This window comes from Ornithorhynchus anatinus, chromosome X5 (genome assembly GCF_004115215.2).
Source record: "Ornithorhynchus anatinus isolate Pmale09 chromosome X5, mOrnAna1.pri.v4, whole genome shotgun sequence".
In the NCBI taxonomy this organism is placed as follows: domain Eukaryota; kingdom Metazoa; phylum Chordata; class Mammalia; order Monotremata; family Ornithorhynchidae; genus Ornithorhynchus; species Ornithorhynchus anatinus.
Genome location: NC_041753.1, coordinates 42,684,920 through 42,757,008, shown reverse-complemented (window position 1 = coordinate 42,757,008; position 72,089 = coordinate 42,684,920). Strand labels below are relative to the sequence as shown.

The 72,089-nt window shown below is 41.6% G+C and overlaps 1 non-coding gene across 1 annotated transcript; it reads right to left on the bottom strand.

The window, feature by feature from the left end:
• Positions 1 to 32,574: 32,574 nt before the first annotated feature.
• Positions 32,575 to 32,712, bottom strand: LOC114808454. The gene has a single exon (XR_003756302.1). It is a non-coding gene; the product is annotated as a small nucleolar RNA SNORA7 (small nucleolar RNA).
• Between the last annotated feature and the right edge of the window lie 39,377 nt (positions 32,713 to 72,089).

The window sequence follows — 72,089 nt, the reverse complement described above, 5'->3', positions numbered from 1 at the left end:
ATCTTACAAGTATGACAAAATCCCCAAAGCAGAACCATGATTTTCATTCCCTTCTCAAGATCCCACCATGATATTACAGGAAAAGTGACTGGAGCAAACTGAGCCAACATTAAATTGGTGAAGTTACCAGCTCAACTTTTTTGAAACACCTGGATTTTTGTTGGAGGGCTAGCATTCAAGTAATGATCAGGCCCAGCCCTGTTGAGCTAAAGAGATCTGACAAGATTACTGCCTAAGGTGGCATATAAATACTGATTTTACTGCTTAAAAACAATTAAAAAGTAATGAAAGGATTTTTACATCAGTTATAATTACATACAATATTATGCTTCTGGCAAAACAGTTTACTAATTTAATTTTAGGCAAAAGGCTCAAAAGAAAAATGGAAAGATGTTAATTAGTTGAGATATAATTAAGAATTGCTTGGATTCTCACTTCCAAATCAAAGTGACCCTGAAACATTATGGCTTTTCTCTCTCTGTCTCTCTGTCTTTCCTTTCCATTGTAAAATATATGCAATGAAGTGAAAAAACTGGTCCCTTCAGAGCATCCATTTGAACTGAAAAAGGAAGCATGGGGAGCTCTAAGAGGCAGCATGGCGGAGTGGATAGAACATGGGCCTGGGAGTCAAAAGGTCATGGGTTCTAATCCTGCCTCTGCCACTTGTCTGCTGTGTGACCTTGGGCAAGTCACTTAACTTCTTTGTTCCTCAGTTACCTCATCTGTAAAATGGGGATTGAGATTGTGAGCCCCACATGGGACAGGGACTGTGTCCAACCTGATTTGCTTGTATCCACCCAGTGCTTAGTAATAATAATAATGATGGCATTTGTTAAGCATTTACTATGTTCCAAGCACCGTTCTAAGCACTGGGGAGGATAGAAGGTGATCAGGTTGTCCCACGTGGGGCTCACAGTCTTCATCCCCATTTTACAAATGAGGGAACTGAAGCCCAGAGAAGTGAAGTGACTTGCCCAAAGTCACACAGCTGACAAGTGGCAGAGCCGGGATTTGAACCCATGACCTCTGACTTCCCAGCCCGTGCTCTTTCCACTGAGCCACACTGCCTGGCACATAGTAAGCACTCAACAAATACCATAATTATTTTTATTATTGTTAATTATATTTATTGAGCACTTACTCTGTTCAGAGCACTGTACTAAGGGCTTTGGAGAGTGCAATATAATAGACACATTCCATGCCCACAACAAGCTTACAGTCTAGTGGAGTCCTAGGGTCCTGAGAGTTGTGACCCAGAAAAGTTTTTATAAATTTAGTTAAGCTCCACTTGAACACCCACACTACCCAGTGATCACTACCTTGGTAGGTTTTGAGTCATTGGTAATCACCACTGTTTACCACAAGGCCTTATTTAGGCTGGATTTCCCCAGCTCACCCAACCCAGCCTCTGTTCTGGACCAAGTCACTCTGCAAGACCTCGGCATTTGATTCTAACATGGTAAGGACAAGAAGGGAGTCTGGGTGTTACTTCAGTATCTGTGGGACATTTCTACATTTATAGTGGTTTCCATGGATTCCTGGTATCACACTTGCTGGATAAGGAACAGTCAAGAAACGGCAGTATCAAGTTTTGAAAAGTGCCTTTAGCTCTTGGGAGAGGCATTTATATAAATGGAAAATGCTGTAATATAATAAACTTCAAATATGTATTACATTTACACACACAATATACACATGCCAGGTTCCTTTGTTCTCTTTCCAATTTATTATTTTTGTTTTCTGTTTCATTTGCAGTTTATAAAACAGTCAAAATTACTTGAGATAAAGTGCACTTCAAATGAATGCCAGACACATGTGATTTTGACAATTGAACAAACCACATAAGCTTTATTGTTTGTGTTATTAGGCAACTTCAGCATTGTTCCTCTGAATATGTTGTATTTCAGCAGTGATTGTCAGATCTGTAATTTCTTGAATATCTTTTGTTACATAAGCATTATTTAATATTGTGGAATTACCTCTTGATTACTTTCTCAAGACCAATTTTAAAATTTCTTATAGTCCAAGCATGACTGCCTCCACAGACTGGGCAGTGACTCTAAATATCATAGAGAAATAGGAAAACTATTAGAAATTGAACTGATGAATCTAAGGAGAAGGTAAAAGTCCATTTCAAAAACAGCTTTCATCTTATTAGTATAATTTAATAACTTCCATTAAAATAGGCAAATGTATAAAAAGCCTATTTTAATTTTTCTCAGTTTTGTGTTTTCACCTTCCATTTTCCCTGAATGGTTGCAAGTACCCCAAAACTTTCTTCCCTTGAGAGCTGTGACTTTTACTCCCTCTACCCCTTCTGCTCTTCCATTTGTCTTTCCATCTTTGTCTCCCTATTGTATGTTTACAGTTGGTGACCACTTGTTTCTCCCATTAGATTGGAAGTTTCTTATGGTCAGCGTCACCATCTTTCAAATATAGGTTTGCCAGGGCCTAGGACCGTGCACTGCTTTGTGAACAGTAGATGCTCAGTAAGTGTTATTGTTTATGAAAATGATAAAGATGATGTGCTATCCTTTGCTGCAATAGAGAATTGGGCTCTGTAATCACAATGCTGTTGACCGTGAGATTCCATACCTGTGTTCATACCTGTGTGTTTGTGTGTGTGTGTGTGTTGGGGGGGGTGGGGGGGGATAGAGAGGGGTGCTGAAAACAGTCTCTTTCATACTGCACACATTTGGCTATTTGCCCAAACTTAGTAAGGAGTGCATTTCTAAGTAGGACTACTCTGACACCGAGGGTGCTACCTAAAGGCACTTCTTTTTCTTCTATAACAGAGAAGCAGTATGGCTTAATGAACAGAGCACAGCTCTGGGAGTCAGAAGAACCTGGGTTCTAGTCCCAGCTCTGCCACTTGTCTGCTGTATGACCTTGGGCAAGTCACTTAACTTCTCTGTGCCTCAGTTATCTCATCTGTAAAATGGGGATTTTGACTGTGAGCCCCATTTGGGACATGGACTGTGTCCAACCTCATTACCTTGTATCTACCCCAGTGCTTAGAACAGTGCCTTGCCCATAGTAACTACTTAAATGCTGTAAAAAAAAAAGGCTAATAATAATAATAATGTTGGTATTTGTTAAGCGCTTACTATGTGCAAAGCACTGTTCTAAGCACTGGGGTAGACACAGGGGAATCAGGTTGTCCCTTGTGGGGCTCACAGTCTTAATCCCCATTTTACAGATGAGGTAACTGAGGCACAGAGAAGTTAAGTGACTTGCCCACAGTCACCCAGCTGACAAGTGGCAGAGCCGGGAGTCAAACCCATGACCTCTGACTCCAAAGCCCAGGCTCTTTCCACTGAGCCACGCTACTGTCTCCTTAGGCAAGACTTTTGTTCAAGTTTGGAAGTCTAGGAGATGACTCTGCTAAGTATTTGGGAAAGAACAAGAGAGATGAGTGATGTGTTCCCTTCCCATAAAAAGCTGATCCTCTGGAGATAGACATAAAAAGACTGTAAATTCTTCATGAACAGGGATCATGTTTACCATCTTCATAGTATTGTACCTCATCCACCTCAAAATTTGTTCTTGCCTGCTTTAACTCTGTCCAGCAACATTATTTCTCCATCCTTATTGACTCCCATGCCCATTGCCCTCACCAGTTGTTTCAGACATTTCACTCCCTTCTCAAACCCTCTGTCTCCTTGCTGCCTCCACCTCTTGCCCCTGATGACCTGGCTGTGTACCTTATTGAGAAAATTGAAACCATCAGGAATGATCTCCCTAAAATCTGCCCTGCTTCTCTACAGTCCTCCCTCCTCCTGCCCCTCCTTCAACTATCCTATCTTTCCCAGCAATATCTCAAGAGAAGACCTCCCACCTCCTCTCAAAATCCATTCCCTCCTCCTATGCCTCTAACCCCATCCCTTTGTACCTTATCAAAACACTTGCCCCCTCTTTTCTTCCCTCCCTGACCACCATCTTCAACTGTTCACTCTCCAGACACTAGAGTGCTTCTTCCCCACTGCTTTCAAACATGTCTCATATCTCCCCTATCCTTACTACTCAATCTCCCTCCTACCATTCCTCTCCAAATTCCTTGAGTGAGTTATCTACACCCAATGCCTCCCCTTCCTCTCTTCCATTTCTCTCCTTGACCCTCTCCAATCTGGCTTCCACCCCCTTCAGGCCACGGAAACTGCCCTCTCAGAGGTCACCAGTGGTCTCCTTGCCAAATCCAATGGCATCAACTCTATTCTAATTCTCCTCAACCTTTTACTTGGGTTCCACACTGAGGACCACCCCTTCTCATGGAAACATTATCCAACCTTGGCTTCAGTGACACCATCCTCTCCTGCTTCTTCTCATATCTCTCTGGCCTTTCAGTCTCTTTCATGAACTACTCCTCTGCCTCCCACCCTATAATTGTGGGAGTCCTTCAGGCTCAGTTATGGGTTCTCTGCTATTCTGCATCTACACCTACTCTCTTGGAAAACTCATTCATTCCCATGACTTCAACTACCATCTATATGTGGATGTAGAATGTAAGCTTGTTGTGGACAGGGAGTATGTCTCCCAACTCTTTTATATCATACTTTCCCAAATACTTAATACAGTGTGCTGCACACAGTAAGTTCTCAGTAACTATAATTGACATGCATTTAGAAGGGCTTTGAAGATGAGTGAAATGGTGGTCTCTTGGACTTTTAGGGGGAGGAAGTTCCAAACCAGAGAGAAAACATGAGCAAGAGGTCAACAGAGAGATGAGATCAAGGTACAACAAATAGGTTGGTGTTAAAGGAGCAAAGTATGTGGGCTGGGTTGTAGTGGGAGATGAACGAGGTTAGGTAGGAGATGGAGACTTGATTGAGCTCCTTAAAATCATTGGTACAGAGTTTTGGTGTGATGCACGGATGGATGGTCAACCATGGGAGGTTTTTGAGTTATGGGAAAGGTCTCACTTCTGTTCAGAATTACAAGGGAGATAAATTTGTAATTTGTCTGTCCTTAGTTTCTTGTCTCCCAAATTTGCCCAAAGGCATATATGATCACCTGATAACCCTAAGACTGCCTCTAATACAGGTGTTTCACTACCATTGTTAGTGCATATTCCTCAACGAGGACAAATACAGGCATCTCTCCTACAATGCAGTAGTTGTGCTTCTGCAAACTCGTAAGATATCCAAAAGTTACAACACTAATTTCAATGGGAAATAAGGGTTAGAGTGAAGATGTTTCAAAAACATTTTAAGTAATACATGATTTCTAAGTGAAATGGAAATTGGAAAAAAAAAGCTTTAAGTAGCTTGTTTGTAAGTCTAGAGCTTCCAGTGAATACTATACTTATTTGTCTGACATTCTATGATATCTGACACTATAAATGGTCATTAGGGAACCGATTTGCATTGCTTAAAACCAGTTTCTAGTAAACAATGAATTTTAAATGCTGGTCATTGGGGCCCCTTTGCAATGCTAATAATGGTCTGATATCCATACAGGCTATCCATACAGGATCCTGTTACCTTCCTCAAATGACATTCCGGGCAAAGCCCCATTGAATTTTAACCAATTCACAACTGTGCTACTCTACTAATCTGCTATCTATCCTACTGCTTGACACATGCTTAGCAATTACTATAATTATTATTTATTATTATTATTTACTAGGCACCCACTTGAAGTGTATTGTACTGAGCTTTTGGGAAGCACAAAATAAAGTCACATATTCCCTGTCTACAAGCCATTTACATGTGAACAAGGGAAACAAACATAAAAATATTTACAACATGAGTGCTCAAAATAAAGAATTGAGCATACATATATGCCCAGGTGCTAAGGAGAGTGCAATTAAATCATCCATTTATTTAAATCACATAATAAAACATCCTTTACATCAGAAAAGCCAACAAAGTGCAAGAAAAGATCTGTAAAGATTTAAATAGGCTAATTGTACTGACTCCAAAGTGCAAGAAGCTGATCTTCCTGGGAGATTTCAATGTGTAGTAGTAGATGCTGATCCTGGAAAAAAAAAAATCGGAGCCCATAGATTGGAAAGCCAAATAGCAAGGGTCTACCTCTGCTCAGCAAATGTACTACACACTAGCTCATCATTATCAATACTCTCTTGCACCTTCCAAACAAGAGATGCCCTCAAGGGGTAAACAGTGGCATCTCACAGATTATAACATTGTCCGTGGGGGGACCTGAAAGATGTATAGGTCACTGCAGCCATTCAAGGGGCCAAGGTCCAGCCTGACCATCAACTCAAATTTGTAGAGGCAGTGTGGTTCAGTAGATGGAGCACAGGCCTGAGAGTCAGAAGGAGCTGGGTTCTAATCCTGGCTCTGCTGCTTGTCTGCTGTAACACCTTGGGCTTGTCACTTAACTTCTCTGTGCCTCAATTACTTCACCTGTAAAATGAGGATAAAGATTGTGAGCCCCATGTGGGACAGTGACTGTGTCCAACCTGATTTGCTTGTATCTACTCCAGCGCTTAGTACAGTGCCTGGCTCATAGTAAGCACTTAGCAAATACCATTACTGTTGTTGGTGTTGTTGCTGCTGTTTGTAATAACAATGATAATAAATCTAAGCTATCAATCCAATCAGAAATCGAAATGTTGCATCAGAACCACTAAGGCAGACAGACATCAGATTCATGAAAATTAATGAAAATGATAAATAGCACCTGATACTGGACCAACCCGAGTTAACATTAGTCCACTGAGTCTACACCCTTTCAGTAAGTTTGTCCTACCCGAGAGTTGTGTTCTCTAGACTACATTTTCTCCCCTCAGCTAAGCCCCCTTTCCCCCCCTTTCCCTCTGCTCCTCTCCCTCTCCCTTCCCCTCTGCACTGTGCTCATCTGCTCATTTGTATATATTTTTATTACCCTATTTATTTTGTTAATGAGATGTACATCCCCTTGATTCTATTTATTGCTATTGTTTTTGTCTGTCTCCCCCGATTAGACTGTAAGCCCGTCAATGGGTAGGGACTGTCTCTATCTGTTGCCAATTTGTACATTCCAAGAGCTTAGTACAGTGCTCTGCACATAGTAAGCGCTCAATAAATACTATTGAATGAATGAATGAACCCCCTAGGACCATGGGTGAGTTCTCTGGTCATTTTTGTCTGTCTCCCCCAATTAGACTGTAAGCCCATCAATGAGCAGGGATTGTTTCTATCTGTTGCCGAATTGTACATTTCAAGCGCTCAGTACAGTGCTCTGCCCATAGTAAGCACTCAATAAATATTATTGAATGAATGAAGTTTTCTCCATTTCTTGATGAGAAACAATGTAATACTATAAAAACAACCAATTCCACCATGCTGCTACAAAGTATTGTTAGGCCTGTTCTCTACAAATCCCTAATGGTTGTTATTCAGTATTCTGTTCCTTTTTAAGAACTTGCAATTTGATTTTTAATGATATGTTGCCTTTTTGAAAAATTATACATTTGCAAAAAGACCAAAAGGCCATCAGAGATCTAATAAAGTACGTAATCATTTCAGTTTAAGAAGACACTTTTGACCCCATAGGAAAAACAAACATTGCCTCTGTAATGGATTTCACTCCCAAGTTTTGTGAGAAGCTATGTCATTAGTCAATGATGGGATTGGGTCAAGCATGCTTCAACTAAGCTAATGAAAACATGTTTTCATTCCATATTACAACTAAAGAATCAGAGAAATTCAGACATCTGCAAGCTATAATTCCATTTTCCTGCTGTTAATTTTTATACCATTTCAGCCCATTGGCCCTCAAAACATAATTACTTACCCTTCAAATTTGGTGAAATAGTGAAATCTTGATCTCTTCTACTGAACACTTCCTGAAACATCAACTAAATGTGGCTTCTATAATAATATAAGCTTAATCATTTAAAAAGGTTTCCAGATGTAACAGAATATCAGATGTATTGGCAGAGGAAGTACACTAGGGAAAAATCAGTAATATGTGTCACTAGAGGCGGAATTCCCCAGCAAAGAAGCTTGAAACTACAAGCTGTGTATGTTTGTTTTTTCTCAGATTCTGGATCAGGCTCGATCCAAGTTAAGAGGAAACGACATTTGTACAAGTAAAATGTTTTTATATATGGAGGAAAATGTTCAGGGAATAAAACAGATTGATCTCCACACGTCTATGGATATGCCACATGGTGCTGTCCCAGCATAACCTGGTGCTTTTAGATCAAACTGCTATCCCCCTCTAGTGTTCAGTTATTTTGGTCAAGGAAACACCAGAAGTTTCTGGAAGGAGAGAGAAGGGCATGGACCTGAGAAGTGTTATGTTAACCTGGGGATCAGAATCCTCAGGGAAGTCAGGGAATTCTTAGTTACTGTTTGATGCAGTGGAAGATGGTCAACCACTGAATGTTTTCGAGGACTGGGGATATATAGACTGAAGGGTCGTTTTAGAAAAAAAGATCCAGACAGCAGAATAAAGTATGGACTGGAGTGGGGAGACACTGGGAGCAGGGAGGTCAGAGAGAAGGCTGATGCAGTATAAGTGCTTGGACCAGAATGTTAGTAGTTTGGAAGGAGGGGAAGGGGTGGATTTTAGAGACGTTACGAAGAAAGTATGGGCAGGATTTGATAGACTGAAAGTGGGGGTTGAATGAGAGATGAGTCAAGAGTAATACCAAGGTTACAAGCTTGTGAATCAGGAAAAATGGTGGTGGTGTCTACAGGGATGGGACAGTTAGTGGGATGGTGGAATTTGGGAGGGAAGACAAAGAATTCTCATTTGGAATTGTTAGGTTTGAAGCATCAGTAGGACATTCAAGATTAGATTTCTTTAATAGATCAACTGTATTTATTGAGTACTTACAGTGTGCAGAGCACTGTACTAAGCCCTTGAGAAAATAAAATGCAATGGACTTGGTAAATGCTATCCCTGGCCACAAGGAATTTATAATCTACAGGGAATACTGATGATAATGTAGATTAGGGATAGGGGAAAGAGCAGAGCATAAGAAAACTTATGTAAGTATTGTGGGTCTGGGGTGAGTTTCAAAGTACTTAAGGGGGACACCGCTGAGTTCACAGTCAATGCAGACAGGAGGGGAAATAAAGGGCATAGTTTGGGAAGGTCTCTTGGAGATGTGATTTTAGGATTTTGAAGATGAGAACGATGGACTGTTGGATAGGAAGGGTGAGGGGGTTCCGGGTCCAAGGGAGAAGGTGGGCAAGGGATCAGTGGTGAGATAGATGAGATCGAGATGCAGAAAGTAAAATAGTATTAGGAAAGCAGAGTGTGCGGGTTGGGTTGTAGTAGGAGATCAGCAAGGTTACATAGGAGGGAGAGAACTGATTGAGTGCTTTAAGGTCAGTGGTAAAGAGTTTGTTTGCAGAGCTGGATGAGCAACTAGAACAGGCAGTGGACATGGGAATTGATAAGGGTAGAGATGTATTCTTGCCAGGTAGAAGAAAAGGCACTTATAGCAGGTGGGGATGAGTTTGAGATCAATCAATCCATGATATTTATTGAGCTCTGACTATGTACAGAACACTGAACTGTTTGGGAAAGTACAATACAACAGAGTTGGTAGACATATTTCCTGCCCACAATGAGCTTACAGTCTAGAGGGGGAGACAGACATTAACATAAAAAAGTTACAGATACCTACATAAGTGGTGTGGGGCTGAGGGTGGAGTGACTATCAAGATGGACAACATTGGCCTATTGTCTAGAATTCTGCCAGCAGAGCTCTACAGCTTGAACACAGAAGCAGAGGAAACATACTGAGGCGGTGATCCAGGGCTGGGGGTTGGTGGTATGGGATCAATGGAGGGACAGGGGAGCAAGGGAGTTAATAGAAGAATCCCAATAGAGGATTAGCCCGATGTCCTATCCAGACCAGTATTCTGCTTCTAAGAGTAGCAATAGGTTGCTTCTCCAAGAAAAGAGCAGGATGATGGTTTACCTCACAAATGCATATTCCAGCATCCCTACCTTTCAATTCCACATCCCTAACTGCCTAACTTATCTAAAAATTTATACAACACCTCTTGAACTCACAGGTATTTTGGGCCAGAATAATTTTCTGTGATATCAATTCCATGTGCTCATCACTCACTTTTTGGAACACTTCCCATTGATCTTGAAAATTGCTGCCTTCAAACTTCAGTGGTGCGACTTCCTCCTGGTGGTGTAGGATGTGGTTTCCAACAGTTCGTCTTGTCCCCTGCTGAGACAGCATTTAAAAATTCGATCACGTCCCCCTCTTAGCCTTCATTTTCCATTCCTATGTGATTCATTGAACAAATACACTGATTGAGGTTCTTATGGGGAGAAGCAGCGTGGCTCAGTGGAAAGAGCACGGGCTTTGGAGTCAGGGCTCATGAGTTCGAATCCCAGCTCTGCCACTTGCCACTTGTCGGCTGTGTGACTGTGGGCAAGTCACTTAACTTCTCGGTGCCTCAGTTCCCTCATCTGTAAAATGGGGATGAAGACTGTGAGCCCCACGTGGGACAACCTGATTCCCCTGTGTCTACCCCAGCGCTTAGAACAGTGCTCGGCACATAGTAAGCGCTTAATAAATACCAACATTAAGAACACCATAAATACACTGTTAAGAATTTTAAAATGTTATAGAGTAGTGGTCATAGGTAATTGCAATCCAATTGAAGAAATACTATTTTAGAGATTAACCTCTTGTTACAAACCCTGAACTAATTTCCTGGGGTGAGCAAGAGGTAAAGAATCCATCACTGAATTTTGATGTTATTGACACTGATAATTCAATGTGTGCCATTTTTCCCCCAGTCACTAGAGTTTTGGAAATAAATCTGCTTTTCCTTTATTTTGGGGGGAGGAGGGTACAAATTTAGAATTGCTGAATATGCATATACATGCATTCCTACCCGAATGCTAATTTTCAGAATGTGACATGAATAAAACTCAATAGAAGAATAGGGATAGAGGGATACCATGATGTGACTATGAATGTGTTGTGGCTCTGCCAGGAATGCTGAATCTAGCACAATAATAAGGTGACCAAGGGATCATTAGCATTATGAAGGAAATCAATTGCAACTATTTAAAATGCATTGCTGACTAGAAGCTGATTTTAAAGCAGTTATAAATTGGTTCCAGGTGAAGTTCTCATGCCCACTAGTCTCAGAGAGAGGGTTAGACTGCTTGAAACAAACTTTTGTCTTCTGCAACTTGAATATAATGATATTGAATCGTTTCTTGTTCAAATTGTATTAGTTTTTAATTCTTTTGATAATACCACGATGGATTGGTTAATATGGGACTTATTGGAAATGGCCCTGGGCCTGAGAGTCAAGAGGCCTGGATTCTAATGCCAAATCTGCCATTCTCCTGTGTAACCTTGTACAAGTCACTTCACTGCTCTGTACCTGTTTCCTTATCTGTAAAAATGGGAGTAAGATTCCTGCTCTCCTACCCTTTAGACCGTGAGCTTCATGTGGGACAGGAATTATGTCTGATCTGCTTATATGTTATTTACTTCAGAATGTAGCGCAGTGCTTGGCACATAGTAAGTCCTTCAGTGTGTGTGAAGATTCTCATCACCCCATCCCCAGTCCCCCATTCTGACAAAAGCTTATCTTTCTTCCCCCAAAATCTGCAGTAGCGAAGACCTCCCAACCCCCTTTCCGCCTGTGTCAGCATAGACTAATCTGACCTCCTCTTACTCCATGACATTCCCATACTTTCCTGCCTATGTTGCCTTCAGTGAATTTTCTGTATATCTTTTTAAATGTCTGAAGATCAATAAGTCAGTCTGTAGTGTTTGAATGTCTTGTGGACAGGGATCATGACTTTCAACTCTCTTGTATTCCTCCAAGTACTTAGTAAAGTGCTCTGCACACTAAGTGCTCAATATCACTGATGGATTAATTGCAACATATTGTACTTAGTGCTTGGAAGAGTACACAGATAGATGTGATCCCTGCCCTTGAGGAGCTTACAATCTAGTGAGAGAGACAGGCACTAAAATGATTTCCAAAGTGAAGGAGGAGGAAAATGGATATTTAGGTAAGAACTTAAGATGGTATGTACAAAAGTGCAACTGATGGTTGCGAGCACATAAAGGTGCAGTTGGCATAGAATGATGGGGTGGTAGTTGAGATAAAACCAGGGGACTGGAGAGATTGTCTGGATGGTGTTTGTAACTCAGGGGAAGGGGATTTATTTTCTAGAGATTTATAAGTAATAATATCTAAAGGCATCTCATCCTTTTGAGAATGAGGGTCTGTTTTTTTCATTTGCTAAAAGTTTCAGGTGTTTAACGTCAAATCTTTCCCCAAAACACAGTTTCCCATTGCTGTGCTGTTGGCAGTTTGCAAATATCTTCTCTAACTACTGTGATGTTAGGCAGATGTATACTGACTTGAGAGGTCATTTCTCTGCAGGGCCTGCCTCAGAAATGTAGTCACCCCAAGTGGTACTTGAATTTTGGTCACTCTCACGTGACTAATCACAATATCACATGGCAGGAACAGAGCTACCTGTACTATTATTAGGTTGTACTGCAAGCCTTCTCCGCTCCCATCCTTGCCCAACCGCTTGCTGCTCTGCAGCTGTACCCTCTCTATTTGGCATGCCCTCATGTGGTAGTCATTCTGGTTTGGGGCAATACCTGAATTGTAGTGAAAACATATTTTATGCTGGAATATTTGGGTTCCGTGACAGGGAGACTCTTCTGAGATCTGTTAGTGAAGTGTGCTGTCTCACTGTCAGGAGTCTGTAAGGCTTGAAGGAGAAATAGCCAAATTACAGCTGTTGGTCTGCTGGCTTTCATCAAGCCTAATTCTTTTACACTTATATTGGATGCCTCTCAAAGCAAGGCATATAAAAGAGTATTAAAAGTAACACAGGCTTGTCTGAAGGAAACAGCAGTCAATCTTTGGAATTTAGCTACATCTACGTATTTCTGACAGATGAGCCCCTAAAGCTACTGTACAGAAATCTCTAATTCCTGGCAATGCAGACTAGTGGTTATATAATTAATTCAGGCAAGCAGCAGCAACAACATGCTGATTTACACCTTAAAATAATAATGTTAAATGACATCAGTTTCTTCTTTAGAAAAAGGCAGGCATTTTCCTTCTCACTCCTGTTTTCCTATGCCCCTCCCTTCCCTTTCGCCCTATTTCACACGTGATAAATTTACAGCACGTTGCAAGGCATTTCTGTTACCTTTGTCAGTTCTATCTTTTTATCGTAATCCAGTGTGACAGTGTGATTTAAGATAACAGACCCATTTTGACAAGAGGGAATACATGCATATGAAAAATGTCTGGGTTACATTCCCACCTTCAGAATAATTATATTGATTGGTCCCTGCTTTTAGCCAAGATGTATGCATTCAGAGATTAGACATTTGGGTTATACAGCAACAACATAAAGTTATATGGCTGGCAGTTAATATGCTCAAGTATTTGATCACTCTCACTGTCATTAAATTCTCCTTCATAGCTAATCCGAATTTCTCATGCTGCAATTTATTTAATCTGTTTCCTCTCATTCTGCCATCAATGAATATGGAGAACCATATGGTCACCATTCTTATGGTGCTACAGTGGGGAGTAATTTATTTTGAGTCATTATCCAATTTATTATTGGATTTCACCCCAGATACAGACTGCTCCCTGGACTCAATTTAAGGCTCCTAAGTAATCCTTTGTCATTAGACCTTGAGTCTTAAAGTGCTGTATAATCAATTCTACCGGCATTCTATTTTTTAGTAAATGAATGAAAATGAACCTGTTGAGGTTTCAGTGATGTCTATCTGGAAGGTGACAATTCTGCTATTGATTGGCAGGGGGCTTTGACACTGCTGGCCAGGAGACAATAAAGAGCTGTAAAGACAGAGAAAACAAGGACCTGACAACCTCTAGGGAATTTTGGCAATGCCTAGTAGAAGACATCATTCATGTCACAGAAGCAACAGTGAGATCAAGGTTAAAATGTTAAAAGTAAATAAAAGATTAACTTATATTAGAGATGCTGACACTGACATTAAACCACTGGAAAAAAGACCTCATAATCTTTGCCACAGCACACCTACAAACATCTGCCTTTGATTTAAGGAAGCAAAAGGAAACGTCTCACTGAAACTCAGCTTCCTTATGTTTTTAAGAGGAAGACAGACAAATAGTGAGAGAGAGAAATTATATCTATAGTCGATAATTTCAGTCTACTTCTCTCCCCAGTTAGATAGTAAACTTCTCAAAGGCACAGGACCATGTATTTTATTTCACTTTTATCTACCCCAGACATACAGCACAACCCTGTATATGCACCCCCAAAATGTTGTTGCTGATGATGGGAGATTTCAGATAGCCTCCTGACTAGACTCTACTTCCATTTCTTCCTTTTTTAGAGTATACTACTACCCTACTCCATTTCTCTCCATCGCTTCAAAAAACTTGCACCCGCACATCTTCCCTCCCTTCTCAATCAGTCAATCAGTGATATATATTGAACACTTACTGAATGCAGAACACTGTGCTAAATGCTTGGGAGAGTATCATATAATAAAGTTAGTAGACATGTTCCCACAATGTCCACAGTGAACTTACAGTCTAGAGTTAATAATAATAATAATAATGTTGGTATTTGTTAAGCGCTTACTATGTGCCGAGCACTGTTCTAAGCACTGGGGTAGACATAGGGGAATCAGGTTGTCCCACGTGGGGCTCACAGTCTTAATCCCCATTTTACAGATGAGGGAACTGAGGCACAGAGAAGTTAAGTGACTTGCCCACACTCACACAGCCGACAAGTGGCAGAGCTGGGATTCGAACTCATGAGCACTGACTCCAAAGCCCATGCTCTTTCCACTGAGCCACGCTGCTTCTCCAGTTACATGTTAATATGAATGAATCATGGCTATGTACATATGTGCTGTGGGGCTGAGGGTAGGGTGAATAAAGGGTGCAAATCCAAGTGCAAGGGTGATGCAGAAGGAAGTGCGAGAAGAAGAAATGAGGGCTTCACTGGGGAGGGCCTTTTGGAAGCTATATACATTTAGTAAGGCTTTGAAGGTGGAGAGAATGATGGTTTGTCAGATATGAAGGGGAGAGAGTTCCAGGCTAGAGGCTGGATGTGGAAGAGTGGTCACAAGATAAAGATACAGTGATTCAGTAGGTAAGTTGGCATTAGAGGACTGAAGTGTGCGGGCTGGGTTGAAATAGTACGAGAGAGATAAAGGAGGAGGAATACAGATGATTGAGTGATTTGAAGTCCATGGTAAGGCATTTCTCTCTGATGCAGAGGTGGATGGGCAAGCACTGGCGATTTTTCAGGAGTAGAGAAATGTGGACTGAATGGCACTGTAGAAAAATGATCTGGGCAGCAGTGTTAAGTATGTGAGGAGGAGAGACAGGAGGCAGGGAGGTCAGCATGGAGGCTGATGCAGTAATCAAGAATGAGCGCTTCGATTAATGTGGTAGCAGTTTGGATAGAGAGGAAAGGGTGCATTTTAATGATGTTGAACCAACAGGATTTGGTGACAGATTGAACATATGGGTTGAATGAGAGAGATGAGTTGAGAATAATGCCAAGGCTTGCCCAAAGTCATACAGTTGACAGGTGGCAGAGCTGGGATTAGAACCCATGACCTCTGACTCCTAAGCCCGTGCTCTTTCCACTGAGCCACGCTGCTTCTCTAGAAGCAGAATAGAATAGAAGGGGACCCAGAATTGAATTTTGAGGGTCTCCCACAGTCATGAGTAGGAGGAGCCTGCAAAAGAGACTAAAGAGCCAGCCAGAGAGGCAGGAGAAGAACCAGGAGAGGACAGTACCAGTGAAGCCAAGGTCAGATAATGTTTCTAGGAGAAAGGCTTGGTCCACAGTATTGAAGATAGCTGAGAGGTCAAGTAGAATTAGGATGGAGTAGAGGCCATTGGATTTGGCAAGCAGGAGACCACTGGTAACCTCTGAGGGTGGAGTGAAGGGAGAAGATGCCAGATTAGAGGGGATCAAGGGCAGAATTGGAGATGAAGTGGAGCCATCAGCTTTCTAACACATCCATGCTTGACCTCCCTTAAGAAAACCTTCTCTGTATTCCACTGCACCATTCCATTTTACCCCCCTTTAATAATAATCATCATCATATTTGTTCAGTGCTATGTGCTAATCCCTGTACTAGTTGCTGGAGTTAAATTCAAGGTATTCAGGTCAGACACAGTCCTTGCCCTAACGAGGGAACACATTTTAAGTATGAGTGAGAACAGGCATTTAAGCCCCATTTTACAGATGAGGAAACTGGGGCAAAGAGAAGGTAGGTGACTTGCCCAAACTTCACACAGCAGGCAGGTGGCAGAGCTGGGGTTAGAGCCCAGGTCCTCTGACTCTCAGGCCACACTGCTTCTCTCCCCCTGCCATTCCTGTTCAAACTCACTGAACATATTGTATACGCTAACTGCCTCTAGTTCTTTTCCAATTCCCTTTTTGACCCTCTAGTCTAGTTTCCACCACCTTCACTCCACTGAAGCCACAATTTCCAAAACCCTAATGACTTCCTTCGTGTTGAATAGAGCAGACTCCACTCACTCTTAATCCTTCTCAATCTCTTGCATATCCTTGACACTATGGGCCACTCTTTTCTTCTGGAAATATTATCTAACATCATCTATTTTTTCTGAAACTTCTCTTCTGGTTTTTCACTTGTCTCTTTGGCCAATCCTCAGTCTCTTTCAGCAGCTCATCTGCCTCACACGGTTTTTATGTGGGTATCCCTCAAGGCTCTGCTCTGGCTCTTCTCCCCCCAATTTACACTCATTCTCCTGGAGAGCACAACCACTCCCATGGCTTCGTGTACCACCTCTATGCAGGCGATCCCCAAATCTACCTTACTATCCCTGACCTGCCTTCTTCTCTGTAACTTCACATGTCCGTCTATCTCCAGGATATCTCTAAGTGGCTGTCCTGCTGACACCTCATGCTTAATTGAAGCAGAAGCTCCTGACTACTGGCTTTGAAGGGCACAATTAGCTCTCTTCCCCCCACCTATCCATTCCTCTCTCTCACCACATCCTAGTTAACATTCTTCCTTTCAAGTTGACCTACTCACTGTGCCTCATTCTTGTCTCTCTCACCACTGACCTTTTGCTCACACCCCTCCCAGTTGCCTGGAACATCCTCCTCCTTCATATCCAAAGAAGACCATAGCTCTCCCCATCCTCTCATCCCTTCTGAGATCTCATCTCATCCAGGAAGCCTTCTAAGTAATCTCTAATCTTCCCACATGTGTATTCCTCCGTGGCCCTGCCTAAGCAATTAAGTTACTACTGCTCCCATGGCACTTATGTGCAGATTTCATATACCCTGTGGTCCCCCTATCTTGAATTTATTTCAGTGTCTGTCTCCCCAGCTATACTGTAAGCTCTTTGAGATTAGGCATCATTCCTTCTATTTTGTATTTGCCTTAGTAGAGTGCTCTACACACAGTAGGTGCTCAGTAAATGCTAATGATGATGACTAGGATCATTTTCCTCAAATATAATTTGGCACATGTCTCTCCACTGGGTATTGATTTTCCTCAGAATTAAGCAGAGACCTCCTACTCTCCTCACCAGCTATTCCCCAGCTCACACTCTCCATTCCTCCTAATTTTTTTCCAGGGCCATATCCAGTCACTTGCTCCTTGAGTTTCCTTGTCTGAAACTCCCTTCCCCTTTAAATTCAGGAGATCACAGGACTCTTCATCTTCCAGACCCTTCTGAAATTTCACCTTCTCCATCAAATATTTTTCAGTTAGTATCCCTCACCCCAGGTTGTCATCCCCTCAGCCACCCTTAGAATAATAATAATAATAATGATAATTATAGTACTTGTTAAGCATTTACTATGTGTCACATGCTGTTCTAAGCACTGGGCTAGTACAAGTTAATCAGGTTGGACACAGTCCCTGTCCCACATTGGGCTTACACTCTTAAGCCCCATTTTTTACAGATGAGGTAACTGCGGCACAGAGAAGTTAAACGACTTTCCCAAGGACATACAGCAGACATGTGGCAGACCTGGGTTTAGAACCCATGAACTTTTGTCTCCCAGGCCTGTGCTCTATCCACTACACCAAGGAATGCATCCATCTTTAGCACTTTGAATATATCATCCTATGTACATTCCTCATTAATCTTTCCAGACTCTTGCACATAGTAAGAGCTTAACAAATACCGACATTATTATCATTATTATTAGAGTTCTGCTAACAATTAGTCAATTTGCACCCATTTACACCACAACATTTAGTCCACCTAAGTTGCCTGAAAACATTCAGTTCTCAGGTAACCTGGGGATTGCATTCTAGAAGAAGTCCACACTTAGTAAAACTCACAATAATAATAACAATGATAATCATAATAAAAATTGTGGTAGTCAAGTGCTTACTATGTGCCAAGCACTGTTCTAACCGCTGAAGTAGATACAAGGTAATCAGGTCAGACAAAGTCCTTATCCTACCTGGGGCTCACAGTCTTAATCTCCGTTTTACAGATGAGGGAACTAAGACTCAGAGAAATTCAGTGACTTGCCCGAGGTCATACAGCAGGCATGTGGTGGAGCCCAGGATTAGAACCCACGCCCTCTGACTCCCAGGCCCATGCTCTTTCCACTAGGCCATGCTGCTTCCCCTAAGTAAGAGCGCCTTGATCATTTCTTCCAACTCTGCATTGCATTCTGTCCATATAGACCCAAACTGTTGGAAGAGTGTTCCCCAGGTACCTGAAAGTATTTGTACAAAATGAGTAGTGAAAACCCATGTTATAGAAGGAGTGTATTTTGAATGAAGTCACCTTTACTTTGTCTCCTTTGTATCGTGGATAGATACCCACATGGGTCAGTATTATTCTGAAGAGTGCAATATCCACAGAATCTGAGGTTGTTATTTAGCATTACAAGAAAGAGTCCATTGTGATTTGTTATATAAAACCTTTGAGGTTTTCCTTCCCATGCCCCTAGTACATGTGTTGTGAATCATGAGGAGATTTTGTCTTAATGTACCATAGTCACTGATAAGTAGAATGTTAGATTCCCGCGGCAACCAACAAGTTAAGCCACATTCAGGGAAGTTACCCAAGTAAGACAATGAATAGATGTCTTTGTGGTTGGAGTTGCAGCATTAGAAAAGGCAAGCACACTCTGTTGACCCTATGCTGATGTTCTCAAAATACGAGCATAATGGAAGTGGAATAACAAAACTTGTTTTCTTCTCCAGAAATTCAGGTGGTCTAAAACAGTACTGTGGATAGAGGGTCCTGATATCAAAGATTATATTTTTGGCTTATATCCTTTGATATTTATTTCCCTCTAGAAGCCACACCTAGACTTGCAAGCTACCAGAAACTGTAGATGATGTAGTCTTTACTCGCTTGTTGAAAACCAATGGGGTCCTTTGCATTTAGTTTATTGATGCCATTGTTCCGTTTAGCAGCAATGCAGAATATTCTGTACAGTGAGTGTACAGCTTAGTGGAACCTGAACCCACATTTCATAATAGCACTGGGCATAATTATTATCATGAGAGAAAAATAGAACTTGGCCTCTGGCAATTTAGATTAAATGTGATTGCTTAAGCAATAATTATTCCTTTGATTTGTTCGTTTTTTTCTTGGACGTTTTCTTGGGGCCTTAGGTCCTTATTTAATTTTTCTCCCTTCATTGAAGTATACCATACTAACAGAGATCTCCATATGAGTGAATTTTCATAGCTGATCAATTCTGCATTTGCTTATTGTGTGAGCAGGCTGGCCAATGCTTTCTCCACTGCTGCTTTTGGAACACGAGCGGGTTTTCTCGTGGCGTTTCGACATTCAGACATATATATTTTAACGTAGTAGGGTAGAAATTTTCAGTATTCTTAATCTCCAACTCAGGCCGGATTTGACCACAATGTTTATTTAAAGACCATAGTTGTGGTGGTTTTCCCTGGGATGTTTTGAATGCGTGTTTTTAAACATAACTTTGGAGGTTGTGCTTCAACAATATATAATTATAACATTTTCTTGTGAATCATCTTCAAAATCAAAAGACAATATATGTGTAATCTTGCATAATTATTTTAAGGAGGTTGGCAGGCAAGAAGGGTTAATATAATAGAGGGAGAAAGGAGTTTTTTTCTTTTATTAAAGACACCCTAATTAAAGACACCCTAAATTAATTATCTTTCCTACACTGGAAATATATTTTTACACATATTCCCATCTTCCAAATGATCTCATAATTTTCCCATATAGTCTGGCAATTAATCCACATCTTTTATTGCTGTTGTGCACTTGAAGTGGTCTAGCAAATAAATCTCAAGGAACGTTAGGCCAACCGTTAGGAATGCTATCACTTCTCTTCCTAGCTAAGCACTTGTCTTGCTCATGCAGTTAAGAGAACAGAAGCATACTGTAAATTATTTAACCGGTTTTCACACAAGCACAGGTTCTCTTGAAAACTGAGCAAAATGCACTATAGCTGAGAAGTTAAGTAGCCTAGTGGAAAGAGCACTGATCTGAGGGTTGGGAGACCTGGGAAATCCCATCTCGGCCACTTGCCTGCTCTGTGACCTTAGACAAGTCACTTCTCTGTGCATCAGTTTCCTCATCCCTGAAATGGGGATATGTTACCTGTCCTCCTCTGCCTTCTGCTCCCTAACTGTGGGTGTCCTTCAAGGTACAGTTATGCATTCCCCTTCTATTCTCCATCTATTCCCACTCCCTTGGAGAACTTATTTACTTATATGGCTTCAACTACCACACAGCAGTGGGATGATTCCCAAATCTATATTTCCAGCCCTGATCTCTTTCCCTCTCTGCAGTTTCGCATCTCTTCCTATCTTCAAGACATCTCTACTTAGATGTCAAATTCAGCCGTTCAAAAACAGTACTCCTTATCTTCCCTCCCAAACCCTGCCCTTCCCCTGACTTTCCCATTACTGTAGACAACACTTCCATCTTTCCTGTCTCACAAGCCTGTAACCTTGGTATTATCCTTGACTCCTCTCTCTCATTCAACCCACATATTCAATCTATCCCTAAATCCTGTCGATTCAACCTTCACAACATCGCTAAAATCTGCCATTTCCTCTCCTTCCAAACTGTTACCACATTAATACAAGTACTTATCTTGCCCCACCTCGATTATTGTATAGCCTCCTGGCTGACCTCCCAGCCTCCTGTCTCTCCCCACTCCAGCCCATACTTCACTCTGCTGCCCGGATCATTTTTCTACAAAAACGTTTAGTCCAGGTTTCCCCACTCCCCAAGAACCTCCAGGGGTTCCCCATCCACCTCCACATTAAACTGAAACTCCTTAACATTGGCTTTAAAGCACTAAATATCCTTGCCCCCTCCTACCTCACCTTGCTGCTCTCCTATTAAAACCCAGCCCACACACTTCACTCCTCTAATGCCAACCTACTCACTGTATCTCAATCTTGTCTATCTCACTGCTGACCTCTTGCCCATGTCCTGCCTCTGGCCTGGAAAGCCCTCCCTCTTCATATCTGACAGACAGTTGCTCTCCCACAGTTCAAAGTCTTATTGAGGGCACAACTCATCCCCGAGGCCTTCCCTGACTAAACCCTCTTTTTCTTTTCTTCCACTCTCTACTGCATCATCCTGACTTGCTCCCTTTATTCACCCCCCCCTCCCAGCCCCACAATACTTATGTACATATCTGTAATTTATTTATATTAATGACTGTCCCCCCTCTGGACTGTAAGCTCATTGTGGGCAGGAAAGATATCTATTTTATTGTTATAGTGTACTCTCCCAAACCCAGTAAGCGTTCAATAAATATAATTGACTGTTCTCCCTCCTACATAGACTGGGAACCTCACGTGGGACAGAGACTTTGTCTGACCTGATTATCTTGTATCTGTCCCTGTGCTTAAGAAAGGGCTTGCACATAGTAAGCACTTAACAATTACTGTTTGTATTATTCAATTATTATTACAAAGTGTAGGCTAAGTATATGCAATGTGTTGTAGGCTCACTGTCAGATTTTTTTTTCCATTCACCCTGATTCATTTCAGAGCCAAAGCATTTGGGTGACTGCTTACATTTATGGCTAATAGCCAGCGTGTGCTTACTGAAAATTAAGAGGTTTGTCATAAGATATCTTTTCATTTGCATTCTCAAAGTAAAACTCTTAGTGAATGTTTCATCGTTCTTAGAACTGGATATTTGCAAATCAACTCTGGCAGCAATTAGTTTTCGAATAAGTATGTCAAATAGAATGATCAGGGTCACCAAACTTGCCTGTCTTTCTGATTTTAAATGACAGCCAAATCATGATTATCTTAATATTTTCTGACATTCAGAAGTCTTCTACCCTGGTTTGCCAAGTGTACAGTAACAGTTAGGACTTTTTTTGTCAAAAGACTCTCTCTCCCTCTGATTAATACTTGGCATGAAAGAGGTGGTTTACATGTTGCAGTCTAAAAAATATCATTTTTGGACTCAATGGTTGCCACAGTAGCATCTAGATAGCAACTACACTTCTCTACCCCAAATTTGGTTTCCCTTAAATCTTATTACTCCCTCTGTTATTTCCTTCCAGACTCCTTCCCCTCCTTACCCTGCCCTCTACTCACATAAGGCAGCTGGTTAAAGTAAGGCAAACTAAAGTCTATTGTTTCTGATTAATAGGGGATTGTTTAGTGTGTTGCTTACATTATTGTGTCCAATAAATGGCTCCCTAGTGGTCTGAGTTAATGTTCCTACCAAAGTGCCTAATTTGCTACCAGACAGTGCAAGAGAAGTTCAAAACTGCCACTATCATCACTATCTTCAAGAAAGAAAAAATGAGAAACTGAGTGAAAATGACCATGGAACTAAATTGCTGGCACAATCCTAGCCAGGAACCAAATTAACCTGAGGAAGCTTGTGCTCTCTTAGTAGCACTTGGACCTCGTGCCACAGCAGGGCACTGTCCACTCAGCACTTGTAAAGTCCCACAGCTCCAAAGTAGCACCCCTATTTATTTTGTTTTTGATTTTGTGTATTTGTCCCTGTTGTGTTTTACTGTTTCATCATTCCTGGTGTGATTGTCTTCAGTCTCCCCACTTACCTTCTTAGATTGTGAGCCCTTCTAGAGATAGGAACCATGTCTATGTCCCTCCTCCCCCCACCTTCTGTTTTTTTATAATGGTACTTGTTAAGTGCTTACTGTGTGTCAAACACTAAGTGCTGGGGTAAATGCAAGTCAATTAGTTCGGACACAGTCCCTGTCCTGATTGGGGCTCACAGTGGTAAGTGGGAGGGAGAACAGGTATTTAAGCCTCATTTTACAACTGAGGAAACTGAGGCACAGAGAAGTTAAGTGAATTGCCCAAGGTCATACAGCTAGCAGTCGGCAGAGCAATTGGCAGAACCGGGATCAGAACCTAGATCCTCTGACACCCAGGCCCATGATCTTTCCTCTAGGCCACACTGGTTCTGCACACAGAAAGCATTAAATAAGAACTATGGCTACTACTAAATGTTACAAAGTCTTTAGCAAAGTATCACAATATAACTCACAGTGAAAGCAATCACACGAATTCTGTAGTTAATACCTCACCACAGGAACATACTGGAATACTGGAAGATCACAACGAGAATGTGAAAGCTGGCTCGTCCTTGAAGCTCTCTCTTTCTCCCTGGAAACCTTGGGATTTTAGCCAATGAAAGGTCAGTCCTGGCCTATACTTATGTCCTAAAAGATACTTAGCTCTTCCAAGTGGCAATTATCGCTTAACATAAATTGAGGTTTCTGGTGCCTCTTGGTCTGAAGATTATGATAGACATTTTACATAAATTGTTTTCTGTTGTCATTTGGCTTGATGGGGTGGATAAAACCTTTACATAAATTATTGTTAATTGCCAATTACTGCTACATTCCCAGGGAGGGGCCTTGGTCATAAAAGATAGAATTTGTTTTTTCCCCTTATCTCTAGTTTTTCCTCTGTCTGAGAGAATTCTTTATTGGTTCACCATGTATGCCCAAACATTCTTACAGCTTTCAGCTTTTCCAACCTCCTTGGCCCTACAGCCATATATCATGTCCTGGTGATTTCAGTGATCATGCTGTGTGTTTTCAGGTCAGAGAACTGTTGATTTCTCTCCAATCCACAGGGTCTCCATCCTGAAGTTGTTGTTCTTATTCTTATACTCTACTGCTTCCCTGTCTGAAATCTATTTTAGTGTCTGTCTCCCCCTCTAGACTGTAAGCTCCTTGTGGATAGGGAATATGTCTACCAACTCTGTTGTATTGAACTCTCCCAGCCCTTAGGACAGTATTTTGCACACAGCAAGTACTTAATAAATGCCACTGGTTGACAAGTTGCAGTAGATGCTGCTGAAGAGACAGCGTAGGCTGGTGGAAAGACCACTGGACTGGGAGTCTGGGTAACCCAAGTTCTAATTCCCCTTCCACCGCTGGCTCACTGCGTTACCTGGGACAAGTCACAACTTCTCTGGGTCTCAGTTTCCTCATCCATACAATGGAGCTATGATACCTGTTCTCCCTACCACTTAGACTGTGAGCCCTCTGTGGGAGAGAACTGTCTCAGATCTGAATCAGTAGTAATCACTGGAGTGCTTAATGTGTGCAGAGCGTTGTAATAAGCACTCAAGAAGGTATAATACAATAGAGTGGAAGCAGCGTGGCTCAGTGGAAAGAGCCCGGGCTTGGGAGTCAGAGGTCATGGGTTTGAATCCCGGCTCTGCGACTTGTCAGCTGTGTGACTGTGGGAAAGTCACTTAACTTCTCTGTGCCTCACTTCCCTCATCTGTAAAATGGGGATTAAGACTGTGAGCCTCACGTGGGACAACCTGATTACCCTGTATCTACCCCACTGCTTAGAACAGTGCTCTGCACATAGTAAGCACTTAACAAATACCAACATTATTATTATTACTATTATGATCCCTGCCCACAAGGAGCTTACAAACTAGAGAGGGAGACAGACATTAAAATGCATTACAGATGGATAATAAGAATAATTTTGGTACTCGTTAAGCGCTTACTCTTGCCAAACAGTGTTCTAACCTCTGGAGTAGATACAAATTAATCAAGTTGGATGCAGTCTCTCCCCGCCCCCCCCCCCATCATGAATGTAGAGGACAGAAGCCTGGGCTATAGCCATGCATTCTGGAGCCCCTCTTCCACTGAAGCTCTAGGGTCCATAGAAATTGTTGTGGTATTGTTATTGAAGCTCCAGGATCCATGAAGCAGTACCTCTTTCCCTACCCACTCTCTTCATCCTACAGAACTGGGGAGGGGGGAGACACTACCCTCCCAAATGTTAGAATGCTGATCACAGTGCTGGAACTTGGCTCCAGTGTAAGGAGGACCTGAACCACCAGACCACTACGGTTCTGAAAATGGCTAAGCTCCAGTAGCAGTGGTGGCAATAGTAGGTGAGAGAGAGTGGATCCTGGCCTGAAAGGGGGCTGCAGTGCCCAGCTCTATCCCTAGCAGGTGGAGCTGTGAAGCCAGGCTCTGGGAGTGGTTGAGGAAAGGGGAATGGAAGGGGAATGAGGGTTGTCAGTAGACTGGGTATAATAGAAAAGCGTCTAGTAGAAAGAGCACAGAGCTGGTTGCCAGGAGACCTGGGTTCTAATCCCAGCTCTGCCATTTGCCTCCTACATTACCTTGGGCAATTTGCTGAACTTCTCCTTACCTCAGTTATCTTGTCTGTAAATCTGGGATTTAATACCTGTTCTTCTTCTCCCTTAGACTGGGATCCTTGTGTGGGCCAGGGAGCATGTGGATCTGATGGTATTTACCTCAGGGCTTGGCACCTAGTAAGCATTTAAATACCACCATTATTATGTGTATTATTATCATCAATTATTATTAATTAGTCCTCTTGGAAATTTGTGAGGAGTGAACATCAGTCACCATGTCCCCACCAACCTGGGTAACCATCACAGCTCTCTAATCCCCGCCGTGCCCTGAGCCTGGTTTCCATAGCCCAAGAGGTGATGGTGACGGTGACCTGCTCGCTCACTCTCTTCCTTGCTATCCTCCTTCATTCCTACCGTCCCACCTCTGCCATCGTCACCACTGAAGTGTCCCAGGGAGGAGGAGGGAGAGCTTGTGACCTAGCAGGAGGGACTGTTGTAGCCATACAGCCCTATGCGAACCATTCTGGCCGGGGGTGTTCCTATTGAGCTGTTGGAAAAATGGCTTTGGGCTAGGGAGGGGGTCGGTGGAAGAGACAGAAAGAAAATTGCCTCTCTAGGAGTTTCTGTCCCCTGCTCGACAGGTAGAGACCAGGGTATTAAATGAGGCTGGCAAAATATCACAGGCAAGCCAATAAGAAATATTTTCTAGATTCATCACTAGTCGAGCAGGTCATGACTATCGGACTGGAGATGGCCCTGTTGGAGCGGGGGAAGCCTGAAAGTGGTTTCTTTAATAATGGCATTTATTTAGTGCTTATTAAGTGTCATAGACTCTGCTGAGTAGATAAACAACAATCATACTTTGTTCCTCCAACACCAGCCTACTCTCTATATATTGATTTCATCTATCTTGCTGCTGACCCCTTACCCATGTCCTTCCTCTGGCCTGGAACTCCCTCTCTCTTCATATACGACAGTCTAATGCTCTCCCCATCTTCAAAACCTTCCTACAATCAAATCTTCTCTAAGAGGCTTTTCCTGATTAAACCCTCATTTCCCCAGTTAGCCCTCCCTTCTGCACCATCTGTGAACTTGGGTCTTTTTCCCTTAAGCACTTTGATATTCTCCCCTTTCCCAGAGCACTTACTTCTCTAGATTGTGTTATCTACGCTTTTGAAACACCTGTGGACACTCAGCTCCCCAAACAGGTCATTTCCCTGTTGGAGCCATAAAGGTAGAATGGGTGTTGGGGAGAGACCTGTAATGGGGGTCAGAGGTAATGGCATGTCCCATACATGCTTCACCAAATTTTGGGAATCAGTATTTGCCACTGGTCACCATTCAAATTTTGGCTGTGCATCCAGTGCTGTTTTTAAGTCTTGGAAAGTCACAAAGTGAGCATTGATCAGTTGCCAAGCACTTTCCTTACTGTTCATAGGTATCCTTCATATTTGAAAATGATGAATCTCCCTTCCAGAATGACAGATGACCCTCAGTCCTCAGACTTCAGAATCAAGAACCTAGGAGTAATAGTCTTTATTAAGTGCATAGTGTGTGCAGAGCACTGTACTAAGCACTGGGAAAGAATATTCAAGTGGAAATTAGGCATGATCCCTGGCCCTCGAGGGACTTACAATCTAAGAATATAAGTGGGGTAGAGAGGTTTGGAAACTGACAATCAGAAGTGATGAAACACTGCAGTACTACAACAGCATAAAAGACAAGAACGAAGACATAAAATTTTACCAAACATCACTGCTCTGGTTAGAAGAGAAGAGTTTCAGGTTCCTCATGGCTCAGAGTCTAAGGGCACATAACAACTACATCCGCAGCCACCACTCTTCCAGGGGTTTGCTGGAGGTCTCATGCTGTGGCTGTTTTTTGCTTTCCTGCTGGGGTGGTGGAAGACAGGATGGGATGGAGTCCCTTAAGTGCCTAACAAATAGTATTCATATTATTATTGGCAACGGCATGGCGGAGATCCAGTGTCAGCACTGAAAAGGCAGCCTGGTTGGGAGATTCTGAGAGCATTCACTATGGGCATGGAACGTGTCTGTTATAATGTTATTTTGTACTCTCCCGAGCACTCGGTACGGTGCTGTGCACATAGTAAGAGCTCAGTACATATGATCGACTAAAAGCAGCGTGGCGCAGCGGAAAGAGCACGGGCTTTGGAGTAAGGGCTCGTGAGTTCTAATCCCAGCTCTGCCGCTTGTCAGCTGTGTGACTGTGGGCAAGTCACTTAACTTCTCTGTGCCTCAGTTCCCTCATCTGTAAAATGGGGATGAAGACTGTGAGCTCCACGTGGGACAACCTGATTCCCCTGTGTCTACCCCAGCGCTTAGAACAGTGCTCTGCACATAGTAAGCGCTTAACAAATACCAACATTATTATTATTAAATTCCTGCAGGCTAGGACACCTGGGGCATGTCGGGATCAGGGTCCCTGGTTTGAAGTGAATGGAGGTGGTGAGAGGTGCTGGTTGCCTGTGGATTTTGTTGGCTGCAGTGGAGAAGAATTGATTAAAATGACAGTGGTTTGTGCAGTACCACTCCCACTTCCTCATCCCTGCTAAATCCCATTTCCACTGGGGCATGCAATGCAGTGAGTGAGTGGTGGATTGGTGCCCAGCAAAAATTTTGTATTTTTTTTACATGCAGACCCCATTTAAAGCCAAAAGTAACTGCAACATAGTGCTTAGCCTGGCAGCTGGTTCTCTTGGTAGCTGCTGCAATCTTTGCTCACCTTAGCTACTCTTCCGTATTCCTTCTTGGCTTGTTCACCTTGCAGAATGCCCCAAGTTGTTCTCCAGTCACAAACTTTCACTTCCGATGACAGTCCCAGCAGGCAGAACTAAGACTATAAAGAAGCAGCATGGCCTAGCGGATCCAGCATGAGCCTGGGAGTCAGAAAGACCTGGGTCCTAATCCTGGCTCTGCCGCTTGTCTGCTGTGTGACTTTGGGCAAGTCACTTCACTGCTCTTAATCCCTGTTTTACAGATGAGGGAACTGAGAGCAATGAAGAGCAGTGAGGGAACTAAGACTGTGAACCTTATTTGGGACAGGCACTGTGTCCAACCTGATTAGCTTGTATCTACCCAGTGCTTAGAACAGTGCTTGACATATAATAATAGTAATAATGATGGTATTCGTTAAGCGCTTACTATGTGTCAAGCGCTTAACAAACACCACAGTCATTATTATTATTATTATTATTATTATTACATTGAAGGCCTCCCGATTCTTTTTCCTAGACCAACAGCAGGGCTAACCTTCCTATTCAAAAATGACATTGGCAGTGAGGTCCTACCAATGTGGGGAATGTGGATAATAATACTGGTGTAGGATCGACACACTTTCCCACATAGTTTCCTCCTGAGGATCGATCCTTGCTGTGCTAATAGGCTTATTTCACATTGGGACTGTCTCTTCTTTGTACTCTGCCTCCTTACATTTCAGTTTTCTTGAGGCCTTTATTCGAGGAGAGTGTCCCTTCTTTTGATTGTTACCATCAGTACTTATCTGTCTGCTGCATTGGATTCCTGCTGGTCTACTGCTCTGGCACATGGTTGAGATTTTTTTTTCCACCCTCTTTAAAATGCTTTTTCTGATTTGGGGGCTTGCATGTACCTTTTTTATAAATCAATCAGTGGTATTTATGGAGCACTTATTGTGGGTAGAGCACAAGACTAAGGGCTTGGGAAAGTACAATACAACAGAGATACTAATGCTGCTGCTTTTGGCTGAATGGAACAAGGGGAATAAAGTGAGATGAAATTATTATAGTACTATTTTGGGGAGTGCGCTCCATTTTCATTATAAATTAACTCACTGTTCAGTATCCCGAAATGCTTTTTTCATAATGTTTTTCAAGAGATTTGAGAATCATTTTATGCCCTTTTAATGATGTTGGCAGCTGAAAACACTTCAAGACTGCAACATTTTTGCATTGAGTTAGTCTCACATTTAGGGGGAAACTAATGAAGACATAGTTTAAATATGCTGTGAATTTAAATTAACTTTTATGAACCTGTTTTAAATTCTTGTATGATCCTGGTAATATATTTAATGCTCCATTACCACAGCTTTTAAATGTCTGTCAGTGACTCAAAATCAGTGAGCACTATGTGCTTCCAATTTATTTTAATTAGTCTTTTTTTTTCTGGGACATTTAGGCAATTTTTTTTCTTGAAAACTTAAATGGTCAAATTTAGTCAGGGAAGAATTTCTGTGGGGCATATTGCCATATACAGTGTCTTGTTCACTTTCTATCATCTTAAACTCTAAAGAGAAATTTAACTGGACATTTGTCAGGGACTACTAACCTCAAAGATTCACAGAAGGGTTAGTCAGTTGTATTTATTGAGCACTTATTGTGTGCAGAGCACTCAAGCACTTGGGAGAGCACAGTACAACAGTAAACAGACATTCACTGTGGTATTCACTTAGGGAAGACTAACTTTAGCTTAAGGGCCAGGTTTCTACAGCCCAAGAGCTTAAAAAGCCAACTCGACCTTCTACTCCCCAGAACCTTAATCTCACCCTGACAGTCTTGTTCATTTTTAATTTTGTGGTCACTTCTGCATCTTTTCCCTTTTGATTCTCTGCTGTTTTTGCCAGATGTCTTGCAAGTCGCATACAGCCTCACTGAGGGCGACATGCAGGCTGTGGCCTGGGAGTTTAATATGCCAAATCTAATGGCAACAGTGTCTCAAAGGCCCAAGAGAAGCTATTATCTTTGTTCCCAATTGGAATTTCGCTCGATAAATCAAGATGTTAAACCTAAGGTAGTCTAAAATGCTTAGACTTTGCTACTCAAAAATATTGTTTTATCTTGATCTGGACCTGTTAAATTTCAGCCCCCATTTGAACTGCTGTAAATGAAATTGCTCATGTGGCTCTCTTCAAATGCTATTTTTTAACCACTTTGTGAACATTCCGAATTTACACCTCTCCCGCAACCCCCAACCTAACCACCTCCACATAACATAGAAATTCCTTACCACTGGCTTTAAAGCACTCAGTCACCTTGCCCATTCCTACCTCACTGCACTACTTTCCTATTACAACCCAGCCCACACACTTTGCTCCTCTAATAGCAACCTTCTCACTGTACCTCAATCTCATCTATCTCGCCTCTGACCTCTCACTCATATCCTGCCTCTGGCCTGGAATGCCCTCCCTTCTCATATCCAACTGAAACTACTCTTCCCACTTTCGAAGACTTACTGAAGGCACATCTCCTCTAGAGGCCTTCCCTGACATCCCTTCCCTCATTTCCTCTTTTCCCACGCCCTTCTGCATTGCCTAGCCCCACAGCACTTCTGTACATAGCCATATGTCGTTTATTTATATTTTCTGTCTCCCCCTCTAGACTATAAATTCGTTGTAGGCAGGGAATGTGTCTGTTACATTGTTGTATTGTACTCACCCAGGCATTTAGCACAGTGCCCTACACACGGTAAGCACTCAGTAAATATGATTGATAAACCTGGCTCTTTTCTAATACGAACAGGAAAAAATGTGGGTGTGTCAAAGGTTTATGCAGTACCTTCAAAGTTGGGGTGAAATGCCATCAATTTTTTTATGTGTAAGAAAAAGATAGTGCAGGTGTCCCTAGTAATAATAGTAAGAGCATTTATTGACCTCCCAGTTGGCTGTACTAGGCACTTGGAAAGTGGCACGTTCTAATAAATCCAATGCCTCTTGTATCTGTTATAATTTGTTAGCATTACTCTGATTAAGGCTCTGGACTGATTGAAAGATTTCATAAAATGAAAATTCCACTGTAGGTTCTCTAGTGATATGAAAGATTATCAGTAGAACCTGAGAACCTGCTTCAGTTCTGGGCAAAACAGTCTACTTTTTTTGCTTCATTGTGTCTATTTCACAGATATTCAGCTTTCAAGAAAAGCATCAAGGAATGTGGGTCTGGATCTGGGTTCCTTCTGCAGTCCAGAATTGTTCCAGAATTGGAGGCAGTTTTTTTGGTCTGATTACCCTCTCGGACTTGTGTTGGCTCTGACCTCCACTCCGCTCTCCCTCACTCTTTCTGACATTCTGATTCACTCAGATTCCACTTTAGTCCTTGGGAAATAGTGAGAGTAGAGAATAAGCAGCAGTGGGTACAAAATTCATATTAGTACTTAGATTGAATTGGATTGATATGGAAAGCAGTTCATCAATTCTAAAAAAGAAATGCAAATATTTGCTAACTGGTAAGTTTTAGAAGACTATTCTGAGTTCTGTGAATTAACATTTCACTCAAGTAATAATTTACAATACTTTCTTTAGAATGCATTTGCATTTCAACCTCTTTTCTCTCTCTATTGTAGCTATATAATTGGTTAATTAGTGTAAAAAATGTGTTTGATTACGTATGTTGAAATGAGCTTGCCTTTGAATTACAATTGTGAAGGGTAGACCTCAAAAGTTTTGGTTGAACTTGAACTTGTTTGAACATATCCAAAGCTTTTGAAGTCTATCCTTCCCATTCCTTCCTATACAGACCTGACCACATCCTTCATCCTGCTCTGTGCCTGACTTGATTAACTTGTACCTTCGCAGTGCTTTGTACAATGATTGACACATAGTAAGTACTTAACAGATATCACTATTCTTACTATTATCACATAGTAGTAATAGTATAAGTAGTCTGCTTATCTTATTGTAATATATTATCCCAAACGCTTAATTCAGTGCTCTGCACACACAATAACTGCTCAGTAAATATCATTGACTGATTTTTCTAGTTAAGGAAAATGAAGTCAATGTGTCTCCCTAATGATGGGCATCATAGGAATTGAATTGTCTTGTCATGCTGTCGAGTTGTCTCTGACCCATAGCGACACCATAGACACATCTCTCCCCGAATGCCCCATCTCCATCTGCAGTCGTTCTGGTAGTGGATCCATAGAGTCTTCTTGGTAAAAATACTGAAGTGGTTTACCATTGTCTCCTTCCACACAGTCAACTTGCATCTCTGCCCTCGACTCTCTCCCTTACCGCTGCTGCCCAGCACAGGTGAGTTTTGACTTGTAGCAGATTGTCTTCCATTCGCTAGCCACTGGCCACGCTAGGAATGGAATGCATATACCTCTGCTTGACTCTCCCTCCTGAGGTCGAGACTGGTAGAGTACTGGAAACTCTCCAAGTATAACCCTGAGAGGGGATCATAGGGATAGACCTAGGCAAAAACAGAGATCAGCATCCTCAGTAATAACTGTTAGATTGTTCTCAACAAAATTATGTGGCTAATGAAAACAATTAAAATCAAATGTTTAAAATGCAGAAGGGCTAGAAAAATGTTTCTTAATCAGTGAGTCATGAGGTAGAGCAATTAGGGCTGCAGGGGATTCAGACGGCAATTCGGTGCTGACTGCAAATCAGAAAGTGAACAAAAAATCCTCTTTCCTCTCCAGTTTTCTATCCAGCTTATGTGCTCTCTTCTGTTCTTAATTATTGGCATTTATTCAGCATCCACTAATAATGAAGCTCTCCACACTGCCCCCTCACCTTCCTTCTGGACATCTACTGGCCTAAAAGATTTGACTACAATTCTATTTTAAGATTGAAATCTAATTACTACTGTCTTCGTTTTTGGTATAAATGGTATACTTAGTACCCCTTCTCAGTTAAAATCTAACTCAGGTTTCAATACACCTGATTTTCTTACTTCATCTTCCTGTGAAACCTAATCTTATTACCCCAGAATTTCATTTTAGAAATTTCTACTTTTTAAAAAAAGAATTATATATCTTTTAAATCTCAAAACAATTGTTGCCTTCATTTTTATCAAGTGTATCTTACTGATTCTCCCCCATCCCCACCTCACACTCTAGGTGTGTGCACTCCACTAGCCATTGAACACACTGGAGGAACTAAAATAAGTAATATTTGTGCATAATAGTGAGTGTCATTGTAGAGCCATCTGGTGTCTTTTCGGGGTAATGTCTCTCATTCATTTAGAGACTGGATTTTATGCAACCACTATAGAGCTCTCTCTTCTTCAGAATAAAAAAGGAAGCTTCCTTTTTGCTTGCAGTCCAAGGTGGATTTTTTACACTCATCTCATGTAAACTTTTTTTGTCACTGTAGAATAAGATATGCCTGGAACCCTCAAGTGACTTTTATAATGAAAATTCAAAGCATATTACAAGAAGTTGGAAATATTTCTATGAGATCAATTCTGAAGTTTAAATTTTTTCACTTTTGTTCATTTGTGGTTGTGATTGTCTCGCTGTCTTTATATTCATTGTGTTTCAAATAGCTAATTAGTTTTGTTTCTGTGTATTTAGGGTATGCATCTTTCTGGTGAAAGATTGGATTTCAGGGCAGTTTGAGTAAAAATCAATTTAGATGCCAAAAGCTTCTGGTTTAATTTAACTTTTTGCCATCCTATTCACTGTGCCTCACTCTCTCCTCTTTTGTCATTAACCTCTTCCTTACACCCTTCTGGAACATCTTCTCCCTTCACACTCAGGAGAACCCCACATTCTCCATCTTCAAAGCCCTATTTAAATCACATCTCCTCCAGAAAGCCTTCCTTGTTTAATTGCTCATCTCCACACTTTATTTCCCCACATACTGTATCACTTATGTGCTTGAGACCTCACCTTCTGTGTACCCCAAATCCTTCCACCCAGAGAATTTATGTACATATCTTTAAATCCTATTGTTTCCCCCATCTATAATTTATTTTACTGATTCACCCCAGATCTATTGTAAGCTTCCTGAAGGCAGGGATTGTGTATACTTTATTCTATTGTACTCTTCTAGGTCCTTAGTACAGTGCTGTGCACACAGTAAACACTCAATGGTACCATGGATTAAATGACTGTTTTTATGGTTCACATACAACGATACAAGCCAATGTAATATTATTCATTTCTGATGTGTTAGCTATATATCTACCTAAACAAATATTCAACATCAAAGCTGTTGGCATGTTAAAATTTTCATACACACTTTCTTAATTTAGGGTATCAGACTCCTTAATAATCTAACACATCAATATCCAAAGCTTGGTTTTGAGAGCTACATATTAGAGTAAGAAGAATGTATCATACTCGCCCAAGCACTTAGTACAATGCTCTGCACATAGTAAGCACTCAGCAAATAGCATTGATTGATGCACAAGAGAAAAGCAAAACTGACCATAGATTCCAGTTACCCATGAAAAGTCTAGATTCTTATTGAGTGGGGAGGGGAAAAAAGACCATATTAAAATATTATCAAAGCTTCCAGAAATCATATTCTAAAATACATGTCAATGCTACTGATGACAGTGGTGATGTCATCAAATTTTCCCACAAATTTACTGACTTTCAGGCTTGGGCTGAAGTAGGATGGATCTTTTAAGCCTGCTTTATGGTACTAGTTTCCTGGAAAACATGAATAATTGTTTAGATTGGCTATTTTAGCCATTTATGCAAACTCAGATAGTTATTTACTATTAGTGGAGATATTTTGTATTATCAAGGATAACAGTAGAATTTTATAAGGAAGAGGAATCAGTCTGCTTCATTACATTCAAATTGGGAATCCTATGGGGATGGCAAGAAAATTGCAGTTATCTTATGAATATAAGCAGCAGCATGGCCTAATGGAAAGAGTATGGGCTAGGAGTCAGAGGACCTGGGTTCTAATCCCGAGTCTGCCATGGGTCTGCTGGGTGACCTTGGGCAATTCACTTAACTTCTCTGTGGCTCACTTACCCATCTGTAAAATGGGGATGAAGTCCTACTCCCTCCTACTTGAATTGTAAGCTCCATGTGGGACAGTCCCTGTCCAACCTGAATAACTTATATCTACCCCAGTGGTTAGAACAGTGTTTGGCACATAGTATTTAACAAATATTATCATTATTGTTGTTATGTTATTATTATAAGAACTTAAAACTATCATCTATTAACTATCATCCATCAACTAGCATCTCTATGCGGATGACACCCAAATCTGTATCTCCTCCCCTGTCCTCTCTCTCTCCCTCCAGAGTTACATCTCCTCCTGCCTTCAGGACATGTCTACTTGGATGTCCTCCCACTATCTCAAACTCTCAAAGGGTCCAAGACAGAGCTCCTTATCTTCCGTCCCAAACTCTGTCATCTCCAGAATTTTCCCATTACTGTAGACGGCACAACTATTCTTCCCATTTGACAAGCCCATAACCTTGGTGTCACTCCACTCTCTCATTCACCCCACATATCCAATCCATCACCAAATTATGTCGGTCTCACCTTCACAACATCGCCAAGATCTGCCCTTCCCTCTCCATCCAAACTGCTACCACGTTAGTACAATTACTTATCCTATCCCGACTGGATTACTGCATCAGCCTCCTTTCTGCCCTGCCAACCTCCTGCCTCTCCCCACTTCAGTCCATATTTCACTCCACTGCCCAGATTATCTTTTTACAGAAACGTTCAGGGCATGTCACCCCCCCCCTCAAAAATCTCCAGTGGTTGCTTCTCAACCTCTGTATCAAACAAAAACTCCTCACTATTGGCTTTAAAGCTCTATTTCACCTTGACCCTTCCTACCTCACCTCCCTCCTCCTTCTATATCCCAGCCCGCACACTCTGCTTCTCTGGTGCTAACCTTCTCACTGTGCCTCAATCTCACCTGTCTCACCATCGACCCCTGGTCCCCGTCCTACCTCTGGCCTGGGACGTCCTCCATCCTCATATCCACCAATAACTCTTCCCCCCTTCAAAGCCCTGCGGAAGGAGCACCTCCTCCAAGAGGCCTTCCCACACTAATCCCCCCTTTTCCTCAGATCCCCTCCCTTCCGCGTCACCTTGACTTGCTCCCTTTGCTCTCCCCCCCTCCCTGCCCCACAGCACTTATGTATATATGTATATATCTATAATGTTATTCATTTATATTGATGCTTGTTTACTTGTATTGATGTCTGTCTCTCTCCCACACACACACACCCCGATCTCTAGACTGTAAGCCTGTCGTGGGCAGGGATTGTCTCTCTTCATTGCTATATTGTACTTTCCAAGAGCTTAATATAGTGCTCTGTAGACAGTAAGTGCTCAATAAATATGATTGGTTGAATAAAAATTCCCTTACTGGGATTTATTACTGGACTCTCCAATTCAGCTTTCTGCCTCTGAACATGGAAGAGAAATTGGGAGAAATATCATTCTTAACATTCATCCTAAGAGTTATGGGTATCTTCCTATCATTCCTAATTTTTCCCTTTATATCCCTAGTGTTCCTTTATGGATTTTTACTCCGGCCCTTGGTTTTATGTAGCCCATGGTGGTGGAACCCAGCTTTTCACACGTGGCAGTAATCAATCAATTGAGAGTATTTATTGAGAACTTACCATGTACAGAGCACTGTGAGCCTCATGTGGTTCAGGGACTGTGTCTGATCTGATTAACTTGTATTTATCGCCAGTGTTTAGAATAATGCTTGACACATAGCCAATGCTTAGCAAATACAATACTAATGTTAACAATGACGATAATGGTAATAAGTGCTTGGGAGAGTTCAGTACAATTGTGTAAGCACATTTTTGGCATGGAATGTGCCTATTTATATTGTACTCTTCCGAGCGTTCATTACAGAGAGGAAGAGGCAAATTCTAGAGATGATGTGAAAGTAGAACTGATCTCATCCTGAAAGCCTGAAAGCTTTGCAGCAGATATTAAGGTTCCTGGGGCTCATACTGCTTGCAGTAGTTCTGGAGTACCAAAATTTGTCCCTTCCCTGGTGGATTTCTCAGGCTTTCTGGATGAATTTGTTGAATGTGTGGGGGACAGGTGGTTTCTCTTCATGGAGCTGTGTGGTGGAGGTGAGAGGAATTGTCCACCCTCAGCCCTGGTGACAACACCAAATGTGTCATTGTCATCCTTGTCCTCATTGTTATCATCATCATTAGCAGGATATCCAAGGGCCTGCTGAATGGTGTTCTGAAAAGATGCACGTACAAATAACGAGACAGAACACATGCTTTGAAGAGAGAGTAAAGCATGATTTAAATATGGTATTGTAACAGTGGACTAGTGGGAGAGAACAGCACTGGACACCACCCTGCCATGCAACAATCAAGAGGATTTTTTTCCCTTAAACAGAGGGTTTAGGGAGATCAGAAGATCGAGAGGCAGGTTTTAAGATCACCTCAGGATCTACATGTGTTGAAATAATATGGCAAAGAAAAGCCAATTTTTATGTGAACACAGTGCATAAGTCTTTTCAGTCATATCCACCCAAAAAGAGCATTTCATAAGTAGCATCATTTTTGAAAATGGTTGGTTTAATCATTTTCTCTCTCTCCCTCTCTCTCATTCAACACAGCTTTCATTTCATTGGTCTATTTTGTGTATGAGAATATAAATCAGGGAGGGGAGTAAGCCTGGGTGATATAGAACTGGATGACACGAATAGAAAGAATAAGTGCCAGTGTGCCCTTTCTGGCTTGAATTATTTCACAGGGAATGCTATTTTTGATGTAGAGGGTTGTTGGCACCAAGTCAGATCGGCTGCCTCTCATTGGGAGACATGGAGTGAATAGGGTGAATGAAGAAAATTCTGCCTTCCAAGTTTAGAGTTTGTGCGTGCAACAGCATTTCCCACCTTCACTGAAGGCTGTGCCGAGAATGGGTCTTGACCCTACACAATACCAGCCCCCATTCAAGGATGGGATGCCAGGTCAGTCTGCAGGTGTAGTACGTACTCAGTCGCCATCAGCAGCGATATTTGATCCCACAGTAAACTGGCATGGCTGAGGACAGGGTTCGGATGGGGTTTGGGGGAAGGTAGAGTGAACAGCCAGCCTAGGGTCTGGTCCTTTTTTTCTCTCATTCTCCTCCCTCCCCCACCCCCAACCACACACACAAACACATCACATAGTCACTGGGTGGAGTTGCTGCTCCCCTGCTAGACTGAAAGCTCCTTGTGGGCAGGAATCATATGCTCCCTTAGAGCTTTCCAAACACTACAGTAAATAATAAATACCATTGAGTGATTGATTGCTGCGCTTAGAACACAGTCCCGTTCTGTGGGAAAGAAAGCAGGAAGGCCACTCCTTGTGGTGATACCTATTTATTCTGGACTCAGCATAGAAACAGAGGAAGGAAGGTAGTAAGTAGAAAGGGTGGATAGGAGAGAGGAAAGGGGAAGGGAGAGGAGGAATGGCAGCTACTCTGGAGTCAGTAGAACAACTTCCTCACCTCTCACTGTGCAACCCCCCTTGTTCCCTTCCCCCCACCCCCCATCTGTGGTAGTGCCTCTTGGCTTTGTTTTCCTAATCTGAGACCTAGAATCCAGTTTGATATTGGTGGCAACTTTTATTTCCAGGAAAAGATAGACCAGGCCCAGGGACTTTACAGCAGCTGTAAGACTAGTAACAGCCGAGGAATGGGGGACATGGAGTGAATGAAGAAAATACTGCAAATCCTGCTTTCCAGGCTTAGGGCTTGTGCACACAGCAGCAATCACCACCCTTCCAGCCTTTGACCCTCCTGCAATGCCAATCGGCCATTCTTTTGGCCTTTCTTTGACTTTTACCCAGGATTTAAGTGATGGTCTGAGTTATAGTCAAACAGAATTGATATGATAGTCTAATGCGACCTGCCAGTATGACCAGGCATATTATCAGTCTGAAAAAGATTTAGTGCAACTCATAAAGCTCTTACAGAAAGATTTACAAGAGCAATAAAAGTATGCACACTAAGAAGCAAAAAGAATTGAGACTTGGGTATGAAAGCAATCACTGGCTCCTTCCCTACGGGCACTTTGTCTTGGTTGTTGCAGCGTGTCTGATCCTCCATTAGAGGGTCCCATAACATTAGTTTACACTACGTCAAGGATTGCTGGAAAATGATTACATTCACTGATACAGCTGAGACTTGGAAGTAAACATTTGTGATGAATAAATATATTTTCCCCTATAATTGGAAAGTTTGACCATGATGTAAACTTCCTTTACAAGGCATTTATGTATATATCTGTAATTTATGTATATTAATGTCTGTATCCCCCTCTAGACTGAGTGCTCCTTGTGGGCAGAGAATGTGTCTGTTCAATATAATATTGTACTCTCCCAAGCAGTTCAGTTCTTTGCACACATTAAGCACTCAATAAATAAAGTTAAATGAATGGAACTCATTGCCATTCAAAGGTTCTGTGAATCCAATCCATATCAAAATTATTATGGTTGATTGTTTCTGAGTTTTTATCACATTTATGGAGTGATTACTATGTGTAGAGTACTGTACTAAGTGCTTGGGAGAGTACACTTCAACAGAATTAGCAGAAACATTCCCTAAATGTGTCCCTAGTTGTCATGTTCTTTTCCTGCTTTGACTTTTCCAACTAGTGGAGACAGGTAACATTTTTCCTATGTTAAATGGGAATGACCCAGATTTCATCCAGGTCCATGGGATGTTCTGAAATCAGTCAGCCAGTCAATCGTATTTATTGAGTGCTTACTGTGTGCAGAGCACTGTACTAAGCTCTTGGGAGAGTACAATATAAAAATAAACAGACACATTCCTTGTGCACAATGAGCTTACAGTCTAGAGGTGGAGACAGACATTAATATAAATAAAATTACATATATGTACGTAAGTGCTATGGGGCTGGGAGGGGGAATGAATAAAGGGAGCAAGTCAAGGCGACGCAGAAGGGAGTGGGAGAAGAGGAAAGGAAGGCTTAATTAGGGAAGTCCTCTTGGAGGATATGTGCTTTCAAGAAGGTTTAGAAGGTGGAGAGGGTAATTGTCGGATATGAAGAGTGAGGGCATTCTGGAACAGAGGCAGAATGTGGGTGAGAGGTCAGCAGTGAGATAGATGAGATTGAGATACAGTGAGAAGGTTAGCATTCGAGGAATGAAGTGTGCCGAGTGCATTATATTAGGAGAGCAACGAGGTGGTAGGAGGGGACAAGATGATTGAATACTTTGAAGCCAATGGTAAAGTGTTTTTGTTTGGCATGGAGGTGGATGGGCAACCACAGGAGGTTTTTGAGGAGTGGGGAAGCACGGCCTGAACATTTTTGTAGGAAAATGATCCAGGCAGCAGAGTGAAGTAATAATAATTGTGGCATTTCTTAAGTGCTTACTATGTGCCAGGCACTGTACTAAGCGCTGGTGGATGCAAGCAAATTGAGTTGGACACAGTCTCCATTCATTCATTCATTCGTATTTATTGAACGCTTACCCCACGCAGGGCTCATAATCTCAATCCCCATTTTACAGATGAGATAACTGAAGCACAGAGAAGTGAAGTGACTTGCCCAAAGTCACACAGATATGTGATGGAGCCAGAATTATAATCCATGACCTTCTATCTCCCGGGCCTGTGCTCTATGCACTGTGCCATGCTGCTTTATCCACCATGCCATGAACTGAGGTCAAGAGGGAGGCAGGGAGGTCAGCAAGGAAGGCTGATACAGTAATCAGTGTGGGATAATAGTAATAATAATGATAGTATTTAAGCGCTTATGATGTGCCAAGTAGTGTTAAGCCTTGGGGTAGATACAAGATAATCAGGTTGTCCCACGTGGAGCTCACAGTCTTAATCCCCATTTTACAGATGAGGTAATTGAGGCACAGAGAAGTTAAGTGGTTTGCCCAAGGTCATGCAGCAGACAAGTGGCGGAGTTGGTGTTAGAACCCACGTCCTCTGACTCCCAAGCCCATGCTCTTACCACTAGGCCATGTAGGATAAATTCTTGGATTAATGTGGTAGCAATTTGGAATGAGAAGAAAGGGCAGGCTTTAACAGTATTGTGAAGGTCAAACTGGCAGGATTTAGTGATGGAGGTGATATGCTGAATCTATCTCTCTTCTCAGTTTTTACAATTACAAGTTGAGTTTAGGTCATAGTCATTGGATAAATTTACCCAATGCCCAGTCTTCCCATCATAATAATAATAATAATAATGTTGGTATTTGTTAAACGCTTACTATGTGCAGAGCACTGTTCTAAGTGCTGGGGTAGATACAGGGTCATCAGGTTGTCCCACGTGAGGCTCACAATCTTAATGCCCATTTTACAGATGAGGTAACTGAGGCACAGAGAAGTTAAGTGACTTGCCCACAGTCACACAGCTGACAAGTGTCAGAGCTGGGATCCCAGTTGTACCATCACCCAACCTGTTTATCTGTAACTCAGTTCTTGTCCCATCCCTTTTTCATGGCAACCTCAGCTCACTAAAACTTTCCATCCCCTCAAGCCACTACTAAAACCCAATTTCTCCATCAGTCCGTTCCTGAATAACTGAAAGAGCAGCATACATTTCTCACAAGCCTTAACCTATCTACCTCAACCGTAACCCCCTACAATTCACCCTCCACTCTTCAAAATGGACATGTTTTATATTAATGAAATCTAAGCATTGTGTTTATTGAATGAATGAGTCAATCAGTGGTATTTATTGAGCACTTAATGTGCATAACACTGTCCTAAAAGCTTGGGAGAGTACAATTTAACAGAGTTGGTGGATGTACCCTGCCCACAAGGAGCTTACAGTCTACAGGAGCTTATAGCTTACAAATGAGTACTTTTGTTCAACGTTAATGCCCAAATTGCTGTACCTGTGGTCTTGAAGGTCATTGCTCCTATTAGGTTTGGTACATGGCAGTGGGTTGGAAGCAATCTGGGAAAGCTGGAAGGGAGGGCAACTCTGTAACTGGGCCAGAAATTAGTCCAAGAATACCATGAGGTTGTGCCAGGTTAGATCAATTCATCCATGAGCATTTATTATGCAATCTGGATTATATCTCTTGGGATCATTCAGTTTTTTGCAAAGCCAGAATAAATGGCTGTAACCTCTGAGATCCTAGTAAGGACACAGACATGAAAAAAGGTCCAGGATTCAGCTGAATAATGCATAACAGGAAATGTAGTGACACGCTTTCTGCCAGTCATGTTTTTCTAAGTGTCCGATCATGTTAAAGGGCAGGATTTCCCCTCGATATCTCTACTTGATCCAAAAGCACAGGCCTTTGAGCAGTGACTCTGGCTGTCTCTCTTTCCCACCATTTTTCTTGCTTCACCATACCCTGACAGTTTCTGCCATGTTCCCACTCCAACACTTCTTGCATGAGGAAGGGACCCTGCTTAAGGTGGTGAGATATATTTCTTGCTGACATTTGAAGTCCTCTGGAAAACACTTGGAGATTCTTTCAGAAATCCTGGCTGCTGAGGATTCTTTTTTTATAGCAGAATGATTGAGAACCATGAGAACTAGGTACAGTACTATTTTAGTTTCACTGGGGGCTAACTGTGAAACTTTAGGTTAATTATTTACTTTCTCATGTGATTTTCATTTCCCCATATACCCAATAGGGATTAAAACATTTCCTCACAGAAATGATTTACAAATAAACGAAGCACCATGTTTTCTTGGAAGATTCAAGATACTATTATATTCATATGCTCTGTGCCCTGTGAATTGACAAGAAAATAAAATATCCTGTTTTTGCATGGGTAAAAATCCTACCACTGGCTTCCACCCTCAAACTATGGGACTTGCTCAAGGCTCAGTTCATTCATTCATTCATTCAATCATATTTTAGTGCTTACTGTCTGCAGAGCACTGTACTAAGGGCTTGGAAAGTACAGTTCAGCAACATAGACAATCCCTGCCCCCAGCGGGCTCACAGTCTAGAAGGGGGGAAGGCAGACAGCAAAACAGACAGGCATCAATAATATCAGTAAAAATAAATAGAATTAGAGCTATATATACACATTCATTCATTTATTCAATCATATTTATTGAGTACTTACTGTGTGCAAAGCACTGTACTAAGCACTTGGAAAGTACAATTTGGCAAGAGACAATCCCTACCCAACAATGGGCTCACAGTCTAGAAGGGGAAAGAGAGACACAACAAAACAAGTAAACAGTTGTAGGTCCTCTTGATTCTCTATCATCACGCCTACTCTTAGAGAACTCATTCTCTCCCACAGCTTCAACAACCATCTCTACATGGATGACTTCCAAATCTACATCTCCAGCCCTGACCGCTCTCCTTCTCTGCAGTCTGCCATTACTTGCTGTGTTCAGGATATCTCTACTTGGATGTCCCAGTGATACCTCAAACCTAACATGTCCAAAAACAGAATTCCTTATCTTCCAACCCAAACCCTGTCCTCCCCTTGACTTTGACTCATTCAATTGTATTTATTGAGCACTTACTGTGTGCAGAGCACTGTACTAAGCACTTGGAAAGTACAGTTTGGCAAGAGACAATCCCTACCCAACAATGGGCTCACAGTCTAGAAGGGGAAAGAGAGACACAACAAAACAAGTAAACAGTTGTAGGTCCTCTTGATTCTCTATCATCACGCCTACTCTTAGAGAACTCATTCTCTCCCACAGCTTCAACAACCATCTCTACATGGATGACTTCCAAATCTACATCTCCAGCCCTGACCTCTCTCCTTCTCTGCAGTCTGCCATTACTTGCTGTGTTCAGGATATCTCTACTTGGATGTCCCAGTGATTCCTCAAGCCTAACATGTCCAAAAACAGAATTCCTTATCTTCCAACCCAAACCCTGTCCTCCCTTTGACTTTGACTCATTCAATTGTATTTATTAAGCACTTACTGTGTGCAGAGCACTGTACTAAGCACTTGGGAAAGTACAATACAACAGTAAACAGTGGTATTCCTTGCCCACAACTAGCTTGCAGTCTAGAGGGTGGAGGAGACTGACATCAATGCAAATAAATAAAATTACAGATATGTACATAAGCGCTCTGGGGCTGGGTGGGGGAGAGCATAGGGAGCAAGTCAGCGTGGCTCAGTGGAAAGAGCACGGGCTTTGGAGTCAGGGCTCATGAGTTTGAATCCCAGCTCTGCCACTTGTCTGCTGTGTGACTGTGGGCAAGTCACTTAACTTCTCTGTGCCTCAGTTCCCTCATCTGTAAAATGGGGATTAAGACTGTGAGCCCCACGTGGGACAACCTGATTCCCCTATGTCTACCCCAGCGCTTAGAACAGTGCTCGGCACATAGTAAGCGCTTAACAAATACCAACATTATTAAGTCAGGACAATGCAGAAGAGAGTGGGAGATGAGGAAAAGTGGGGCTTAGTCTGGGAAGGCCTCTTGGACTCTCCTGTTACTTATAGACAGCATCACCATCCTCCCACTCTCACAAGCCAGTAACCTTGACTTTAGCCTTGACTCATCTCTCATTCAATCTGTCACCAAATCCTGTCTTTTCAACCTTCTCGACATCACTAAAAATCCACCCTTTCCTCTCCATCCGAATAGCTACAGGATCAGAGCATTTAGGCTATCCCTCCTTGACTTTGCATCAGCCTCCTTGCTGACCTACCCTGCCTCCTGTTGCTCCCCTCTCCAGTCCATACTTCACTCTGCTGCCTGGATCATTTTTCTACAAAAATAAAATAAAAAAGAAAAATTTAGTCCTTGCTTTCCCACTCCTTGAGAACCTCCAGTGGCTGCCCTCACCATTATCTTTAAAGCACTCAATCACCTTGCCCCTCATATCTTACCTCTCTGGTTTCCCACTACAACCCAGCCTGCTCACTTCACTCCAACTCCAACCTACTCAGTGTCTTTATCTCGTCTATCTCTCCACCAACCCCTTGCCCATGTGTTTCCTCTGGCCTGAAACTCCCTTCCCGTTCATAGCTGACAAACCACCACTCTCCCCACCTTCAAAGTCTTAGTAAAATCACATCTCATCCAAAATGCCTTCTGTGACTTAGCTCATTTCTCCCATTTCCTCTCTCTTCTGTATCACCCTTGCCCTTAACTTAGATTTTTTGCTCTTTAAGTGTCTGATATTCACCTAACCCTCAGCCCCACAGCACGTATGTACATACCCGTAATTTATTTTAATGCCCATCTCCCTCTCTGGACTTTAAGTTCCTTGGGGGCAGGGAACATGTCTGCCAACTATGTTTTATTGTGCTCCCTCAGAACAGTGTTCTGTCCACAGTAAGCACTTAATAAATGCAATGATTGATTGTCCCGTCTATCCTTTAGATGACATTATTAATGGTTGAATGGTAATCTTAGGGGTGATTGGGAATTTACCAGCAGCAGGAGTTAGTGAGGTAATCAAGTGTTGTTTTTGAGGTGATGCCAAATTATTTTTTCAGAATAATGTATTTTGGAGATTTTTGCAAAAAATGTCACTTTTTTGGATACAAGCATGGAAGGAGAGCAACGATAGATTATTACTCTGGTTAATGTATGAGAAAATTGTGAAACATTTTACCACCTTCTTCCCAACTTTCCTTCCCACCACCCTCTGTTAACAAAATCTAGCACTCATTTGCAAGAATCCAAATTTATCTCTCTAAGAAATGTACTTGGTATGATAATTCCCCTTACACTGGTGAAATCACTAGGGTATTTATTAGGCTCAAATACACAGTCATCAGATGATAACTGTCAACCACAAGTTATCTGGGTTGAATTTATAGCACAACCTTGATGGAGTTGCCAAATTTCAGATCTCTTTTTGCAAGTATTCTCTCTACTATGTTACTCTAAAAGTGAAGAAACAACCTTATCTTCTACTTCTATTTACTTACGGATTTTTTTTAATCACTGAAGCAAATCGAAGAAAGCACTTTCATAATTGGATCGAGCCAAGACAGGTAAAATATTTTCTAATGATTTACAAGTTTTATGAAAATTTTTTTTCCTCTCTTGGCTTGACCCAAATATTAACAAAAATCCTTCTGGATAAAATTTAGCCAAGGAAAAAACTGATGGATCCCATTCATATAATAATATGTGCAACTGAATCTCTAAAGCACTAGGGTGTGCTGTTACATGCGACATACTAAGTGAAATGTCAGCGTTAGCTAGTGTATTTACACTGTAACACAATAATCGGCATTTATGTTTACTAAGGAAAAATAAAAGAGCATAAAAGTAGCCAGACAGTTTCAACAGATTTGGTATATTATTGAATAATTCTGGAGAGTAAGAGACTTGGTTTAGTTTTCCAGCTAGTATGGTTGTGATGTACTTTGATGTTAATTTTTATTACTAAAAAGGATGAACCAACCTAATAATACCAAGTGTATAGAAACTAGAACATTTTCATGTAAAATAGAATATGGTACACTGTACCTATAATTTGTAAAGTTTTCTGGAGGAAGATATAAAATATGAACGATGTATAAATTCAGGGATTTTCACTCTAAAGAAAATATCAGATTTGTAAAAGGTTATGGGTTTATTTTATATATGCATACTTGTACAAAATATGTCTCTCTTATAAGAGCTCATATGCACTGTATATGTACTCACATATAAAAGGAGAGAGACAGATTTTGTGCATGAAGATGCCACTTAACATGATGTTCATATATGGCAGAAAAGACCAATGGTGGGGGGGACAGTTCTTACCACACAGAGTCTCCTTGGTTGTGTTGTCATGCTTATTGTTTGTAGTGATGTTGCATCTTGTATCAAAATCTTCTCAATGCTTCTATTAAAAAGAGCCATTCTTTTCTTGAATACAATATGCCATGCATTTGTCCCCTGAAGTAGTTTCCCCTAGTTTTCAGCTGTGGTGCCATCTTGTCAGAGACTTTGCTTTACTGCAGCCTTAAAACATTTCCTCTGTCCTCCATGTTTGTGATTTCCCAGGTTCAGCTCACCATGTAGCAGCTCTTTGGGGAACCTTCTGTCATCTATTCTCCACACATGTTCCACCCTGTGATGCTGTGTTGGGATGAGCCTAATTTCAGTGAGAAGAGACTGACTTCATTCCAGGACATTGTTGTTTGTAATACTGTCTTTCCAATTGATATTGAGAATGGCCTGCAAGTGGCTCTGTGACAGACACGCTTAGGGAATCAGATGTGGTATTGGTGTGAGGTTCAGACCTTCATTTGGGTTCAAAGCATATTGCCAGGCTGCCACCCAATTCTGTTTGATAGTGTCTCAGAGGATTCACTGGCTACCTTGATTCTGTTTTCTGCTTCCTTGCCTAACACTGTATTGTTGGGCAGTGTGCTGCCTAGGTAATGGAATTCCATCATAGCACCTAGCCACCTAGCTCTACACAGTCAGTGAATAAATCTAGACTCTGGAAATTGTTTAGTAAATTAGGCTCCCTTTCTACTCCCTGAATTTCTCTTATGGATCTTTTTTCTAAAATGTCATCTGCACTCCGACTTCAATGATTGCCCATTCCTTTCCACAGCAAGCAAAAACTCTTGACCATTGGTTTAGGGTACTCCATCAGCTTTCTCCCTCTTATCCACTGTATTCTCTCCTTTACTCACTGTGTCTCACTCCCATTTCTCACCTCCTGCCTCTTTCTCTCGCTCACCTTCCTGCCTACAACTTCCTTTCCCTTCAAATATGTCAGCCCACAGCTCTCCCTAACATCAAAGCCCTTTTGATATATCACCGAGGCTTCCCTCATGAATTTTTCTTCTCTCCAGGTTGTATCCTCCCAAATACCACCTCAACACATTTGTGTCATCTCTGTGCTTATTCCCCCACGACAACCCACTTAGCACTTTTATATATTTCAATTTACCCTATCATTTAAGCACATATATACATATCTCTCTTTCCATTCTCTTCTTCCTATCTTTAATGTATTTTGTGTCTACCGCAACTGGTGGGTTGTAAACCCCTTGAGTTTAGAGATCGTCTTCTAACTCTCATATTCTTCTAAATGCTTATTATAATTAGTAATTTTGGTATTTGTTAAGCACTTACTATGTGCCAAGCACTGTTCTAAGCACTGGGTAGATACAAGGTAATTAGGTTGTCCCATGTAGGGCTCACAGTCTTAATCCCCATTTTACAGATGAGATAAACTGAGGCACAGAGAAGTTAAGTGACTTGCCCAAAGTCACACAGTTGATGTGGCAGAGCCGGGATTAGAACCCATGACCTCTGACTCCTAAGACTGTGCTCTTTCCACTAAGCCACGCTGCTTCTTATTATGGTGTTCGGCCCACAGTAGGCACTCAAATACTACTGATTGATCAGACAGGCTGGAACAATCGTGTGTGCTGTACCAAACTGTAGTCTGAAGTCACATTCTAATTCTGGAAACGTATATCTAATCAATTGTATTTACTGAATGCTTACTGTGTGCAGAGCATGGTACTAAGTTCTTGGGAACATAAAATATAACAGAGTTGCTATGCAGGATCTGGTCCAGAAGGTCACCGTCTAAGATCTTGCCAGCACGCAGTAGTAAAAAGTAGTAAAATGCCTCTCAGTATTTGACCAAATCACATCTTTCATTTATCTTCTTGAAGATAGGGGTGATTATGGATCTTGAAGATACTGTAGCATCTCCTCAGTGTTCCATATGTTGAGGATAAGTTCGTATCAGTGTTTAAGCTGTATCTTCCTTCATAGCTTGGGAATCCATGTAGCCTAGTAGAAAGAGCACCAGCCTGGGAGTCAGACTTCTTGGATTCTAATCCCTTCTCTACCACTTGTCTGTTATGTGACCTTGGGCAAGTCACTTCACTTCTCTGTGCCTCAATTACCTCATCTGTAAAATGGGGATTAAGACAGTGAACCCCATGCAGGGCATGGATTGTCCAACCTTGTATCGACCCCAGCACTTAGTACAGTGCCTGACACATAGTAAGTGCTTAACAAATACCATTTTTTTAAAAAAGCTTCTAGAACACAGCAGGCGTGCCATCTGCTGCAGCTGCTTTGCCAGTGGAAAGAGCACGGGCTTTGGAGTCAGGGCTCATGAGTTCGAATCCCAGCTCTGCCACTTGTCGGCTGTGTGACTGTGGGCAAGTCACTTAACTTCTCTGTGCCTCAGTTCCCTCATCTGTAAAATGGGGATGAAAACTGTGAGCCCCACGTGGGACAACCTGATTCCCCTATGTCTACCCCAGTGCTTAGAACAGTGCTCGGCACATAGTAAGCGCTTAACAAATACCAACATTATTATTTATCCTGTGTCTGCATCAAAAGCTGAAACAAATGCCACGTCTTCAAAAATTGGTAAGTCTTCGGTTTGTGGGCCTCGTCATCAATAGTCAAAGGTGTGTTTAGGAAAATATTGAAGTGTTGTTGTCATTTCCTTTTTAAAGGTGCTGTGATAATATGTACAGAGCCGTATAACTTCTTTAACGGTGTGTAGAAATTCTTGTGTGGTGGCTGTCTGCCCAGCTTTGGATCCCTTCCTCTTTGGCGTCCCACCACTTGTCATACAAGTTCCTTAGCTTGATTCATGTGTCCCAGTGTGGGTTTTTGTAAGCCTCTCTGTCTGGATCGTGAAGGTGCTGCAAGGTTTTGCTGGTAATAATAATAAGAATAATTGTGCTCAAAATGAAAAGTTGATACTTATGCTGTGGTCCATCAGGCACGGTGGCTATGAGCCATAAATCCTTCAGTTGACTCTGAAGCATTATAATATTGGAGCTATGATGCCACTGTTTAGATCATAGGTACAAAAGGATATTATCCTTTAATGTGGGAGGTGGAAGATGATATTGGGGAACAACATAGTGTTTATCACATTCACTGCATAGACATAGTATATCGCTAGTTACTTCATCAACCCAATATGCTCTAATCACTTTTTTGGGGCACCATTACCATTGTGGTCGGTTTGTCAGATGTTAGTACTTTTGCTTTCATTGTCTTCATCAGAGTTCATTATTGAAGGGGAGTATATGCTGATGATGATGGCAATTGCTTTCCTTTCAGGGGTAGATGTAGCATCATCAGACAGTCCCGTATCTCTTGGCAGATTTAGAAGGCTAGTGGTGACAGTCTGATTGGGAATCTAACCCTGCCTTTCTGAAAAGGGAAGGCCTCTCCAAAGGATAGTGTATCCAGCAACTGCCTGTGGAACTCTAAGCATTTGGGAGAGCACAAAAAAGTGACAGAGAAACAATGTGGCCTAGTGGATAGAGCATGGGCCTGGGAGTCACAAGGACCTGGGTTCTAATCCCAGCTCTGCCATTTGTCTGCTGTGGAGAAGGAGCATTCTGTAGTGGGTAGAACATGGGCCTGGGAGTCAGAAGGTCATGGGTTCTAATTCCCACCCTGCTATTTATCTGCTGTGTGACCTTGGGCAAGTCACTTAACTTCTTTGTGCCTCAGTTACCTCATCTGAAGACTAGGGATTGAGACTGTGAGCTCCCTGCAGGACAGGGATTTTGTCCAACCCGATTTGCTTGTATCTACCCCAGAGCTTACTATAGTGCCTAGTACATAGTAAGTGCTTAACAAATACTTAACAAATACTTTTGACCTTGAGCAAGGTACTTCATTTCTCTGTGCCTGTTACCTCATCTGTAAAATGGAAATTAAGACTGTGAGCCCCATGCGGGACAGGGACTGAGTCCTACCTGATTACCTTGTATCCACCCCAGGCTTAGTACAGTGCCTGGCACATAGTAAGTGCTTAACAAGTACCATAAAAACAAAAAGTGGCACGATCCTTGTCTATGAGAAGCGTACACTCTAATAGGAAAGATGGATACAAACATCTTTCCCTCCACTCAGCTTTTCAATATATGTTTCAGTATACCACTCCACTTCATTCTGGTCATTTTTCAAGTTAGTGTTAACTTTGGTCTGTGTGGCTCTCAGATGATCACTGACATTGCTCTTGGATTGTGATAGCACCAGTCAGATTGAGACCTTTGTATGGAGAGGTAAAACATTTGAAAGGCCAGTCCTCTTTGCCAGTGTGCATCTCTTGGTGTGCATTTTGTTGTTGTTTATGTTGTTGTTGTTTACTTCCAATCCAGTTGCCTTCTTGTTGCCTTTGGAAACCTGTGCTTCCAAATTAGAGTAATTCTAATAAATAATCAAATAGGAACATGCTCATTTAAGTGCCGAATATCAGTGCAAATAAATATATCTGGTAGAAATGGCCTTGGTTGGGTTTGTGCATCTTGGGGAATTAAGGAGGCTAGATGCAGAGGGAGATAGGTAACCACTAGACAGTTTTGAGGAGTGGAGGGATGCATACCAGACAGTGTTTTAGAAAGACGATCCAGAAAGTAGAGAGGTATAGACTGAAGAGGAGTAGGTAGGTGTCCGTGCGGAGGCTGATGCAGTAGCCTAATCTAGTTAAGAGATGTTGAGACCTTAAACCAAAGTGGTACCAGTAGGTGTGGAGAGAGTTTGCAGTTAAAGGGGTGAAATTCACTCATGAGAAGTTATGTACTTGATAGCTTTCCTGTACGTGCCTCGTCCCTTCCCTGGCATTCCACTGCTTCCATCTCACTTCGCGTGTGTTCCCATCCTCTGCTGTCAGCATTGGACTTTCTCCTCCCTATCCCCCTTCCCCTTTGTAGCCACAAACGCCACTGCCGCCCTGTCTGGAGGCAGCAACGATGCCATGCCAGGAGGTGGAGAGAGCCCTCCCGGTCTCAGAGCTCACCCTCCCAACCTCCTCCCCTCCTTCTCTAACTGCCCCCTCCACCACAGCCACAAATGGTCAGCCCCCTTGACTGAACAGACAGTGGAAGCGGAATGCTCCCATCCTCCCCTCCTCCTTCACTACTACCTTCTCTCCACTTTGCAGGAACTAGGGAGATATGGGAGTCAGCCTGGGGGAGAGCAGGTGGAAGTAATGGCTGCACTGGAGGAGGAGGAAAATGTTTCAGTATAGCATGTTATAATTATTTGAGTTTGACTGCACTGTGCTAAGATGCCTAAAGAACATCCCATTGGTGGAGGAGTCCTGTTGAAATACTTCTCCTTGTACAATCCTGTACTGAAAGTTGATATGGCTCAAGCACAGATCACCCACTGCCCATTATAAACTACATGTGTGAATCACATACCCCATGCCTCAGAAATAGGGAAGCAATGGGGCCCAGTGGAAAGAGTACAGGCCTCGGTGTTAGAGGCCCTGGGTTCCAGTTCTGGCTTTGCTACTTGTGTGCTGATGTGACTTTGGGCAAGTCACCTAACTTCTCTGTGCCTCGGTTATCTCATCTGTAAAATGAAGATTCAGACTGTGAGCCCCATGTAAGACACGTACTGTGTCCAACCTGATTAGCCTGTATCTGCCCCAGAACTTAGCCTGGGGTTCAGGAGAGGGGCCAGTCCTTTACATGCAAGGAATTGGATATGTTTTGAAGGAATTAATATATTAGTGTTCTCAAGATGCTGATATAGATAAATGGTGTATAATCCTGGTATATAGAAAGGAATGGTGACACTTCAGCGGAGTTGTGTTCTTTCCAAAGAAGTAATGGGGTAGGGGAGGAGAAAGAGGGACTCAAAGTCTCAATCAGCTTAGATGTTTCAAACCACCTACTACATTCTAATTACTGAACATAGGAAGAACTTTACTACATTTTGCAGCACAGAGAGAATATTCTTCCAGAATGAACCAATTATTTGAATAACAAAATTTTTTCCCGAACTTGAGACCTATTCAAACTTTGACTGGCATTTTTTAATGCAAATTTGATTTTCAAACATGATGCTCTCACCTTTATGCAAAATGAGAACAAGAAGTGAAAATGACTGCTCCACCTCATTCTGGTCATTTTTCAAGTTCGTGTTAAGATTTGGTCTGCGTGGCTCTCAGCTGATTATTGACAATGCTTTTGGCACTGTGATAGCACCGATCAGATTGGGACCTTTGCATGGCGAGGTAAAACATTTGAAAGGCCAGCTCCTCTCTGCCAGTGCTAGACCTCTTGATATGCATTTTGTTGTTGTTTACTTCCAATCCGGTTGCCTTCTTATTGCCTTTGGAAGCCTCTGCGTTCTCTGTGGTTTTTGTGGTTGTTTCCATCCATCAGTCAGTGTGGTCCCTTTTAGAGGCACTAGCATGCCAGACCAGCCTATTTGAATGTGTGCCAGGCCACTTACTTGGGAGGTGAAGTCAAATACTGTATATTTCAAACTGCAATGCTTTACTTGTCCACCTAGCTCCTGTCTCCTGAAGTCATTAGTTGTGGTTTTACTTTACTGTTAAAGCACTCTTCCATTTTTTCTCTCATCTCTGGCTATTTTCAGCTCCATATATTTAGCAAGTTGTATGTAGGTAAAGGGATTCTGCTGTTCTACTTAAATCTTTTTATTTTTCCTTCTTATTGTGTCCTAAGGAATAGAATATGTTTCCTATTAAATATGGGGTGAGGCAGAACCCTATGTTTAAATAGCCTTAAGATTCTGACTTAAACCAACTGGAGCCAAAATGTTGAGAGAACACTGGCAGTCTGTCCCTTTATCCATGAGCACAATTGTTCAAGGCATGTGATAGCTGGAAGACAAGATGTCGCCCCGGATTTTCCATATTGTCGGTAAAAATGAGACCTATTTACAGTAGTTTGAGCATTATTCTTGCAGAAAAGACAATTCCTTTGAAGAGTCTTTTCATAAAACTATTTCAAAGTATTTGTAAAATTAAACATGTGAAGAAACTAAATAATACTAATTCCATTTTGCGTCTGACATTTGGAATTTAAGTGATTTGCTTCAAGTTGCACCAGGGAGTCCAAGAGAAATGTCAGAGTCAAATCGCTCAATTATCAATTCCAGAACTCTCCACCATAGCTGTACTTTATCTTATTCCAGTTTTCCTTGAATCCTGCACATCTGATTCTCCAGTAAGTATCTGCTTCAAGCAGATTATAACAGTCTTGGATTATCAACTTTTTGCAGTCTACTAATCACTGAATAGATATTTGTTTGAGTTCCCAATCTCTAGCTTGTTGCTCAGGCACAATCCCAACCGAGAGTACTGAACAGTGATGGAGAAGTGCAGATTTTCCTCCCATTCATTCTTTAGAAGTAGGGCATTTGAATCTTTTACTGGGTTTTTTAATATTCATCTAATTTTATGATGTGGACATACGCCTCTTTACAGGATAATTTTTACCCCGTTTCGTCACAATAATGACGAAATCCTCATAATGGCAGTTTATGACTGAAATGGTGAATTGATGGTGCCATGACTTTGCCCTTGCTCTGATTTACTGTATTTAGGGACTTTCAAGAAAGAAAATTGTGTACTGGACCTACCGCAATGTCTTCATTTAGGTAAACAAGGGCTCTATTAGAAGCACACACAGCCTTTGTCATTAGGGATTAAGTATATAAACCGAAGATCTGCTTATATTTTCAAGAGGGTTGTGAAATGAGAATGTGTGCTGAAAAGTTACATAGTGTGTTCTGGTCATTTGTTCAACACTAAAGGAAAAGTCAAAAAAATGTAGTTGGTACATGCAAAAGCAAAGTTAAGCTTTTTTATGTGAAAATAAAGGAACTTTTCCCACGGCTGATTCGAGGGCTGCATTTAAAGTTTATAAACAGTCTTGGCATGCATGTGGCCTCAAAATGGGCAGTACTTCAACACGCATTTTCCACAAATGCAACACCGTGCTATATCCAAGTACGGAGTGTGTCTTCAGCTTTTATTTCATCCACCTCAACCCAATTCTTATTATCCTCTTCCATAGCAAGTGGAGGCAGCATGGCATGAAGGGAAGATCATGGATATAAAGAGTAGAGATCTGGATTCTAGTCCCAGTTCAGTCAGTGGCCTATTGTGAGACTCTTGGGCAAAACACCACTCTGCCTCTGTGTGCGCATCTGTAAAATGAGAGTAATATTACTTGCCTCTTCTACCTCACAGAATTGTCAGGGAAGTAGTTTGGAGGCATAAAAATGAAATACGAGTTCAAGGAATAGCTTATCTTTTGTGGTTACACATCAATTGCTTCTGTAAAGAATAAGCTTCAGCTGCTTGACATATTCCTATTTGGTTTAACTCCCAGTTATCCATTCTTGCTGGTATGCATTTCTGATTCCTTCCCATTGACTTTCAAGCACTCAATCAGCCTGCTTCCTTCTACCCTGCCTCCCTGAATTCCTACTGCATCCCAGCCTGCTCACTTCACTCCTCTAATGCCCACCTACTCACTGAATCATCTGTTTTGCCAACAACCCCTTATCCAAGACTTTCCTCTGGCCTGGAACTCCCTCCCTCTTCATATAAAACTGACTACCACTATGCCCACCTTCAAAGCCTTATTAAAATCACAGGTCCTCCAAGAGACCTTCTTCAAATAAACCCCCATCTCGCTTACTCCCTCTCCCTTCTGCATCACTCTTGCACTTTAAACAATCGGTATTTTTTTAATGGTATTGATTAAGTGCATACTGTACTGTGCACTGGAATAGATAAGAGCTAAGTAGGTTGGACACAGTCCATGTCCCACATGAGGCTCAAAGTATTAATCTTCATTTTACAGATGAGGTAACTGAGGCACAGAGAAGTGAAGTGATGTGTGACATCATGGTCACACAGCAGACAAGTGGAAGAGTCAGGATTAGAACCCAGGTCTTTCTGACTCCCAGGCCCATGTTCTATACACTAGCCCATGCTGCTTCATCCCACTTCTCCCCACAAGTACTTCTGTACATATCCATAATTTATTTTAATATCTGTCTAGCTTCTAGACCGCAGAATCTTTGTGGGCAAGGTAAGTGTCTATCAGCTCTGTTGTACTCTCCCAAGTGCTTAATACGGTGCTCTGCATGCAGTAAATACTAAGTAAATTTGATTAATGGAGTGATTCATTAATCCAAAAACTAATGGATCTCTTCAAAAGAAATAGATTAACGTTTAAAAACTGCAGTCTAGATTATATATTTTAGTACTTTAGAAAGGGTGAAAATCATGAAATTTGAAAATTAGGCATTTATAGAAGCTTTCAATACAGCTGGAAGATGCTTAATATTCACATTACTGAAATATCTAGATTGCCAGTATCAATGGGTGGAGCTGAGATGTGAGAGGAAGTGGTAGTGCTATTAAGACAAGACATCTTTTTCTCCAGCTCTTTTTAGAAATACTGTGATCTTCTGAAAGTCTTTAGATTGAATCAATCAATAATATTTATTGAGTTCTTACGCTGTATAGAGCATTGTATTAACTGCTACAGAATATATAATAAGGGGAAAGTTGAAGACTTGACCTTACAATCCAACAGGGAAGACAGACACTAAAATACATTGCAGATAGAAGGAAGCAACAAAGTTTAATAATATGTACAGAAATGCTATAAGGTTGTGGTGCTGGTGGGCTGGAAGGGGGGGAAGGTGAGAACCCAAGTACTTAGGTGATGCAGAAGTGCTGCAGTATCAGCAGGGGGAATAAAGGGGTAGGTAGATGAGAAAGTGATCAGGAAAGACCTCCTGGAGGAGATGTTATCTCAGGCTTTGAAGATGGGGAGAGTCGTGGACTGCCGATTGTGAAGGGGAGGGAGTTCCAAGCAGAAGGGAAAATGTGAGCAAGAGGTTGGCAGCTAGAGAGATCAGAATGAAGCCTAGTGAAGTCCCACTCAGCCACTTGCCTGCTGAGTGACCTTGGACAAGTCACTTAATTTCTCTGTGCCTCAGTTACCTCATCTGTAAAATGAGGATTGGGACTATGAGCGCCACAGGGGACAAGGGACTGTGTCCAGCCTGGTTGCTTGTATCAACCCCAGTGCTTAGTACAGTGCCTGGCATGTAGTAAGTGCTTAACAAATAGAATTATTATTAATAATAATAATGTTAGTTGGCCTGAGAGGAGTGGAGTGTGTATGATTGGGTGCAGTGGGAGAAGAGAGGATAAACAGGGAACAGAGAGCTAATAGGGTGTCCTAAAGCCAGTAGTCAGGGTTTTCTGCTTGATGCAGAGAGGAATGAACAACCATTGGATGTTTTTGAGGAGTGGGGAGCTGTGTGCAAAACAATGTTTTAGGGAAATGATTTGGGCAGCCGGGAAGTAGTAGGACAGGAGAGAAGAGAGACTGGAGGCAGGGAGGTCAGATGGGAGGCTGATGCAGTGCCAGGATCAGCTTACTGGAAGTTTGGATAAGAGGAAGGGGTGGATTCTAGAGATGGGCATATTGCTTCTATTCATATTTCTACCCTCAGTATCCCCATGCAACACAAGCCACATGGTGTCATTGTTTCCCTTTTGGGCTCACCATCGGGTTTGATTTCTTTACTGGACATCCTTCCCTTAGAGATCAAATATTGCTGTTTCTTTACCATTTCTCCGTGTTCAAAACTCGTTTAAGATCAGTCTTCAGTGTCTCCCATTAAATTTATCCTTTTGGCCACTTCTCTGTTGAGAGGAGTTGGAGACAGAGGGGAGTCTGGTCAGAGAAGAGCCCTCCTACCAATTTTCTAACTGTGAGAAGTGTGCTTAACAACTCCATCCCTACTTTGCTTCCTGAAAGTAAAAATGCATTCCAGACCATAAAAAACAGCTGGATTCATCATCCATCAACGTCTGTCCTTCACATGCAAGTTTTCTTGGTTCTTAATGCTAATCCCATGTTCCAGAGGTATAAAAGATCTTCAGCAGTCAGCCACAATAAGAGTCTTAGAAACTGTCCATAAATAACTGGCAAAAATATAGGAATTAAAAACTTCCCCAGTTTTCAGATGATCATTTCCATAGCCGTATTTGCTCTGTAGCTGCTTGCCCTTGTAGTGGCAAAATTTTCCCTCACGTTGCCAGTCAGTGGATCTTTCATCCTTTCATGATACCATGAAGTATCTTATCACAGCCTCCCACCTCTTTTTTTTATGATATTAAGTGCTTACTATGTTCTAGGCACTGTTCTAAGCACTGGGGTAAATATAAGGTAAACAGATTGGACACAGTCTATGTCCCACATGAGGCTGACAGTCTTAATCCCCATTTTACAGATGAGATAACTGAGACACAATGAAGTGACTTGCCCAAGGTCATACATCAGACAAGTGGTGGAACCGGGATTAGAACCCAGGTCAGTCAATCGTTTTTATTGAGAGCTTACTGAGTGCAGAGCACTATACTAACTAAGCACTTGGGAGAGTACAATATAACAGACATTCCCTGCCTTCGGACTCCCAGGCCCAAGCTTTATCCACTTAGGCTAAAATGCTTCATCGGCACACCTATGTAGATTTTGCAGTCACCATTTAAGAGAGCAAGTGGCCTCCAGTTCTCAGAGGCTCCTTTTCTCCTGCTTCAAGGTAGTTATGCTTTGCCTCCATTCATCTTGTCTTCTTTTTTATGGTATCTGTTATGCCCTTACTATGTTCCAGACACTTTACTAAGCACTGGGGTAGATACAAGCTAAGACTGTGTGGCACATGAGGCTCATAGTCTTAGTCCCCATTTCACAGATGAGGTAATTGAGGCACATAGAAGTAAAATGACTTGCCCAAGGGCACACTGAATACAAGTGTCAGAGTTGGAATCAGAAACCTCATCTTTCTGACTCCCAGGCCTTTCCTCTATCCACTAGGCAACCACTGGTTCTCAGCCCGTCTTATTTCATTAAAAAACCTTGACTGTTAGCCTGAATACATCTAAATCATTGATTCCACTTGTGTCTAGAGCCCTCCTACCATGCTAGGCACCTAGCACCTCTAGTTTTGTCTCTCAGCTCCTTCACCTTCTTTGTCAAACTGATCAGTAAAAGTGTTTCCACCACCTCCTGCAATGTTTCTCCAACCTTCTTAAACAGCACCCTTCAAAAGTTGGTAATTATAGCCTGAACTTTCTTCCCGTTACTTCATCTGTCTGTCCTTATTCTTGAGTGTCACCACCTCCCTCTCTTTCTCCCTTCTCCATGTGTATTCTAAACTAACAGCAATCCCATAGGCTTTGCCTGTCTTTCCCTTCCTGCTAAGCTGTACTTTATCACAAACCTCCCTCTGTTGTGGGGAAGCTTTTCTTGCTGGCCTATTGCATCTGTCATCCCCTTTCTTGAATGACATTGGCTCTTCTAGAAATCTCTTTGTTCAGTCTCTCCATCTGAATGTCTCTTTAAAAGAAGCTGTGTTGTCTAGTGAATAGAGTAGGGGTCTGGGTGTCAAAAGGACCTGAGTTCTAATTCTGCTCTGCTACTTATTTACTGTGTGACCTTGCGCAAATGACTTCACTTCTCTGTGCCTCAATTACCTCATCTGTAAAATGGGGATTAAGAGGACTGTGAGACCCATGTGGAACATGGAACGCTTTCAACCTGATTAGCATGTATCTACCCCAGTGATTACTAGAGTGCCTGGGACATAGTAAGCACTTAACAAATAATATTAAAAAAAAATAACTTCCCACCTCGTAGTCTTTGAAAGGCTCAGTAAATCCCTCTTGCACTTTCATTCATTCTGATGGTCTCTTTGTTGTTTTGTCCTCCAAAGAATGTGTCTATCCATAACTCTTTCCCAAACTTAACAATATTAACATTTTTTAACTGTCCATTGAATAATGAGAGAAACAAGTCTCTCTCACCACATATCTTGTGACCTCTACCACACATATTTAATTATATCTACTGGCCCAAGTGTGTTTTAAGGTCCTTCTTTCCACAAGTTTTACTTCCTTACAGGTCTGGGTCCCTCTGACATGCTGCTCCTCTTCCCTTTGCTTTTGAGCCATTTCCTGCTGTTGTCTTCCACCTCCTCTATGCCTTTTCTTCTCCACACTCCATTCCATCTGTTCTCCTGCTCTCTATTCCCCCCACCCACCCCCTTCTGAAAGTTTATTCCCAGGATGTGAGCATTCCTTATGTTCATGTTCCTTACGACAGCTGTAGCAAGTTAGTGATCCATACATAGCTAAGTCAGCCCTTTGGCTCCCATATGAAACACATGACTGGTTGTCCTCAATACTAGCAAAATCTCAAAACAACTCCCAGTGATGTCCTGTTCATTCCCTTCATACCTCAATTTCAAGTCCATACACCATGCTTAGCCATAGCCTTTCCATGTTGCAGTCAATCATCCGAGTGCTTACCATGTGCAAAGCACTGCACTAAGCAATTGGGAAAGTACACTGTAGTAGCGCAATAAGGAAACTCCCGCCACTCCCCACTGGGGTGAACACTTTTCATTTTCACCTGTGTATTTTCTCCCAGCACTTAACAAATGCTATTACTACTACGAGGAGATCCTGCAAGGTGCTTGGTGGTGCTATGAAGACTGGGTTCATCATATCATCTTCAGAACTAGCAGGTTATGGTATCACTTAGCTTAGTTTCAAACACGCTTTGAAACACCAATTTCTGTAGCTTCATCTTTTAATTTTCCTACAGGGAAGTATCTAGCAAGTCTAAGGGAGAAGTCTGTCAAGGGGCCAAATTCATATTGATTCTTTCTCAGGCATTATTGGAAACACATTTGCTGCTCCCTCAAGAAAACAGGACATATGACATTGTTAAGGATATTCTTTGCAAAATTGAGACCATCAGCATTTGCACACCCTCGGGAACCCGCACTTAATTAAGGACTAAGTTCTGGTTGAAAATCCTAAGGAGAATTGCCAAGATTAAAAATATCTTTCTGTAGTTAGGGAAAAAATTGAATCCATCCCCCTTCTTAATGACCGTGTTTTGCTTTTAATTAGAAATGTGGAGGAAGTTGTATGGGTTGGGTGCTTTTCGTTTAGGGTAACTCAATGTAGAGTGGTTTATCTTGATTTTAAAAAGAAATCAATCGGTGTTATTTATTGAGCACTTACTATGTGCAAAACACTGTACTTGGGAGAGTACAGTGCAACAGAATTAGCAAACATGTCCCTTGCCCATATGAGCAGGAAAAACACACATGCCAAATTCAATGAAGCAGAATCCTAAGCCCGTAAGGCAGGGCATTTTTTTTTAAATGTTTTTCCAGAAACCTGCTATGAAGGGTCTGACTTTTCATATTTTTCATAAGAAAATAAGAAATGCCTTACTGGTTCAAACTAATGGTCCATCCAGTCCAAAGTGTAATAGCTGGACTCATTGAAATCCATCGTCGTGAGCCTAAACATTAAGGATACAGTACAGATCCTTGTCCTCATTATTAGGAATATCTTGTCCTGGACTTTTAGAGATTTTTGTCTTGGCCAAAGTCCTATTATTTCAGGACCAGCACAATTTAAAATTGGGACCTGTAATGACATTTTTATATCAGGAATGAGTGTATTTTTGTGTGTATGTTTGTGTTTAGGGAGGGAGGGGATGTGAGGGGAGAAAAATAGGGGGAAGTGAGTGGGCACTAGAGATTCAAATAGTGCACAGTTGATTACGTCCTTCAGAAGTTTGCAAAGAAAATGCTGTCTAGAATTTTGAGAGCAGTGGAAAGCAATGAGATGATCTCGTCATTTCCACAGTCAGTTCTCTTCCCATTCTTCTTGAAGATGCTGATTATGGTGGTGTCTTTGAAGTGTTGTGGCTCAGGATTCCATATGTTCAGGAGAAGCTTGTGCAGATGTCAGAGGGTGAGGTATAAATCCTTTTCCTTTTTCATTGCTTTGAGGCAGTGGCTTCTACAAAATTTGAACTAAAGCTGTGTTTTCACATTTCAGCTTGTTTTCTGTTTTGTAGAGCCTCCCCCTCCTCAGTGGTGGTAGACGTATTCCAAAGTTCATTATAGTGATCTTGCCATCAGTATAGGATTTCCTCTTCCTATATGAGGAGGGGGGTTCTTTCGCAGTGAAGTTGTAATGTGTGTAAGACCTTGTGTATAATGGGCCAAGGCATGTATCTTGCTTCTGATGTACTCTCCCAAGCACTTAATACAGTATGCTCCTTTGCACCAATGAGGCCCTTAATAAATGTGATAGATTATAAAGCTTCTTTAATGATACAGAAAAATGCTTTGTTTGGTGATCAGCCTTTCCCTTTGGTATCTATCCACTGGTCATTCATGTTTCAGCTTAATTCTGAGTGTCCCATTTCAGATTTTGTGGGACTCCATTTTATCATAATCATGAAGGACAGCAAGGTGCTGATATGTTTCTTGCTTTGCTGCAAGTCATTTTAAAAATCTCATTTCCATCTGTCTATCCTGCTATACCTCAGTTACTGCTCTTAATTGGTCCCCTGAAAATAGACAAAGTGAAAAAGTGCTAAAGAAAATATAGTCTTCCCACAGAAATTCATGTAAAATGGTTCCCAAGATCAAAAAAAGACAAAAAAAAAATAAACATGTTCTTAAAAGTGATACAAAATACAATAAATATAGTTATATAGTCAAAAAAGTGAATACATACCAGTTAAGAAAGATTTTTGAATTAGCCTTTTTGTGTAAGTATGCAAATATAGGATTAAATGTTCAAAATTGTATCTTTTACACCCTATTCAGCAAAAAGTCACTTCAGGGACTTTTTAATCCAATTGATCAGCTCCACCTACATGCCATGCTTAAAATCAAATGACAAGATTGTATTATCAACAATTAGGTCCTGGAATATTTCAGTCCAGCAATATTGAAATAACATTTGTCACATAACACCTCAGGGACAGACACAGGAGAATAAATGAGAGAATCAGTGTGGCCTTGAGGAAAGCTCATGGCCTGGGAGTGGACTTGGTTTCTAATTCTGACTGACACTTGCCTGCAGTGTGACCTAGGGCAAGTTGTTTAACTTCTCTGTGACTCAGTTTCCTCATCTATTAAATGGTGACTCAGTTTCCTCATCTATTAAATGGTAATGTTATACCTGTCCTGTAGATGGTGAGCCCCATGTCGGACAGGGACTGTGTCCAACATGGTTAACTTGTATCTACTCCAGTGCTTAGTAAAGAGCTTGGCACATAATAAGTGCTTGAGAAATACCATTATTATCATTATTATTATTCCCAACCACATGGCAGATGTTGAAGCAGTATGGCCTTGTGGAAAGAGCACAGACCCGAGAATCAGAAGACCTGGGTTCTAATCCCAGTTTTGCCACATGCCTGATGTGTGACATTGGGCAAGGCACTTAACTTCTCTGTGCCTCAGTTTCCTCATCTGTCAAATGGGGATTAAATCCTACTCCCTCCCACTTAGCCTGAGTACAGTGCTTGATACATTATAAGCACTTAATAAATTTGTTCTTGTCTGTCTGTCTCCTCCGAATAGACTGTAAGCCCGTCAAACGGCAGGGACTGTCTCTATCTGTTGCCGACTCGTTCATTCCAAGCGCTTAGTACAGTGCTCTGCACATAGTAAGCGCTCAATAAATACTATTGAATGAATGAATGAATAAATACCATAAAAAATGAATTGGGGAAACCAATAAATGGGTCAGGACCATAAGCAAGACAAATATACAAGAAACCTCAAACTGTACATCCATGGATAAGTGGAATATAGCAGTAGAAGACATAACAGCTTGGTGAATGGTAATTCTAAATGCAGTATCTCTTTTAGAATGGAGAATTCAAATGATTTCAATTTGGAGAGGGAGATGAAAATAATACCAGGATCCAGGACAGCTAATGTACATGTAAATGATGTGAAAGAGATTACAGTCCTGAATCGGTTTTTTATATGTATGTAACTATCACTCAGGTTCAAAGAAAATGACATTAACACCAATACTTTGTCTACGTATGTGCAGGAATAACTGCAAGATTCATGAGGGACTAGCAATCCCTTCTATGCTGCTTGTAAAAAATTGTCCTTAGTTGGATTATCACATTTGCTATCTGAAGCAGTAAAGTTATCAGTAAAAAACTACCCCTGAGGATGCAGTTTAATAAATCATAATCGAGGTTTTTCTGGCATTTAAAGAGGTAAAAATCTACTACTTTTCCCCCTTCTTCTAGATTCCTCTTTCAAGCAGATCAGTTAAGTTACAGATATCACAGCAGTCCCAGAAAATCATTCCATATGAGGCTTCAGAACTTCTTTGTATCACTTGGTACATCATTTATCAATCATTTTAAAAATACCTAAAAGGGTGAAAGAGGAGGAAAAAATGACAAGCAAGTTCTCTGATAAGATTTTGAAGCACTCTGGTCCTTTGTGACTAACAATACTTCTATTCATTTCCCGCTAGTGCTATTGGGAATATTTTATTACTTTTCTTCCAAGACTGTGGCTTTGCTAAAGAGTGAGAGAAACAGAGAGACAGACAGAGAGAGACAGAGAAAGAAAGGGGCAACATACTCATCTTAAAATAATAAATACTTCTGCAACTGACAGACTGACTGACTCATGCACACTAGGTATTTTAGGTGAACTGGGGTAAGTTCTCCCAAATTGCAAACTACAGTATCTTTGCAAGGAAAGTCTTTTATTTAGCCTTGACACTAAGAGGAAGGGAATTGGGAAATGTTCAAGTTGGACATTTTTCTTTTTTATCATCTCTTATGACACAACTTGCATATTAAATCCTCTGTAAACCCGGCCACAGGATGTCATTTGAGGTTCTGAGAATAGAGACTTTCTGTACAGAAAGTTGAATTGCCTTTTTCAGTTTAGCTGTCTCCTAAATGGAAAGCTATTGAAAAACAGAGTAGTTAAGTGGTGTGCTGTTACATGCTTGTGCGAGAAGGAAACACCAATAATTGTATCAGGACTTTCCATGCCTAATTCTAAAGAATAGGCTTTGTTAGTATGATCTATAGAAGCTATGATTCTATAATGCAATGGCACAAAAGCAAAGCTGAAAACAAAAACTGACAATGAAAATCCCAGTGGCAGATCCAGTCCAGGACATTATTTTCAGAATCATAAAAGATCCTGCCTAGTTAAGGATACAGGGAAAATAATCTTGAGTTGAGGTCTATTTGCTGTGTTTTTTTTAAACCAAAATGGTAATCACAAATAATAACAATAGTTTTGTAAATATCCATGCTGAAGTATCGGGACCAGTGTATTTGACCCTCATTTTTCTTTGCAGCCTATGACTTAAGAGCAGGACATTTTGGTCTCTAATTCTTCATGCAGAATGATTCCTTTCACTTATACCAATCTACTTTGAAGAGTGGTAAACCATAAAATTACTTTTTCCATGAATAAGAGTATGGACAAGCCTCTGGAAGTTTGGTTTGGGTCCCGTTCAAACCCAAACCCCTAAATCTTTCCCAGAACTTGAAATAAACCGAAGTCCTACCACAAACCAAAATGGGAAACTCGATGGAGAAATCATTTCCTCTTTATGCCTTTGTCTTTTGATTATGCATCTTGACCCTGTATTTAGACTTATCCTGTTTTCCCAGGCACACACTGTATCTTTGCCCATCTAATTAATTCACATAGACGAGGGCTTGAAGGAGCAACGTGTCCTGGGAATGTTGTGAGAAAGCTTGTGAACTTACAATTGTTGACTGAGTCTCCTTAAGGCTGGAGAACTGTGAGATTTCTATAGCTGAAACTCCAACCAGATGACTCAGAAAGGAATTTGTTGAGTTTGAGGGGAGCTGAGGCCGAGACCCCTATGTCAGGAAGCAGAGGCTGTGATAGAGCAAACTGCAAGGAAGTGGTTGAAAGGGCATAACTGCCAATAATCAAATGTGAGTGTTCATCTTGGGCCATGTCACTATTATGCAAATTTGAATAAGAAACTAATGTAATCACATTAAGAATGCATGTTTCTCTTCATTTGGTTTTCTGTTGCCATGCAATCTGACTTTGTTTGGAAACATCTCCCAACCCAGGAAATACAAAGCAAAAGAGTAACAAATGCAACTTTATGGTAAATAAAGTTTATGGTAAATATGGTAAATATTTTTCTTCTTTTGCTTTCTTAAAATTGTCTACATCTAAGGAACTCAAATGTGAACCTTCTAAAAAGTGCAGGTTTCTGGGAGAGTAAAATATCATAAGTAAAACATGACTGCCCGAGTCTGGAGTGAAAATTGGCAATGGGACAAGCTGGCAGGGTTTGGGGACCATAGACAGCAGTGGGCCTAAGCATACTTTGCCTTCGAAAGTGCACTGAGTTGACGCTTTCTCCTCAGGAAGAGAGCCACCTTAAGCATGGGTCACAAACAGTGGCTAAGAAGTACATAGCCACAGAGGTTCTAGGTCAAGTAACCTATCTACTTGGTATATATGCATAGAAACAGCATGGCATAGTGGATAGAGCACGGGCCTGTGAGTCAGAAGTTCATGGATTCTAATCCCAGCTCTGCCACTTGTCTGCTGTGTGACCTTGGACAAGTCACTTCACTTCTCTGGGCCTCAGTTAACTCATCTGGAAAATGGGGATTGAGACTGTGAGCCCCACATGGGACAGGGACTGTGTTCAACCCGATTTGCTCCTATCTACCCCAGCATTTAATACAGTCCCTGGCACATAGTAAGGGCTTAACAAATACTGTAATTATTATTATTGTTATGATTATGCAGTTCCAGTCATTCCAAAGTCTCCTTCCCTATCTTTTAAAAAACAAACACTTGATAACTGAATTGACTGCTTGGGAAAACAAAGGGAAACAAAGGCAGTAGTTAGTATGGGTGTCCTAAGAAAGGCAGAAAAGAGTCACCTCTGTTAATGAAGAGATTGCAACTCAGATTTGATCCTCTGCTCACACCTCTGATGATTCTGCTAGTGTTGCTAGCAGATTTTATGGATGATTCTTACCTAAAAGTTGAATTTAAAGATCAACTTTATTTTCTGGGTTTTTACTACTAGATATTCATGAAAGCGTAAAGATTTTCTGTTATCGCTGACCTGGCTGGAATCTGAAGGCTCCACATCCTATTACCAAGATTTTGAGCTATTCACTTCCTCATTATTGGATACCAAATGTCTTCATTTATAGTCCCAGATCTTAATCATTGTCAACTATGTGGAAAGACCCTTGGAGATTTTTAAATGCATTAAATTCAGGAAATTCTAAATTATTGTTCCCTCAGCAAATGTAATTCATCCCCTTTGTGCAGGCACATACAAAATGTAATGTTTTGAATGACCCACTTCAGGCTATAAACTTGGTATTATTTAGGCATAAGTATGTGAAGGGTGTGGCCAAGTTAGAGTTGTGGAAATTACATATCGACATACATTCTAAATGTCATCCATGGTGGTTGTTATATTACTAATGGGCTGGGGGACTAGTTTCTTGTTAGTTTTGAAAGGGAAACACTATCATTCCTTTCCCCGCCCCACCCCTCATCCCCCACCCAGGGGCAGGGATCGTGGCTAATTCCCACCTGTGTATTCATTCACAGTGCTTATTAATTCAGTCAGTCAATCGTATTTATTGAGCACTCAGTGTGTGCAGAGCACTGTACTAAGCACTTGGGAGGGTCTTGTCTTATGCTGTCAGGTCATCGCCGACCCATAGTGACTCCATGGACACATCTCTCCCAGAACGCTCCACCTCCAACTGCAGTCATTCTGGTAGTGTACCAATAGAATTTTCTTGATAAAAAAACAGAAGTGGTTTACCGTTGCTTTCTTCCATGCAGTAAACTCTTGGTAGAGTACAATATAACAGTAAATGGACACAGCTTACAGTCTAGTGGTGCTCAGCGCACAGTAAGTGCTTAATAAATATTGTTACTACTGCTCACCAATTTAAATAAACCCATCCTTTAGCAGGTACTGTATCAGGATTCAAGGTTTGAATCATCCCTGGATCTCTCAACATGGGTTACTTGAGACATGCAAACATTTACATGTGCTCCTGGATTCACAGCACTATACTATGTGCTTGAGAGAGTGCTACAAAAGTAAGATATATGGTCCCTGCCTCAAGAAAACTGGGAGTTAGTGGTGGGAGAGCGATGGACTGACAGGAGTATGAAGCAGTTGAGTTTGGTAGAAAGGGCGGCGCTGAGGATATGCACTTTAACATCAAGGTTTAGGAAATTTTGTAGGGAGTCCAGGAGTGTTCCAGGAGTAGTATAATAGCCTGGGGTAGGTGGAGGGGGTCCAGAGGTCAGGGTAGGAGGTAAAGGCAGAATTCAGGGGTAATGCGGTGTATGTGAAGTGAAGGGGACTTTACCCATGATGGATATGGTGCAGTGGAGCATTCATGAAAGGATGCAACGCATGGGTCACAACGATCATTCTCCCCACCTTCAAAGTCTTATTAAAAGCACATTTCCTCCAAGAGGCCTTTACCGACTAAGCCTTCCTTTCCTCTTCTCCCACTCCCTTCTGTATCACCCTTGCACTTGGATTTGCACCCTTTTCTTCACCCCTCCCTCGTCCCCACAGCACTTATGTACATATCTGTAATTTATTTATATTAATGTTTATATATCCCTCTAGACTGTAAGATTGTTGTAGGCAGGGAACATGTCTTCCAACTCTGTTAAATTGTACTCTCCCAAGTGCTTAGTACAGTGCTCTGCCCACAGTAAGCACTCAATAAATACGACTGATTGATCAAAGGAGAGGTTTCATAAGATGTTGGTGAAGGTGATTTGGAGGGGCAGTGCATGAGAAGAACAGGGACCCGGTGAAGGGAAAGGTCATGAGGAGGAAAGCTATCTCAGTTTAACAGCCTCTTCCCTTAGTGCAGTGTGCAACAGCCATAAGCTTTGCGTCATTTCAAAGGTTTTAAAGCTTCTTCAACTCCTTCCAGGAGAGGAAAGGCTCAGGAAGCTATGTTCCAAGCTGTTTAGGAGTCCTGCTGCCAGAGCCACGTGACAGTGAAGCCATAATGGATGAGCCTGGTTTGAAAGAAAAGACATAAATTCAAAAAATTATCATTATTATTGTTATTCATATATATTCAATAATATACACCAAAGACTATACCCATTAAACCAGCTGAAGTGAATTTTGCAAATTCATGAAAACAAATCTTTGACTTGGATATAGTTTTTCTATATAGTATTATACCTAAAAATGGTTTAACTTGCTGAAAAGAAAGGAGGCCATCATAAAAGATAATCTTTGTCTATATAGTTTAACTTCAGACTTGTAGAAAACACTACTAATGGTGAAATAACCTATTGATGAAGGTTCCAATCCCAGCCCTGCCCCTGATCGGCTGTGTGTGCTTGACTGACTGTGTGCTTTCTGACATCTTTGATCCCATCCCCTCTTCCGGGTTCCTGCTTTCCATTCCTCGCAGCATGATCTGAGATTGCAGGGATTGGAGGGGGAGATTGGGCAGGGATGGTTGAAGGTGGGATTTGGGAAGGGAACAAATTTGGGAATTACGTGACTCCTATCCTTAACCCTCATTCTTGCTACTTTGGAGGTAGGGTGCTCAGTAGACAGAACTTAGGACAGGGAGCAAGGGTGCTTGCCTGTAGGACTCCCTCCTCCAAGACTAAAAAATTTTCTTCAGACTTTCTGTGGTACAACTAACCAGAGCTTGGCAATGGCAGTTCACCTCATTGTGTGGGCAAGTGAAGGCACCCCATTGCGGTGTTTGCCCAAACAATTTATATCCCTACAATCTTTACCACAATACACCGTGATCATGCTGCAGATTTAATCTGAAGATCAAAGCGTTAGAAGGACAGTTCAGAAGAACTTCATGAGCTATTTTCATTTTTAGGAAGCAACAGGGGTCTTACATGTATAATACACTGTCTACATTTGGGTGTGAGTGTTGGAGGGATATTCAAGAAAATCCTTTTGTTACATGATACAGGATACAGTTCTATGAATTTGTTCTTCAATCCCATTTGATAAAGGCATTTCCAGGACAGTCAAGAACAAGAATTTTAGATTATAAAATTAGACAGCATTAGGATCACTCTTGCCAAGGAAAATATTTAGTTCTGTGTTAGGTTTCCTGGGTGGAAGCTAGTACAAAACCTCAGGGTCTTTTTCCATTTTGGTTCAGTTCCTACTACAGTTCTGTGAAACAATTCAAAACTGTTTGCAAGCCTTGTATATGTACTTCTAGTCAACAACATTTGAAAACTTTTGGTGATACTCATAGCCTGTTTAGTTGCAATTGTTTCCCAGTGGTTTTGAAGCATATTCTAACTCCTATCAATTAATCAGTCATTTATTGAGTGCTTATTGTGGGCAGAACACTGAACTGAGCACTTAGGAGAATACACTATAACAGACTTGGTAGACACGGTCCGCATCCACCAAGATCCTGACAGTCTAAAGGGAGAGAGACGTGATATTCCAGATCCTTCATTGCATCCTCAAACATGGCAGAATGGAATCGGTTGAATAGAACTGGACCTCCCATACAACCCTGTTTAACTCTGATGTGATAGAAGTAGATTAAAGAAGACGCCCTGTACTCTGACTTGTTGACAGACTGCATCATCATTGAGTAGCCTAAAGATCTTGGTGAACTGGAAGCAGCCAGATTTGTTTAATACTTGCCGGAAATCTGGTCTATTGATGATGCCAAATGCTTTGTAAAGTCGATGAGAAAAGAAAATCCCTTGCCGTATATGTTGTGCCGCACATATATCTGCAATTGTGTGTTTTGGTCTGAAGCCACATTGTAATACTCGGTTGATTATTTTCTTCTGTAGCCAGTCCAAAAGAATTCCGGCTAACATCCTGCCAGTGATGGAAAGCAATGACATTTCTTAGTAGTCTCTACAAGTAATCTTTCTCACTTCTTGAAGTTTTTTTTTTTTTTGTGGTGGCATCAATGATGCTCTGTGGCATTTTTTCAGTGTTCCATATGTTGGAGAGGAGCTTATACAGATGTCTGAGGATTAGGTTCCATCCTTGCTTGTAGATTTCAGCAGGAATGCAATAAAATGCAATTCTATTACAATTTTTCATGATCTTGACTCCAGGGAATTGTTTTGCATGAGAAATTAGAGACCAAAATGTCTTTCGCTTAAGAAATCATGGGCTTCAAAGAAAAGTGAGGATCAAACACACTGGTCCCGATTCTTAGTATGGATATTTACAAACCTATTATTATTATTTGTGTTTACCCTTTTGGTTAAAAAACACAGTGAATTGACCTCAATTCATTCTTATTTTCCCTGGATCCTTAACTAGGCAAGATCTTATAGGATTCTGAAAATGATGTCCTTGAGTAGTCCTGCCATTGGGAGTTTTTATTGTCAGTTTTTATGTTTGTCTTGGGTTTTGTGCCATCACATTAGAGAATCATAGCTTCTATATACCGCACTAGCAAAACCTGCTGAAGTGACTTCTACAGTTGTTAGAACTAAGACTATGCCATCACACTCTCTCTGGTTTCCTCCTCCATGGTGGTGGAATGCCCAGTGGGTCACAGTAGTGTTTTTGCCATTTGGGTAAGATTCTCCTCTTTGCCTACAGTGGGAGCGGGATTAGTCCATTCTGTGGCAGAGTGTACTGAACCATGCTGTTTGTTCAGTGATAATAGTTATGACATTTAAAAATGGGGTAGATACAAGGTTATGAGATCAGATACAGCCCATCCCAGCATGGCCTAGTGGAGAGAGCGTGATCTTGGAAGTCAGAAGGACCTGGATCCTAATCCCTGCTCCGCCATTTGTCTGCTGCATGACCTCACTCTAGACTGCAAACTTGTCCTCTGGACTCTAAGCCTGATTTGGGTAGGGAATATGTCTATTTATTGTTGCATTGTATTCTCCCAAGCATTTAGTACAATACTCTGCACATAGTAAGTGCTCAATAAATGCAATTGAATGAACGTAACTTCTCTATGCCTCAGTTAACTCATTTGTAAAATGGGGCTTGACTATGAGCCCCATGTGGGACAGGGACTGTGTCCAACTTGATCAGCTTGTATGTACCCCTGAGACATTTCTATCTTTATACCCCAGGCCATGGGGTTGCCATCCACCTAGGGGACAGGGAGTCATTATGAGGCTTTTGAAGAAGGTGAGATCTATGCCGAGTAATGCTGCAACAAGATTATTTGTGCAGATGTACTAAAGAGAGAAGGGGCAGGAGGGAAGGAAATTAGCGAGGAGGAAATGATTCTGGCATTTCTGTTAGAAGGGACTCATT